Raw genomic sequence first — 72,089 nt, forward strand, 5'->3', positions numbered from 1 at the left:
GATGCTTTGAATATGGGCAAAAATGCTCTTAATGACAGAGAATGACCCATGAAATGATTTATTAATCATGTGGATTGTCAAAGTTGATCACACTCAACCATGAACTATTAAGCAAGTCTGAATCTTTGAATGCCTCATGGTAAAATCTCTAAAATACTAAGAGTTATGTAAAAAAAAGTGAGAGTCTAGACATATCTCCTCTAAGATATTTAGATCACTCACATTATAAAAATCATACTATTAATGGTTTAAAATAGAGATTAAATTCTTCAAAATGTATACAAGGCTGAGAGGCAGATAAATATTTCAGCTCACCACATGAAACAAAATAGTTTCATCTCTCAATATGAAGAAACGCATTTCAAAATTTCTAAAAATAGTAGCATGGGACTTTCTCCTTTTTTTATATTGTTGTCTTGTCCGTCCTCACAAGGTCTAACCATAAATTATTTTTCCATAAAGAAAGTATACAGAAATTCCTGCATACATATACATTTGACTTTTATAGGCACATTATTAAATAAGGGTGTTTGTGAAATCATGTATCACCAGGGAATGATGAGATATGGATCCAAGCTGGTATGTTTGTGGATTTTAATTCAGCACAGATTTTTCAAAATTAAGAGACCCAACTTACTTTCATAGATAATAAACATTATGTTATCAGAAGCAAGAATACATTTTCAAATAGAATGCAAAAATCTCATTAAATTTAAAAATAAACCAAGTACTCAAGAAAATTGATCCTGGAAATGATGCTTGGAGTGATATATTCAGGTGCAGAGGCATGCATATTGTCTCTTCTGATGCTAAAATTCCTAGGAAAGCTACAGAAAGACATCTGGGTGTCAAGTTGTCTTACAGACTCTAGTCTAGTAGTTTTTTCTTAAAGTTGAGGTATGGTTGACAAATGTACAAGGTGATGATTTGATATACATATGTATAGTGAAATAATTACTGTAATCAAGCTAATCCATCAACTCATATGGATTAGCATATAGTTATATTAACATAGCATATAGTTATCCTGTGTGTGTGTGTATGTGTTTGTGTGTGTGTGTGCATATGTGTGTGGTGATATCACTTAATAGGTACTCTCTTAACAAATGTCAAGCATACTATACAGTATGATTATAGTCCCCACACTGTACACTAGACTATAGAATTATTCATCCTATATAACTGAAAGTTTATATCCATTGATGTACACTTCCACATTTCCTTCTTCTTTTCTGTTTCTATGAATTTGATTGCTTTAGATTCCACATATAAATGAGATCATGCAGTGTTTGTCTTTCTGTACCTGACTTGTGTCACTTAGTATAATGTCCTCATGTTTTAACAGCAGTTTTTCTTTATTAAGACTGAATAATAAATTGACATTCCATTGTGCACATATAAGGGATATAATGGAATACAATATTCACATGTTTTGACAAATTCATCTACTGGTGGTTACATTTCTTGGCTATTGTAAATACTGTTGTAAAGAACATGGGAGTGCAGACATCTCCTCAACATGTTTCTTTAATTTCCCTTGGATATATATCCAGAGATTGAATTGCTAAATCATACAATAGTTCTATTTTTAAAATTTTTAGTAACCTCCATATTTCTTTTTTCTATTTATATACCCCTCAACAATGTGTAAGAGTTCCTTTTCCTCCACATCACAGCTAATACTTATTATCTCTTTTCTTTAAGATAATAGCCATCCTACAAGTGTGAGGTGATCTTTCATCATGGTTTTGATTCAGATTTTCCTAAGGAATAGTAGGAGGTTCTATTAGCTTATTAATTGAAGAATCAAGTGTGATATTTCTGCTATGGGACGTTAATTTAAACAGAGATTGGCATATCATGTAGATAAGATGATTATATGGACAAAACAAATTTTCAGTTGAATTCAATGAAATTCAAGTTTCTTTCCAACCACTAGATTTAATAAAATCAGGTGGTCTTTTGTTATTTCTTTAAAGAAATGAGATTTTATATGTATTTTCAGAACTTTGATTCTATTCTTAATTTACTCCTTAGATGACACCTAAAGTTTTTAAATCTTTAGTTCATTTTTCTGTATTGTTCTCTTAAAATGTAGCATGAAAATTGTTAGTCAGCATTCCATTGCTGTAACTAAGTACTTGAGAAAAACAACTTTAAGAAGCGAGATTTATTTTGACTCATACTTTCTAAGGTTGTAGCCCAGGGTCACTTGGTTCTGTAGTTTTGGGGCCTGTGGTAAGGCAGAAATATCATGGTTGAATGGTTGAGAAGAAGAAGAAGAAGAAGAAGAAGAAGAAGAAGAAGAAGAAGAAGAAGAAGAAGAAGAGGAAGAGGAAGAGGAAGAGGAAGAGGAAGAGGAAGAGGAAGAAGAAGAAGAAGAAGGAGGGGAGGGGGAGGGGGAGGGGGAGAGGGAGAAGAAGAAGAAAAGGTGGGGGTCCTGGACAAGGTATGTACTTCAAGAAAACACGCCCAATGCCCTCCTTCCTCCTAGTTGACTTTGCCTCCTGAAGTTTCTACCAGCTTACAAGACTTCAACACATTAGCCTTTGGGGGACATTCCATATCCAAACTATACCAGAAAAGTAAGCTTTTTTCTTTTGTTTACTAAATTACACCAATATTTACATTTATTGTTTTTCACCATGTAACTTGAAAGACAAATACTCATAGTCTCTATAAAAGCACTGTATACATTTTATAATTTCTGCTGTTACATGCTATTTTGTTGTGTGTAACATGAAATCCAAAAAGTAATTTTTTTTGAATTTATTTAACAGATATAGAAAAATTAGCATTTTTCTTGTCTCTCTGCATAGATATTTTTCATGTCTATGAAGAATAATGTAATAAAAGAGTTGTATACATAGGTATGGCATGAATTGCTGAATTATTAATGGTATGTGAGTGCCCATATGTATTCCCAATAATACACAGAAGATGTTACTAATAAGGGTTTTGGAGCTGAAGTCTCCTTTAAACTGTTTCCTACTTTCTGATGGACTGGAAATTAGTTATTTATAGCTCACTTTTCTTCTAAGAAATGTTTTTAAAAGCTGAGACAAAACAGAAACTCCAGTGGAAACAATGATTATTGCCAAGGTTTGGGAACATAGCATTTTTGAATGCTGGGCCATCCTGACTGTTCAATCTGCCAGTCTAGCTCTCCTGCTGTGCACTATGCCCACTGTGAAAAGCAGGAGCTAGTGCAGCACAGAGAGAAGCAAGAATACCAGGATTCCAGAGTCCAAAATATTATAAAATATCTTACAATTGCCCTGCATGCATGCTAATTCAAGGAAATTAATGCTTCATCTTGTATCCTTGTACTTGTTGTGTGTATGTGTGTGAGTCTGATAAAGAATACTACTTGAAATGTTTTTGGTAAACATGATTCGTAATAATATGTTGCTGCTGCTGATGCCTGGTAATGATGAAAATTGTGTTCTATGGAACTTAAAGTATAGGACTGAGTCTGAAATGTAATGATAAATCTATTCCTTTATTAGAGTAGAGGCATGTTAACTACTTCTTGGCACATATACCTGGAAATGCTAAAACATGCTAATTAAATGATGAGCCCTTTGAACCTGAGTCTAAAGTTTTGAAGAAAAAAGATTAAAAAATGAGCACAATCATAGACTTCTGACCATTAAAACATTATTGATAAATAATAAAATATTCAAGATCTCTCAACAAGTTCATATAACATATCAGTAGTTATATATTCTTTAGAATAAACTTTGTGTTAGGCAACCGATTTTATTTATTTATTTATTTATTTATTTATTTTTTATTTTTATTTTTTTTAGGCAACCGATTTTAAACTCTTTTAGTAATTTGATTCCCATAAATCACAGTGAAATAGATAACATTTTTATTTCCATTATTTAGATAAAGAATCAAACACAGAGATAAAGTCATATTGTTTCCAATTTGGAATATGACAAGCCTGTGTGAATGGAAAACATTTATAAGGAAAGAAGAAATTTTCTTTGGGAAGCCTTTTTAGTTGCTGAAGCTGTTACTCCACTAAATTTAGAAGTCAGTTTTTGGCTTCTTTCTAAACATTCAATAGGATGTAAACCATTTTTTGTTTTTGATGACAACTGAGAAAAAACAAGATTTATTTTTGGCAAGGTACAATTACTTTTGTTTTAAATTAGATTTTTCAGCCTCCATGTGAGGTCAAGGGAAATGCAAACATCTGAATCTGAATTATGATTAAGACCATAATGCATTAGCTTTTAGGGAAATATAACAAGTTTACTAAGTGAGTTTATTTTGAATAATTTTATTACTATGATTATGAGGTTTCATTATTATCCCTTTTCCTATTTTTTTCTCTCTTTCACCACAGACACAATCATACATGCACGCTGAACTCAGGTTGAGCTGAGGTTGTTTTTATGCTGTATTATTTCCTCAATGATATGCTATTTTAAGCCCTATCACTTGATATGCACGAACTCCAATGTATATCAGACTTTTCAAAAACAGATTGTGCATTATTATTTTAACCTATGTGAATCTCTAGTTCGACTCATCATGCCCTGTAAACTCTGTTTTTCTCCTGCATCATGTAATTTATTTCACTAATTTTGGTATTGAAGATTGAACCCAGGGGTGCTTTACCACTGAGCTACATCACCAGCTCTTTTAATTAATTAATTAAAATTATTTTGAGACAGGGTCTCACTAAGTTGCTTAGGGAATCACTGAGTTACTGAGGCTGGCATCAAACTTGCAAATCTCCTGCCTCAGTCTCCCAAGTCACTGGTATTATGGGTGTGCACCAACCACCACACCTGACTTCCTACATTGTATGTATGAAACTCTAGGATTATATACACTAGTAACTGTCATGTTTCCCTGCTTCCTACCCTTGACATGTATATCCCATTTTGAAAAAATACAGAATGAAACGAAAATAAAGAAAGTTGTTTCTAAGTATTTGATAAGTCTTCATACTAAACATAAAAATTCCATTGTGGATTGATTGTATGTCCTCCTCTGAGAAGTGTCTGTTCAGGTCCTTGGCCCATTTGTTGATTGGGTTGTTTGTTCTCTTATTGTCTAATTTTTTGAGTTCTTTGTATACTCTGGACATTAGGGCTCTATCTGAAGTGTGAGGAGTAAAGATTTGTTCCCAGGATGTAGGCTCTCTATTTACCTCTCTTATTGTTTCTTTTGCTGAGAAAAAACTTTTTAGTTTGAGTAAGTCCCATTTGTTGATTCTAGTTATTAACTTTTGTGCTATGGGTGTCCTATTGAGGAATTTGGAGCCCGACCCCACCGTATGTAGATCGTAGCCAACTTTTTCTTCTATCAGACGGCGCGTCTCTGATTTGATATCAAGCTCCTTGATCCATTTTGAATTCACTTTTGTGCATGGCGAGAGAAAGGGATTCAGTTTCATTTTGTTGCATATGGATTTCCAGTTTTCCCAGCACCATTTGTTGAAGATGCTATCCTTCCTCCATTGCATGCTTTTAGCCCCTTTATCAAATATAAGATAGTTGTAGTTTTGTGGATTGGTTTCTGTGTCCTCTATTCTGTACCATTGGTCCACCCGCCTGTTTTGGTACCAGTACCATGCTGTTTTTGTTACTATTGCTCTGTAGTATAGTTTGAAGTCTGGTATCGCTATACCGCCTGATTCACACTTCCTGCTTAGCATTGTTTTTGCTATTCTGGGTCTTTTATTTTTCCATATGAATTTCATGAAAAAATGCTCACCATCTCTAGCAGTCAGAGAAATGCAAATCAAAACCACCCTAAGATACCATCTCACTCCAATAAGATTGCCAGCCATTATGAAGTCAAACAACAAGTGCTGGCGAGGATGTGGGGAAAAGGGTACACTTGTACATTGCTGGTGGGACTGCAAATTGGTGCAGCCAATTTGGAAAGCAGTATGGAGATTTCTTGGAAAGCTGGGAATGGAGCCACCATTTGACCCAGCTATTCCCCTTCTTGGTCTATTCCCTAAAGACCTAAAAAGATCATGCTACAGGGACACCGCTACATCGATGTTCATAGCAGCACAATTCACAACAGCAAGACTGTGGAACCAACCTAGATGCCCTTCAATAGACGAATGGATTAAAAAAATGTGGCATTTATACACAATGGAGTATTACTCTGCATTAAAAAATGACAAAATCATAGAATTTGCAGGGAAATGGATGGCATTAGAGCAGATTATGCTAAGTGAAGCTAGCCAATCCCTAAAAAACAAATGCCAAATGTCTTCTTTGATATAAGGAGAGTAACTAAGAACAGAGTAGGATCCAAGAGCATGAGAAGAAGATTAACATTAAACAGGGATGAGAGGTGGGAGGGAAAGGGAGAGAGAAGGGAAATTGCATGGAAATGGAAAGAGACCCTCAGAGTTATACAAAAGTACATACAAGAGGAAGTGAGGGGAAAGGGAAAAATAATACAAGGGGGACAAATGAATGTCAGTAGAGGGGGCAGAGAGAAGAGGGGAGGGGAGGGGAGGGGAGGGGGGATAGTAGAGGATAGGAAAGGCAGCAGAACACAACAGACACTAGTATGGCAATATGTAAATCAATGGATGTGTAACTGATGTGATTCTGCAATCTGTATATGGGGTAAAAATGGGAGCTCATAACCCACTTGAATCAAAGTGTGAAATATGATATATCAAGAACTATGTAATGTTTTGAACAGCCAACAATAAAAAATTAAAAAAAAAATTCCATTATGGTTAAGAGTCTGTACATAGGTGAATGTCACTATATCTAAAATAGAAACAAATTAAAATTTTATATTTTCTGAGTTTATTTTCTTTCTTCAATTGGACCAACTCACCTGATTCTTGATAGAATCTGGATTCCTGTCACATGCCAGATGATCAAATGTCTTAAAGAAACTCAGGTGTCAATGGCCATATCTGTCCAAATTGTTCAATGAAAACACTGGTGGATATGAATTAAAGTTTGATGCAGAACTCAAGTGTGACAATTGTGCCTTCCAAGACCTGATAACATCCCAGAGTTGTGATAACTCTGTCCTTACATAATTCATTATGATACCTTCTATCCTACTTAGGTCAGCATAATTGCTAATTCATCCATTAGCATCCATTTATCCATTACTATTTGTTTGTTATTTTTTAAATTTATTTTTTGCTAATAATACTCAGCAGAAGAGATATTATGTGACTCTTGAGGCTAGGTCATAAAATTTAATGCTGTTTCTGCCTTGTGCTTTAGAATGCACTCACTCTTGAAGCCTTCAACCATTGTGTAAGAGATGATGTTATTTTAAACATGCTATAAAAAACAAACTTTGGATTGTGTAGAGGGGAGGGGAGGAGTAAGGGAATGGGAAGGATGGTGGAATGAGATGGACAATATTACCCTATATACATGTACAACTATACCACTGGTGTGTCTCTGCACCATGTATAGCCAGAGAAGTGAGAAGTTGTGCTCCATTTGTGTAGAATGTGTCATAATGCATTCTACTGTCCTGCATAATTAATTAGAACAAATTAAAAAATAAATTAAAAAAACACACCCTTAAAATTATCCAATGCAGAAAATGTACAGGAAAAGCTTGAACAAGGAGTTAAAGTAGTTAGTCTGTGATCATTTACCTTCTGATTAAGGGGTAAACAGAGCTACTTTCAGGAAAAGAGTTATCCCAGTATATATAATAATCAACAGTGAAGAGAAAGCCTGGAATGGGATAATATGTTTGTAAACTACACATTAGATAAGAGGTTAATATCTGAAATATATAAGCAACTCAATTCAATATTAAGAAAATAACTTGTTTTAAAATGGGTAAAATACCTGAATAGAAATATTTAGAAAAAGAAGACATACAAATGGCCAACAGGTACATTAAAAAAAAATTCTTAACATCATCAACAATTAGGGAAATGTAAAAAAAAAAACCCCACAATATCATATTATCTACCCTATCAAAAATGCCTATTATTTAAAAATACTAAAGAAACAAGTGCTGTCAAGTGTTGCGGGATAGGTCACTCAGAAAACACACCAAGTCCCAGTTTTGTCCAAATTGAAGAGTCTTTATTTAGCTGGCCTGCTGGTGACTACTCCCCACAGGACCCATAACTGTCTCTGCAAGGAACAGCCCAGAGCTTGAGCCTTTTAGGATATTTAAAGTAAAAAAAACAAACAAACAAACAAAAAAACTGCAAAACCACATCTGGGTTAACATAGCTGCAAGTAAGAATGTACAGAAGCTAAACTGGGCAGTTAGCGAGACAATAAATTGGGTATATTGGTATTTCCATAAGGACTTTCCAGGTTGGCATAGCAGCAAGCTAGCAGAAGAGAAGTGGGTCAAAATGACCCTAGTTCGGTACAAGTTAGAGAATGGCTGCTAATGTGTAGACAATCAATCTCTGACAAGGTACATAGCCCAAGAAAAATGGAAACCAACGAGATCAATTTTACATTATATAAGAATTGTTATTTTGTGTTGCCAAGTATGCTGTGCTAGGTAACTATTAATGGGTAAAGAGGTGGGGCTTTCCCATTGGAGAAGCATTTCTTACATAATATGGAGTCTCAGGGTAAAATGGTGTCTCTTTGGTTAATGCCTATATAGCCTGTCCCATAACATCAAGAACTGGGAGCATAGGAGCCCTTATACACTATTCTTGGGAATGTAAATTAGTACAATCATTATGGAAACAGTATAGTTTTCCCAAAATATTGAAAAGAACTACCAGACAATCTAGCAATCTCAGTTCTGGGTGTAGAGCCAAAGGAGATGAAATGAGTATGTTGAAGAAACATCTGAACTCCCATCTTTTTTTCATTTAAAAAAAATTTGTTCTAATTAGTTGTACACAACAGCAGAATGCATTTCGACTCATTGTACACAAATGGAGAACAACTTTTTATTTCTCTGGTAGTACATGATGCAGAGTCACACCATTCGTGCAATCATACAGTTACATAGGATAACAATGTCAGTTTCATTCCACCATATTTTTCACCCCCATACCCGCTCCCCTCCCCTCACTCACCTCTGCCCAATCCAAAGCTGAACTCCATCTTTATTACACCACTGTTCACAAGAGCTAAGAAATGTACACAACCCAAGTTTCCATGAATCAGTGAACGAATGAGGAAAATGTAGAACATATACTCAATAGAATGCCATTTAGTCATAAACAGTGAATTTCTTTTTGGGGTAGGAGGTATTGAGGATTGAACTCAGGAGTACTCAATCACTGAACCACATCCTCAGTCTTATTTTGTATTTTATTTAGATACAGGGACTCACTGAGTTGCTTAGCACCTCACTTTTTCTGAGGCTGGCTTTGGATTTGTGATCCTCCTGCCTGAGCATCCTGAGCCACTGGGATTACAGGCCTGGCCCCTGGGCCTGCATAAAGAATGAATTTCTGTAATTTGCTGCAGCATGGATGAACTGGAGATTATTAAGTGAAACACGCATGAACTGAAAGATAAGTGCCACTTGATCTTGCTGATACATGAAATACAAACATGTTAACTTCATAGACTTTGAGAGTAAATGATGGTTTCCAGTGTCTAGGGAGAATAGGAGGGAGAGGAAAGAAAGGTTGATCAATAGGTAGTAAGTTACTGTTAGATGAAAATAAGAAGTTCTGGTGATAAAAACAAGAAGTCTGGGTGAGTATTGATAACAATAGTGTATTCTACATTTCAAAAAGTTAGAAGAGTGTATTGAGAATTTTCACCATATGGAAATGAAATGTTTGATTAGAAGATATACTTAACTTGATTTAAACATTATACAATGTACACATATATTTAAACATTATGTTGTTACCGCTGTTGACCGGTGACGAGTTCTTGCTTCCCCAATGTTGAAGAATAACACCAAAGAAGCACGCCGAGGCAAGGTCAGAGTAGAAATTAGAAGTTTATTAAAGGACAGCAGAAAAGACTTCTCCCGGAGGAAGAAGGGGACCCAAGAGGTGGAATCCGTGGAAGGGATGTTGTCTCCCCTTTTTATAGTTCTTTCAGTGATGGAATGTAGGTGGGAAGGCCCGAGGGGTGGGACACAGGTGGGCCAAAGAAGTAATCTGGTCAGGAAGGACTTCTGAGTCAGCACCTTTTTGCTGGGGGCTGTTCATTAACATTTCTTTGAGGTGGACTTTGGCCTAGGGCCTTTTGGGGACTTCATTAACATTCCATGAGTTGTCCTGTGTTTTCCCTGAGTCATTCTCCGCATGGTCTCCATTTTAGATTTCACTCGATATTAGACCCGATTTATCTAACTACACTGACTACCTAACTTTAAATCTGGCTTCAATGTTACCTCATTACTATGTATAATTTTTATGCTTTTATACCAGTTAATATAAATTTAATTAAAATTTTAAAAATAGGATTCAGTCTAATACCATCACAAATAACTGACTTCCTGGTAAATGGACAGATAATCTTTTTTAAATTTATATATGATATTGGAATGCATTTACAATTCTTATTCCACATATAGAGCACAATTTTTTCATATCTCTGTTTGTATACAATGTATATTCACACCAATTCATATCAGATAATAATTTTTAAGGGAGAAGTCCTGATGTATGGGATGCACCTATACAGGTGTTCCAGGTACAAGGATTTCTTGTGGTAAATAAACTTATAATCAATAAATTTATGAGGTATGGCTTCTTAGAATATATCACATAAACTACATAGCTCTCTGATGTGTAAAATCGAGGTGTCTTATGTCACCAATATACCTTACTATGTGATAACCAGCATATCACTGAAAGACAGCACTATTTCCTGATTTCTCGTATTCTTGAAATTATTAGTGAAACTTTGTGCTGGTTAGTTGTCTACTTGTTCAAGTCTCATTTAACAATTCAATGCTCTATGTTTGCTCAGTTTGAAATGTTATATTGTCATATTGAGTTAAAAAGAGTTGCTTTGTTTCATTTTAAATTGAGCATTAAGAAAATGCATTATTTTAGTTATAACTCTGCCAATGTGTATATCTAGAGGCCTATTGCCATTTCTATCTTCAGTGAAATTTTTGTCTCTAAGAAAGGATAACAGATTGAATTGGTGTGGTGTATTCTTGGGTATCAAAAATTCCTGTGTAGCTTTGGGATTTTGAATTGGTGAATATTCATGATTTGTAGAAAAGCATGATACATACTACAATCTCAATATCACAAAATTAGATATTGTGTATGTATACGCATGACCTAGAGGGACATTTCAAACTAAGCTGCTTGTGCCTAAGTGACTTTGTTCTTTGATTTTGTCTTGTTTTTCCTGTCATGCACATATTAACTTTTAAAAAATAAAAGCTATTTTTAAAAAAGTGACATAATATATACTTTTAATTTATATACCTTAAAACTTTATTCATAACTTTGGATCAGTAAAACACTTTAACCAAAAGAAATTTAAGAATGCTCCTTTTAATATTTTATATAGTATCATCTCTCTTTTCTTTCTCCAAAGAATTCTTGGTACCCTTTTGTTTCTAATTTCAATGCATACTTAATATAATTTTTGTTATATTCTAAGAGGAAATATTTTTATAAGTTGAATGTATTTATAATACTGAGATTTTCTATCCTGAAATATATTTTGTCTTCATTTCTCCTGTTCCCCTGTTGATTTTTACAGACGCCTATGTATTTTTATCTATTGTTTCCAAGTTATTTATTTTATTTAAAAGTGTGCATTCTGCTTTAGTTCTTTTAGCTGATTTAATTTATCATTTTCTCTTTAAATGTTTTATATTTTTCAAGAATTAAAATCAGTGAAGTCATTAAAGTGTTTCATTGTAAGAAAGATGTAAAGAACAAGAGTTGGCAACTTTCCCTCTTCCATTGTCCCATTATTGTTAAGCATGCCAGTGTGTGTCCTCTCCAGATACTTTTCTTTGTGCTGATATAAACATACACACACACACACACACAAATACACATACTTATTGTTAATAGTACTGTTCAATTTATATGCTTCTTGTTCTGTTCTCTAGTTACTAATTGTTGTAACATGGAAAATGTTGATCTTTTATGAAATGCAGTTTTATTTCATTTTCATGCAAACTATAGTATGTAAATAATATTAATAAAATATCTGTGTTCTTACTTCTTTTAAGTATTTTTATATTTCTTTTTATCATATTACATAAACCCTAAAAGACCAAACATGAACCAAAATGTTATTAGGAATATTTAAAAAAAAATTTGTATATCCTCATTTTGTTTGTAATGTCAATTTTTTAATGATTATTATCAAACAAAACATGTATCTTTTCCAAAATTATTAAGTTTTGTGGTTTTATTGGTTAAGAGATAACATATCAGTAGCATGCCAATAAATTGCCCATATTGCAATCAATTAAAGGTAATAATTGACTAATAATAGCAAGATAAATTAAATTTTGCTTTTAAATTTGCTAATATTTGGCAATATATAAGGTATATAATCTTTGTACAATATGTGGGTATTCATATACAGACTATGTAGTTATATATAGTCATTAATTTCTAAAAAGTCTTTAATCATAATTTAAATGATATTTGCTCATTTAATTTTTTTTTTGTACTGAGGATTAAATTCAGTGGGTGCTTACCATGGAGCTACACCCCCAGTTTTTTTTTTTTTTAAAGAGAGAATTTATTAATATTTATTTTTTAGTTCTTGGAGGACACAACATCTTTGTACATGGTGCTGAGGATCGAACCTGGGCCTCACGCATGCCAGGCAAGCGCGCTACCGCTTGAGCCACATCCCCAGCCCAAACCCCCAGTCCTTTTTATTTTTTCATTTTGAGACTGGGTCTCACTAAGTTGTGTGGGGCCTCACCAAGTTGGTGAGACTGGCTTGAACTGCCTATCTCCTGCCTAAATCTCCTGAGTCCCTGGGATTGTAGGTTGGGGCCAAATCTCCTGGCTCATGCATATGTTATTTAGAACTTTTAAAAACTCTTTAAATGGTTGAATGATTTGGGGTTTCCTTTTGTTTGTTTGGAAAAAAAAGTCTTGTTAAGTACAGTCAAGGTGCTCTTGCATTATTTCTGCTTTTAGCTGTTCAAGATTATCTTTATAGATAAATCTAGGATCGATTTTAGAATATTCTTTTTGTACTTTAGGAAAAATATATATCTTTTTATTTTTTGTGGTTCTCACAATTAAACACAAATCTATATATCTGTACACACAAATATATAGACACACACACAAAAAAAATAAATGCAGTCTTAGTAATGCCACTAGTCCTCAATATATAGTCCATAAATTTCTGGGGGCTTTAAGACTCTTTCAAGATATTATCAAGCTCAAAAGAGTTTTCACAGTAACACTATCATATAATTTCTTTTGGTATGGTGATGGTTACATCTACATTGTGAAAACATTGATAGTTATAATGTCTGGCTCTTTTACATGAATGACAATATTGGCACTAAGTTATGTGACTATTACGAATGTAATTTCCATCACACACTCATGGTTAAAAAAATATTAGTTTTACTCCAAATTGTCTATTGAAGCAGTAAAAATTGTTAATATTATTAGATCTTTACCTTTGGTTATATTTTAGTAAGTATTAAATATATATATATTTCAATAAGTATTTAATAAATATACACATTTTTATTAAGTAGTTCCATTGCAAACCAAAGTATGATAATTGTGTCTAGGAAAATAAATATTTGTGGATTGAAATATAATTGAACTTGCTACTTTTTTCATAGGATACTATGCTCATTTGAAAATATGACTGACAAGTAAACCATAGTCATTCAGATTTGATTTTATTGCAAACAAATAAAGTGTGTCTGCAACTGGAAAGGGGGAATACCTGACAGTACTATAGCCAAATGTGTCTTTCTTTTTTTTTTTTATTGCTCTTTTTTTTTTAACTTTTTATTGTTGGTTGTTCAAAACATTACATAGTTCTTGATATATCATATTTCACACTTTGATTCAAGTGGGTTATGAACTCCCATTTTTACCCCGTATACAAATTGCAGAATCACATCAGTTACACATCCATTGATTTACATATTGCCATACTAGTGTCTGTTGTATTCTGCTGCCTTTCCTATCCTCTACTATCCCCCCTCCCCTCCCCTCCCCTCTTCTCTCTCTACAAATGTGTCTTTCAATGGAAAATTTAAAAAATTAAAAACTTGCATGTTTGAGCTTAAAAGATTCCCAAAATAAAAATTCTCTTCTGAAATGGTAAATTAATAAATGTGATTTTTAAAATCTTACCATGATTTTTCATAATTCATTATCACAACAATATTAATTATGAGATACTTTACATGAATTATTAGAAGAATGTAGCATACTCTTTGATTTACAAAAAAATAAAAGGCAAAAAGAACATTTGTATTTGGTTTAAAATATTATAAAAACTATTACCGAATATAAAATTATCATTGTCATAACTTATTCTCTAAATAACATATTTGCATGTAAGAAATAAATTTCCAAGTCAATGCATGATCAGAACAACTAATGATCCAAAATAAAATGCACAATTCAGTTAGTTTTCTCATCTATGGGGAAAGCACTAGATAGGTTATAGATGGGAAATGAGAGGGTCAATCTATCAAGGGTGACATTATAATTATAGCAAATATCTTAGAAGGAAAAATCAATCGATTCTTACTTTGAGAATCTATTTTTTCTTTAGTCTCATTCATCTGCTTGGCAACTGTGAACAATCTTCATGGTTTTCTAATCTTGTTACCACTTTAAAAAAGAAGAAACTTGTATTTTGCTTTTTTTTTTTCAGATAAGAAACATAGCAGGTCTATTCCAAGCAGACAAGAAGGAAGGCAGCAAATACATGGGAAATAGGATGCACTTAGCTGTCTTTCCACGAGGTGTCAAGCTTTTTTAGCTAAATTTCCCAAGCAACAGGATGATTGCGAAAACCTGTTCATGCTCATACTTTGCTCATCATAATTTCAGGTAAAAAATAAAATGAGCAATACCAACATTTTACTTGAATTTCACACCTACCTTCTGCTAGATGCATAAGTATTTTTCAAAATAGGAGCTTCAAACATGGTAATCATGTTCTCTAGACATGTAAAACATGTATTTGAGTCTTGTGTTGTCAGTTTTCAAACTCAGATAATAGTTTGGTTGATATATTCATATCAAGAATATGTTGCTTCATTTCCTATGGGGGAAATTTATAAATAACTTTAAAAAAATAAATTTCTTCAGGATGCCTAATAGGCAGAGGAGTATATAAAAGCAATTGAATGGATGCATGCATAGCTGTACTGAAGAAAGCAAAATCAATCTGCCATAGTATGCAGTAATCATTGTAGAAGGCTATGAGTAGGAAACTATGAAAAAGGATACAAATTACATGAACCTGACATGGTTCATGACCTCTAACTTTGCTGCCTAGATAATGAAAGAAGATGAAAGTCCTTGAAACTGATGTATAATAATCATTATGTGCTAATTCCTGGGTTATAAGTAAAGAATCCAATGAACATTTGCTTTCAGAAGATTTTATTAAGGCTACATTTTGCAATTTTACCTCCTCAGAAATTTCAAAAAAGCACTTCAGTAGTAATACATTTAACTTTTGGCCTATAATTAGAACCAGAAGGTAGTATTATATATGCTAAATTTATGGACATTTTGTAGGATAATAAAATTTAATCTCATAAGTAAACACATTATAATTGCCTACATTGTGAAAATGATTGTGCTGTTCATTTTGTACTACTTTGCATAAATTATGAGATGTCCGTTGCTGTTTATTTACATGACGATTGTGATAGGCAGGAAACTTCCCCTGTATACCCCCCACATAAGGTCCAGGCCCTACTCCCCAAAACTTGTATGTTACCTATATGGTGAAAGGGACTTTGCAGATATGACTTTGCAGACAGTGAGATGGGAAAGAGTATCCTGAATTATCCAGGTGGGCTCAGTGTATTCACTTGAGTCTTTACAGCATAGGATCTTTCCTAACTGGGTCACAAAGATGATGGAAAATAAGTGTGGGCAGCATCTAGAAGCTAGGAAATGACAGCTGACAGCTAGCAGGGAAAATGGGATCTCAGCCTTGTAACTACCAGGGACTGAATTGTGCCAACGACTTATAGGAAAGGGAACTAGAAATTCCCTAGAAACCTCAGAAAACAATCTGATCCTTCCAATAGCCTTTATTTCAGTTCTATGAGCCCCTTGTCAGATTTCCAAGCTACAGAAGTGTAAACTAATAAATTTACATTGGTTAAGACTGTTTGTTGTAATTTGTTATGACAGTAATAGAAAATTGATCTCTTTTCCAGCTTGAACCCCATAAGGAATATAAGATTCTTGCATCCGTCATTTTTTGCTATAAAAATTCTTCATTCAGTTGTGTGCATTTAGGAATTCTATTTTCAATTGAGCAGATTTACACATGTATTTTTACTGTGCAAGATAAACCACTTTAATTAATCATAATATTTGATGTGACTTTTCATTGAACAGATTTGTTATTTTCTAATAATTGTGCCTAATGGTTTAATGACAAGCAGATTGCTACCCTGCTTGCGTTCACATTAGCCAGGAATTCAGTGCAACCCATATTTACACTGTGGCCACTGCCTTTGATACCTCTGCTAATACCAGAAAAAATGTGTTCTGAAGATTTGGTATTTAGGTTTTCTCTCATAGGATTTCATATAAATGTACTGAACTTTACCTTAAAATGTTGGTTTGTCTTTTCAAAAAGGAATGTCATTAATGGATTAGGTACAATGAAGCATTGAACTGTACTTTTCACTTTTATAGAAAAACTCAATTCACATTTCAGACATATCAAAATTCCAAATGTAACACTTCACATGAACATGTTGCACTAATAAATGTTCTTTGAAGATAATTTTTGAACAGTATAATAATCAGAACTATTGCGAAATACAATTCATTGTTATTATAATAATCAAAAGATGTCAAGAATAGATGTTTTTAAAATTCATCTAATATTCTAGTGATATATTTTATTGTAATCTGTAGAAATAAAAATATGAAATGATGAACTCCCTTGAAAAAGTATAAAATAGTGTATTTTAGGTTAAAGACCTGATTTTACAAACCAGAGTTCTTTTCCTAATGGGAAGTTGCTAAAAAGTTTATCTTTATGTAACATCTAAAAAATACCATTACAGATAATACATTAAGCTCACTTTTTACTATAAGAAGGATTCATATGTAGGGATGTGTTTCATGGCTCAATATTAATTCTAAATCTTAACTATTTTTTTTAAGTGGGGTACAAGGGATTGAACCCAAGGGTGCTTAACCACTGAGCAACATCCCTAGCGCTTTTTGTTTTAATTTTTTTTTTTTTTAATTTTAAGAAAGGATCTCACTAAGTTGCTTAGGGCCTTGCTGAGTTGCTGAAGCTGGCTTTGAACTTATGATCCTCCTGCCTCAGTATCCTGAGCCACTGGGATTACAGACATGCACCACTGCACTGGGGCTAAATCTTGACTTTTTTGATCACACCATGAATATACAGACCACCAGGGGATTATAATGTCCTTTCCTTTTCTTTTTATTTTTTTGGTAAAAAATTATAACAAATACTTATGATAGCATAATTTTTTTTTCCATTCTGTAGTTTATTGTTCTTAGGATCTTAGTGTAACATCTGTGATCTATGGTTTGGTTTATTTGTCATCAGGATTGTGTTTCCTTCTTTGTTCATTGCAAAAATATTACCAGCTATACTTTGGTCAGAGTTTTGTATAATTTAACTTAATAAGGTAGTTTTTTTTTTTACTGTCATTAGGCAATGCAAAACATACTGGAGAGTACCTGTTTTGAAGATGAACAAGGCTTTAACTTGTCTGATAGTCGCAGCATTCAGACAGTTGAAGTGATAGTGGTAAACATTTTGTGTAAGTAATTGTTTTTCCTGAGTAAGAGTTATTGTGAAAATTATGTTATATTCAATATGTTAGCTACTCATATTTTTGTTTTGACAAATTTGTGGTACTGAGGATTGAATTCAGGGCCTTCTATATGCAAGGCAAATGATCTACCACTAAACTGCATCCCCAGCCCAGCTGTATTCTTGGTAATTTTTTTGGTACTAACAAAGTTACAATGTTAATAATATGTAACATGAGATATATGGTTTAAATTTTTGCTACATGTTGTTTACTCTAACAATAGAAGAGATCTTCTTTTTCATTAGTATTCAAAATACATTATAAAGTACAACCTTCACAAAAACAAAAAACGTACTACCCAAATGCCTTCAGTCCCTTACCAAATCTTGACTATGGCACATTTCTTGTTACTCACCATGATGGTTAGTGATATTTTCTTGAGGTATTTTTACAACTTTCTTAGAAGAAATACCAAACTTTCAAACGTCAATTTACATGTACATAGAGATCTCATTTCTGCTATAGCAAAAGACATTTTTGAATGTGGAGTCTATATTTTGTGTACTCTTTAATATATTTTAATATCCTACTATAATGCAGCAAAGTCAACTTCTTCCTGATTTTCACTTTAATTTAGGGTTGTTAAATACAGGATACTCAGTCAAATTTGAATTTCAGTCAAACAACTAATGATTTTAGTAACTACCATACACTATTTGGGGCTTGCTAATATTAAAAATTATTCAATGACTAGCTGAAACTCAAGCTTCACTAGACTAAGTTCTACCATAATTTCTATATATTATTTCTAAGTGAATGATAGAATACTATTTCTCTTGTTTCTATTAGTATAAGATGCTTACTTTTGTTACAAAATTTGATTATTATTTTTTTCTATTAGGTTATTAGGAGATAATGTGAGATGATTTTAAACTTGACTAGATTCAGAAACCATATGATAAATTTACTGGGCTCAGAAATAAGGTTCTAAAATGCACTAACACTGAGTAACTTATATAAGATGATAAATGAAAGTGTTGAATAGAAATGAATATAAAGGTGTGCAATAGTTGTATTAGTCCCTCTGTCCTTTCATCCATTCCCAGTACATATTCAGGCACAATCACCAATTCCATTGATTTTTTTTTTGGCCTCACCTATTTATTTATTTCCTTTTTAACTTCCAGGTGTACCATATTTAGGATATTGTGTGTGTATATATGCCTCTGTGTATGTGTTTGTGTGTGTGTGTGTGTGTGTAAGAGGATATGTATTCAGTTTAACTCGGGAAGAAACTGAAGAAAGACTTGGAATGTGTAGAAGAACATGCCTTAAAGGGACCTATACCAGGAAAGGTGCTGGAACCTGAGAAATTTGAAATATTTGGACAACATGTTAGGAATGGTTGCCAGCTCTCGTGGGTAACCATACAGTTCTAAGGCTTTCGAAAAATGGCCTCTAATTTTGTTCTCTGATTTTTCCAGATTATGCTTGGGCCATAGAAATCCACTGCAAGGATGACCAGAGGTCTTTCAGTAAAGCTGGAAAGGGTACTGCAGTCCTTGCTGCTCTTGAAAGCACTCTGAACTCTCCTTAAGCCATTCATCTTTACTTCCCTCATTGTTGTTTTATCTTTATTGTAGAACTGGATATTACAACACACCAAAAGCAAAACTTATCCAGAAATAAGCTCTCATTTTTCAAAAGATAAGCCTCTTGGAGTGTGTGGAAAAGATGATGTCTTTATTTTTTTATTTTGAAATATTTTGAGTGCTCATATCCTTTCACAAATTATTAAAGATAATAGAATTATGTATATGGAAACTGACCAAAGTAGGTAAGTAATATTATCTTGCACAAAATCAATTAGGTTCTTACTGTAAGCTGATTGCTAAAGTTAGGAAAGTTACATAGTTCTATAAAATGAGACTAATTTTATTTATTTATTTATTATTTATTTATTTTTTAAAGAGAGAGAGAGAGAGAAGAGAGAGAATTTTTTAATATTTATTTTTCAGTTTTCAGTGGATACAACATCTTTATTTTATTTTATGTGGTGCTGAGGATAGAACTGAGCACCCCGTGTATGCCAGGCAAGCACGTTACCACTTGAGCCACATCCCCAGCCTAAATAATTATATTTATTTTAAGATAAGCAGTACTGTAGTAGGGACAAACGAATAAGGCACTGAAGATAGCAGGAAACAGTTTTATTTGGCTGCAGCCAGGTTCAGAGCACAGCTTTTGCTGTAATCAATTAATCACCTGAACTCTGAATTCAAGGAGTTTCAAGAGTTTTATACCCAGCATGTAAGGGGAGGGGCTCAGAAGTTCACAGTCTGCAGAAGTTCACATAAAAGCAGCTTTTTCTTTCACTGTTCTGGGCAAGTTAACTCTTCAAGGACAACACCTGAGAAGGAGAGAGCATCTTCTCCCCTTTCTTTCCCCCCTCCCCCGAAAGCTGTTATCATGGAGCCCATTTGTAAGTTATCTTAAAAAATGTAGACAACTTTGTGAAACCCCAGCTTAAGGCCAGAGGCCTTGTTTGCACATTTCTACAAAGTACTATACTGGATATGTTTCTGAAAAATTAGTAAGAAGGTGTTTAGCACCTGGAGTGCTGGTATCTTCCCAGCCAGTGGCCAAGTAAAACAGGGCAACACAAAAATAGGAAGTTTGTCTATATTGGACTCTTTCACAGAGACTCTTTTGCTGACAGTCCCGAAATAAGCGATGGTGAAGAGAGCTTTTTTGTGGAGAAAGGGGGTGCCACTTCAGTACAGTAACCATAACAAAATAAGATCCAATACTAAATAAAAGCATTATTCCAACCACCCTATTTATTTTCTACTCCCAATAGATACCCCTCAATAGATGAATGGATAAAGAAATTGTCGTATATATACACAATGGAATATCACTTAGCATTAAAAGAGAATAAAATCATTGCATTTGCAGGTAAATGGATGGAGTTGGAGAATATCATGCTTAGTGAAGTAAGCCAATACCCAAAACCCCAAAACTGAATGTTTTCTCTGATAAGTGGATGCTGATCCACGATGGGGGTGGAGAGGGAGCATGGGAGAGGGAGGGATTAGGGAGGAATGGAGGAACTTTGGATAGGGCAAAGGAGAGGAAGAGGAAGGGAGGGGCATGAGTGTAGGAAAGACGGTGGGATGAGATGGACATCATTACCCAAGTACATATATGAAGACACAAGTTGTATGACTCTACTTTTCAGATGTTTTCACACACAGCCCAGAAAAATTATTAAATTGCCTTAAACTGCCTATTTTAAATGGTGATAAAAGTGATAAAAGGAGTTGTTTTGTCTGTTTTTTTTTTTTTTTTCGCATTTGGACATACAGATTTAATGTAATTCCAATCAAAATTAAAATGACATTCCTCATTGAAATAGAAAAAAAGAAGATGAAATTTATTTGGAAAAAATAAGAGACCCAGAATAGCCAAAGTCATCCTTAGCAAAAAGAGGGAAGCAGGTAGCATCACAATTCCAGACCTTAAACCATACTATGGAGCGATAGTAACAAAAATGGAATGGTATTGGCACCAAAATAGATGTGTAGACCAATGGTACAGAATAGAGGACATAGACAAAAACCTCATAAATACAGTTATCTCATACTAGACAAAGGTGACAAAAACATACATAGAAGAAAAGATAGTCTTTTCAATAAATGGTGCTAAGAAAACTGGAAAGCCATATGAAGCAAAATGAAATTAGGCCCCTATCTCTCACCATATAACAAAACTCAACTCAAAGTGGACCAAGAACCTAGGAATTAGACAAAGAACTCTGCAACTAATTGAAGAAAAAGTAGACCTAAATCTTCATCATGTTGGATTAGGCCCTGACTTCCCTAAAAGACTCCTATAGTATAAGAAATAAAATCAAGAAGTAAATGAATGGAGTTGCAGAATATTATGCTAAGTGAAGTAAGCAAATCCCATGAAACCAAAAGCCAAATGTTTTCTCTGATATGAGGATGCTGATTCATATTGGGAATGGGGTGTGGCAGAGCATGGGAGGAAACTTTAGATAGGGCAAAGGGGAAGGGGGGAAGGGAGGGGGCAGGATGGTACGAAAGATGGTGGAATTAGATGGACATCATTACCCTAAGTATATGTATGAAGATACGAATGATGTGATTCTACTTTGTGTACAACCAGAGTTATGAAAAATTTTGCTTTATATGTGTACTATGAATTGAAATGTATTCTGCTGTCCTATATAACAAACAGATAAATTAATTAATTTTAAAAACTTGCAAACTACAAAAAAAATGAATCAATAAATGGGATGGATTCAAACTGAAAAATCTTCTCAGCAAAAGAAACAATCAGTGATGTAAATAGGAAGCCTATAGAATGGGAGTAAATTTTTACCATGCACATCAGATAGAGCACTAATCTCCAGTATTCATAAAGAACTCAAAAACTTAACACCGAAAAACAACAACAACAATATAAACCAATAACTGAACTAGTAAGTGGGTTAAAGAACTGAACAGATGATTCTCAGAAGATGATATACAATGGGTCAATGTATATATGAAAAAATGTTCAATATATCTAGCAATTAGAGAAATACAAATCAAAACTACTCTAAGATTTCATTTCATCCCAGTCAGAATGGCAGTTATTAAGAATACAAGCAACAATATGTGCTGGAGAGGATGTGGGGGAAAAGGTACACTCTTACATTGCTGATGGAATTGCAAATTGGTGCAGCCAATCTGGAAAGCAATGGGGAGATTCCTCAGAAAACTTGGAATGAAACCACTATTTGACCCAGCTATCCCATTCCTTGGTTTATGTGGAAAGTGCTTAAAAACAACATACTACATTGATGCAGCCACATCAATGTTTACAGCAGCACAATTCAAAATAGCTCAATTGTGGAACGAACCTAGATATCCTTTAATAGACGAATGGATAAAGAAACTGTGGTATATATACACAATGGAATGTCACTCAGCATTAAAAGAGAATAAAATTATTGCATTTGCAGGTAAATAGATTGAGTTAGAGAATATCATGCTTAGTGAAGTAAGCCAATCCCAAAAAAACAAAAGCTAAATGTTTTCTCTGATAAGTAGATGCTGATCCATGATGGTGTTGGGGAAAGAGCATGGGAGGGAGGGAGCATGGGAGAAATGGAGATACTTTGGATAGGGCAAAGGGGAGGAAGGGGAAGAGAGGGGGCATGAATGTAGGAAAGATGGTGGAATGAGATGGACATCGTTGCCCTAAGTACATGTATGAAGACACAAATTTTGACTCTACTTTGTGTACAACCAGAGAAATGAAAAATTGTGCTCCATTTGTGTACTATGAATTGAAATGCATTCTACTGTCATGTACAACAAATTAGAACAAATACAGAAATAAATTTTTAAAAGTCATTCTTGAGCTGGGGTTGTAGCTCAGTGGTAGAGCGCTTGCCTAGCATTTGCGAGGCCCTGGGTTCGATCCTCAGCACTGCATAAAAATGAATAAATAAAACAAAGGTTTTGTGTTCAACTACACCTAAAAAATAAATATTAAAAAAGTCATTATCTTTGATGCTTTCTATAATTTGTAGAATAAAAATACATTACCTCTTTTATATAATTTATAGAATAAAAATACATTACTTCTTTTAAGATGGTCACAATGGACATTTTTCCCTGATTGTAATAGAAATAATAATTTAATACTGATAAGTGAAGCAACAGATTTTCAAGGAATTAATTTTTATTTTTACATCTTGTGAAAATTATCACCTGGAAAATATGTTTATATGTCTTGGTATGACATAATTCAGTAAAGGAAAATAAAATAAATTAGTTTAATTATATATTTTTTTCCAAATTAATGCATCTTAAAGGTTAGTAAGATTTTGTTTCATGATGAAAACATATGTAAAGTTTCTGAAAAATAAAATAAATCACCTTATATTTCTTTTTGGTTGACAATATTTGAATGAGATACAGGTTTTGGAAACAGTATTCTCTTACTATAAAATCAATATAAAATTTTATTTAAATTACTAGACATCTTGACACCCAGAGACTAGGTGTTTCTGAGAGGCTGAGCACATCTAACAGGAGGCAGCCCATCTGGTCAGACAAATAAAGCCAAGGACTAGTATGGAAGCCCTAAGTGAGCTTCCAGGATTCTTTCTGAAGTTATTGTGGTATAAGTTTTTTTTTTTTTTTTTTTTTTTTTTTTTAAATTTTAAATCTCAATACTTCTTAATGGTTTATTAAGTTGAAAGACAGTTAAAAAAATCTAAGGTAGGTCTCCTCCACTTTTCTGCCTATTGGGTTGTTTTCATTTTTTTCTTTTTGGTAGCATTATACAATATTTGTACTAGAATACTTTCTAAACCAATACTGCACACAATTAATTAGATTTGATATATTTATTATAGGACCCTCAAAATTGTACTAACTATAAACTTAATTGATTCATTATTTGTATACATAAAATAACTCAGCTCTAGTTTTTACATATTTCCTCTCTTTGGTATTTTAAGAAAAAAATCAATAGGTGATGGATGATTTTTAGTTTATTTAGTAAGTTTTTGTGCAAGACTTACTAGGTAACATGATTTACTTCACAATTTCAATTTTATTACCTGGAAAAATATAAACCAAAGGCATAGTATTTAAATAGAGGCCAATGATCATTTGACTAATTATTTTTCTGTCACTAAACTACTTATACATTACTATATCTCACTGCTGCAGTCCGGCTGCAGCAAAAGAAGCGGGGGGTGACGAACAACTGTGTACGTTGATACAGCAGGAGAGGGAGCCATTTATTGTAGGACTGGAGTGGTATATATACATTCCATACAGCTTATCTAATTAACATAAACTCGATACAGCAGTCAACCAATAAGGAATCTCCACACTTAATGGCTCGATGGCGTTACTTCACAAACCACTCCCTCTGGCATTTTGTCAGGCACCATCCATACTTGTTTACAGACTCTAACATCTCACTTTTATGCAAATATAATTTATAGAACCATTGGGACATTTGCAGAGGTTAAGGAATTTATATAATCAACTATTTACATAACCAATCATCTATAAGGTAAGCCATTTATTTTATTTTATCAGTGCTTGAATTTTATGATAGTTCTTTAAAATTCTTTTCTTTGTATGTAACAGTTGTCTACAAGTTTTTCCTTACCTAGTAAATTATTCTATGCATTCTAGTATTTTTATTTATTTTTTAAAAGCGATATACATATTATATTAAAAGCACACTTTAATATTGCTGTATAACACTAACACAGTCACCTTTGGTGATTAAATCTGTTGGAACTTTGCATGAGTACTGACAGCAGAAAGAGTGATGCCAAGAGTTTCTAGGTTTCTTTAGAGAAAATTAATTCTTAAAAAGTTTCAAGTCTATGTTGCTGCCTGTTATTTTTGCCCATATTACTCTATTCTCATCCTTCCTTCTTGCCGCCTTTCTTCAATCTCTTTCCCCCTTTTTTAGATTATATTTTTTTTTTCTCTTGGTTGTTTACAACTTTAAAGAGCAATATATCATAACAACCTTTGTTTATCAGGCAGTAATTTTTCAGTAGTAGTCCATTTTCTCATGTTTATACCACTAAGACCTTGATAACTAACACATGACAAAAAATTGGGTATCAAATATTGAGTTTCTGATAGGCCTTTTGAAGTATAAAAAATATCTCAAAACACCTGCTTATGTCCTGGAATTGATGTGAATATAAAGAAGACTTTTACACTTTTAAAACAGGTGTTATATTAATCAACAGTGGCAGTCACGTCTGCAAACTTAATGCCATTTTTAGATAGATGTGAAAATATAGTTTGAAAGTAATCCATTGATTTACTGTTTAGGCTTCACTCTACTGTTGATAAAAGTCTGAAATGTAATGTTTGGATCCTAACCTCCTGGGCTTCCTGAAACTATGCAGGGTACAGAGTTGGACGACTGTAAGGATGCAGAACCAAAGTTGAGTTGCACTAACCGGAAGTGGATAGTAGGATAGTTCTACTTCAAGCTGTGGTGAAGAGTTAAAGAAAGAGATTTAAGACATATATCACTTGTGTGTAGATAGCTTTTCAGGCATTTAGGAAGCACTACAAAGTGCAATAACAAGCTAGATATTGGAGAACCAGAGAATAACATATATGGAATGATTAAGAAACTCTTCTATCAACATGGACCTACAATAAAAGAGAAAGCATGAGAGAAAATAAGGAAGGAAAACAGGAAGAAGGACGAAAGAAAGAGAAAATATGGAAAATAAGGGAGTTATTAATGAATCACTGAAATTACTTTAACTGACTTGATGTCATTAAAAATTTTTAAATTTAAATTTAAAATTTTAAGTGGTGGAAATTATGATAGACATTATTAGAATTGTTACATTATTTTGGGCCAAGGACAGAACTGATGGCAGGTGGAACAATGAAAATGCACATCATATAAGTTTCATGAAAGTATTCCCATACAAAAAAAGTTTATGGCTAGTTTAAAACAATATTTTATGTGCTAAGTAGCAATAAACATAAAGGACTCTATCTACAAGCTAATACACTGAGACAAAATTTGCATAATATAGAATAATTAATCTATAATATTTTCCACAAAAGTTTTATTTTAGTAAATACATTTACAGTATTTATTTAATACTAAAAAGAATGGCAAGATAGTGTGTTAGGTGGTAGAAAATGATCGATATTATTCCTATCAGTTTAGAATTTACATTCTAATGTTGCTTATATATACGTATATACGTATGTCAACATAAAATAAATCAAATAATTTCTAATGACGGATATTAAACAGGAAAAACAAATGTCACATTAAAAACATTATGTGCATTTTGTGTATGTTTATGTGTCTGTGTGTTTTAGTGAATCAGAGAGATCTATGGCAAAGCAAATTTTAAACAGAAATATTTTCTCTCTAATGTACAGATATCTGGTGAAAATAAACTCAGGAATGATATCCTAAAGTAAATTTGCTGAGGATATTATAATTTTCTAGTTAAATATCAAATGATTATGGCATATGTGGATATTTTATATTGTTGCTTATAATCTGACCAAACTGAGAAGCAATGACAACTAACAGAAACCATAAAGTAATAATTATAATAACAGTAAGTTATCTTATGTTCAATTTATTTAATGGTCTGAAGTTACATATATTTCAAGTAGAACATTGTCACATTTTTTAGTGCATGATTAGAATATTAGGGAAAATATGTAATTTCTTACATGAACACAGATCTTCACTTTTAAATGACCTGACAATTTATTTTTTGGCCAATTGCTTTTCATGGTGACATCTTCATTTTAAAATGCAACGTGTTACTTTTTTAGTTGAATTTAAACTTTTCCTCAGTAAGTAGTTTGAAATAGTTCCATAAATTTCAAACTTTTCATTTGCTTCATCAACTTTCAACTCCATGTCAATAATAAGTTTTTCTCCATGTTATATGAAAGAACAAAGAGCTTATGTCCCAGAATTGCTATGAATATGAAAAAAATTTGTCCTGATTTATAATAGGTTTTGTATCAAAGACAGGGGCTATCATTTACAAATTTAATGCCATTATTGATAACGATATGTATTTAGAGTTAAGTGAAAACATCAGAAGTGATTCTTGGTTACATAAAATATATATGTAGGTTTTTCATCAAAGGAAAACACTATCTTTCAAAACCTCGGCAAAAATGAAATTGACACATTACTAAAAAGTAGAAAGGTTGTCATCAAAAGTGTGTGCTAAAATATTATTTCTCTTGTGCTGTGTTGATGAGTTGCATATATTCCTTGAGGAAAATGTCAACTTCAAGCTGTCATAAAATCATGGTTGAGAATAAAATACAAAAAGTATTTAAAAACAAACACATATTTTTAGTGTTAAAAATCTGATCTTTCTATTAGAGAAGAAATGAAATATCTTGTATGAATTATGTCAAAATTCAGATATAACTAAACTTTTTATTTTGAGGACTCACACTTGAATTAAATATAATTGAATCAGAGCCTGAAGGTGATTCAAGTAAGGTCCTCTTTATTGTGTGGCTTCACCAGTTCTATAATGTGCTAAATCTTGGCAGTCAAGATTATTTTGTCCTTACCAAAGTCAACATCTGAAAGAATTAGTTGAATGGAATTTTACTCTAAGATTTTCTTTATTTTTTCCACAACTCTCTTTTGAACTGATCCTTGAAAATTCAGTTTGGGTGAGTATTTTAGAGGTAGATAGCCTCCTCTTGCAGGGCAGAATCTTTTTGAAGCTATTATAATAGTTTTACTTAAATAATTTAAACACTTTATTTTCAGCATCAACCATACTAAAAGCAATTACACTGGAGAAAACTAGAGGAATTAATTCTTGGGAAAGGGGATGCTACTTCACAAAATTTATTTTGCTTTATAATATATGTTAAATACTTATGTCTAATAGCTTACATTCTATCATAAATAGAATAACTAACAAAAAATACAAAAATCAATTTTAGATATATATATATATTATATATAATGAATTAGCTACCGTTTTCTCTAGCGATGATTATTATATATTATATGTACATGTGTGCTATCAGTTATCTGTTTGTAAAGTTGGAAATAAAATAATAAGACCTGTGATCTGGCCTATAGTTTTCAGAAGATAAAAGTTGAAGATGAACAACATAAATATAGCTACTAGCTACTGCATAAATCTATCTAGAGACATTTGTTTTGAATTATGGATGTTTGTGTCAGTCAGCTTATATTAGTTCTATTGAGGTAAAGTCTTGTCTCCTGTGTAATATCATTGATGACAGGCTACTCTTTAGAACAGAAAATAATTGAATTTTACACTGTACTTCAGGTTTTTCTTTTCTTCCTTTGGACATTTATAGGTGTGTTATTTACAGCATAATTTCATCTATTCATTATTTATGTGACTCTTCAAATTTCCATCAGACAAATAATACCATGAGAGTACCTAGATTATATCATGCTACATGTTATCTGATATATTAGAGTGTTCAATTTTTTTGCCAAGGCACAGATATTTTATCCTGAATTCCTTTTAATAGTGAAAAACCTTATGAATTATAATATTCATAATATGCTTTCATACTATTAAATTTCACCTCACCTATTTACTATGTACAGTTTAATTAAATTAATGTGTGCATGATTCTAGTTCAGAAAATATAAATTGATATGCTACTTAATAAAAACTAATTTTAAAACATGACATGTCTTTATCACAGTTTCTGTGGGATGTGTATCTGGAGAAAAACCAAAGTTATTAAGGTACGCTTTTAATAATATTTACTTGATTAAAGAAAAAAAAAGGACTATCAAATGTCAACAATAACTGAGGCATAATAAATATAAATTAATGATAGAAGATGGTAAAGTGAAATAAAACAAACTAAAAAAAAAATCAACCATATGTATATTCAATGAAGAGTTAGGCACAGGGTGTAAATGAGTTACCAGTCTGATCCTCCACTGCCAGGGTTCTATTAACATTTTACCCATTGTCTGGAGAAGACAGTCCTGACCAGGTTTCATACTTCCTTATGCACTTTTTGGTATGAAATATGAGGAATGTACGCAATCATGTCCTCAGAGATAATTTTCTGATGGCTATGACAACTCACAAATGAGCTCTTCATTGATGATTCTAGACTCCTCCTGTTTTTGTTAACATTAGCAGTTTTCAAATTCCTGTCTTACAGTGCATGATTCCTCCTCCTCATTGTGTTGTCATTTACAAATATTCAGCATTTCTTTCAAATCACAGTAAATATGGCTACTATATCATTATTGTTATAAACAAATGTACTTGTATCTTATTTCTTGATGCTTTGGATGAAAACAAAGATGATCCTTCCAACCTTTTGACCTCTTGATTCATTTAATTCTCCCTGGCAAGGGGCTCAAAAACCACTTACGTGGTTTTAGAGCTACTCACCTCTATGATCATAGCCAAGACAGTGACAATTCCAGTGTCTGTAACCTTTCCAAAATCTCAGTTTCAAACATAGCATCCTTTCATTACCTACCCATCCCTTGCTTTTTTCTAGCTTACTGTAGAATTCCAGATCCAAAAATCTATAGATCTTACTATGACCTCCCATTTATTGAACTCAGTAGTCTCTTTGCTTGTCTTTTGACTTCTCTACCTTATCCTTTGAAAGTATTCCTTTCTCTTTCTACACTGACTTCCTTAGTGACATAGTTTCATCTTTGGTATTTACAAATCAGTATGTGTATGTCATAAAATTCATATGTGCATCTTACATTTCTCTCTTTCTCTCTCTCTCTCTCTCTCTCTCTCTCTCTCTCTCTCTCTCTCTCTCTTTTCTTTTAAACTGGTACTGGGAATTGAACCCCCAGGGGTACTTTACCACTGAACCACATCCTTGGCCCATTTTAATTTTCATTTTGAAAAAGGGTCTTGCAAAGTTTCAGAGTTGCCTTTGTGCTTCTGATCCTCCTCTTTGGCCTCCCCAGTATCTATGGCCTGTGCCACTATGCCTAGCCTATACTTTTCTCTGTTACCCCAGATTAAGCCTAAAACACTTCACATAGACAGTTATTTTTGCTTTTTGTTCATTTGTATCTCACAAATGCTTGCTTAATCAGTATCTGTAACGTGATTGTCTTCACGAAATGAATGAACATTTCCTTTGCCTACCAAAGCAAATAAATAAGATGCATGTGGTTATTGAATTAATTTTTTTTTAAAGAGAGAGAGAGAGAGAGAGAGAGAGAGAGAAGAGAAGAGAAGAGAAGAGAAGAGAAGAGAAGAGAGAGAATTAAAAAAAAAATATTTATTTTTCAGTTTTCGGAGGACACATCTTTAATTTATTTTTATGTGATGCTGAGGATCTAACCCAGCGCTCCGTGCATGCCAGGCGAGCGCATTACTGCTTGAGCAACACCCCCAGACCCCTGAATTAACTTTGAGTAGTTTTATGCAATCAAAATGAAAACATCAGGTACATGTTTAAGGATAGTAGTATTGGTTGGAGCTGTTTTTAAGATGTTTTTACTTTATTTTTCAGGCATAAAGGACTCTTATGTGATTTTAAACATATCTGTTTTCTACTTTCAGATCCAGGTAAAGATGTGGAAGGTGGACGGGAAACAGAGAATATGAATATTCTTTCAATTTCATTCCTATGAGATTACCAAAATATCTTTAAATGATAACAACAACATTAAGCTCAAGACAGGGGACAGTGTTGGCTATAAATTAAAAATGGAATAGAAACACAGTATTCCTTAGACTTAAGTTTGGTGAATAATATTAAATAGAGAATTGGTTTCTTCCAATAACTTACATTTTTATTTCACTATAGTCAATGATTCATCAAATCACTATTCTTTGGAAATTATATAAAAGTAAAGATTTTTGAGGGGAAATATAATAAAATTCTAAATTACTAAAGAATAATTTATTTAATTTAATATAGTTAATTTACTTCTTGGAAATGGATTTAAAAATAATATCCTGTGTAGTTTGAATTCATTAAACAACATATATTATATTTCATTATATTTAATGTATTTACAAATGTTTCATACACACAAACACACATATATATTCATGTACATATATTCATGTATTTAATATATATATATATATATATATATATATATATGTACCTATTTTATATGCATATATATGTGTGTATTCTGACCTTATTTATATCTTTTACCTTTGTAAGTGTTCAATAAAACATAGGTCTAAATCTTTAATAAGATATACTTTGTTACCATAGTATCTTAGTATTTTAGAATAGAATCATAAAAATCACAATTCATTCTCAGAAGAGAATGCATAAATTGAATTTACAGTGTATGATCTTTGTTAGCTGGTATGTCATGTTTATTTCTATGAATTTAGAAAGCACATGATCATGTAAGCTATAACTGTAAAAATTATAGTATCATAACATATAAAAACATGTGAAAAAATATGTTGATGGAGAGGTATATGCATAATAAATATTAATTATTGATTATCATGAAATTAAAACTATTGAGATGTCAGAAGTTGCTTTTGTGTGTGCTTTAAGTGTAGAACTTCATAAAACATTTAGAAAATACCTGATATTTTGAATTATGCGATTTTATTCCTATGTAAAATTGTTCCTGTTACTGTAATGAATGTTATAAAAGAAAGAACGTGAGAAAATGAGTCTGACTTTACTGTCCTGTTTTCTCTTGCTGGTTATTATCTCTTTATGCCTTATATCAATCTGGACAGACTGTCATTCTACCTTTCTAACAGTGTATACAGATGGATAATGATTCCTAATAAATAGGAGATTCATTAATAAAGGTTTCTTGAATGTGGGCTATAGGTAGAGAGTTCTGCTTCATTGAAGCAGTCATAATTGCCCATGCATGTCCTCAGCACTCAGCATGAAGTCTCTGTACAGGAGAATTACACTAATCAAATCACAGTTTTTATCTTGTTCTTCTCTAGGAATGTGTTCAGATATTATTAACTCCATAGTATCCCTATAAGTAGTTTATGATTGCCTCTGTTCATAAGGGGTATGTTCAGACATGAGCTTATTGGTGCAGAATTTTCTATTAGATAGCTACTTTAAAACTGCTCCAGTATTTTTTGTAAGAAGTCCAAAATGTTATTTCAGTAAATAAACTAAATGCCACTAATTAATTTCTTTCTTTCCAAAAATTAAAATAATACCAATCTTCAAAAATAGAATTGATCATCAGAATAATTATAAAATTAATATTATAAAAGAATATTATGAGCATTATGCAGAAATTTAACTACTTAGATGAACTAGACAAATTCTGAGACAGACATAAACTGCAAAAACTATCTTGATACTCCTTCAGGATGTAAATCTTACTTCATCAGCTTTTGAAACTGTGTTGACTACGTGATTTACTAGACCAATAAAATTTTCCTAAATGTAGCAAGGGCAGATATTTAAAAAATGTTGACACACAGAGAGTATTTTTTTGTTGTTGTTGAATGTGGAAACCTTAGACCACCAGGTAGGACCCTGGGGCCTGCTGAAGGATGAGAAAACATGGAGCAAACATAACACACCCTGGAGAACAGTTTGCCAACTGCCATGCCTGTGGGAGTGGAAATATAAATCATCCCACAGGTGAGAGGGCTCCATAGAACCCACCTGAGATGACCCAGATTTTAAAACCACTCAATAAAATCCAGAGTTATAATATAATTTAAATCCTTGTTGTTTTAAGACAGTTTTAGAGTGATTTGTAATAAAGAAATAATGAATACCTCAATATTTTAAAGTTCCATTTATTATGAAAAGAAAGATACAAAATACATATGACATATGTTTATAAATTATGACTTGTCACATCCTGATTAAATCAATAAACTAGATAACCTTCTTTCCCTGTTTCTAGCTGGAAGCTGAAAGAGCTGAAATAGAGGCAGAGGGAGAATACAAGATTAAAGATGTAAGAATCAGAAGATGAAAAATGCCAACAACTCTGTGACTCAGTTACAAAAAAAAGAAAAGAAAGAAAAAGAAAACCCAAAAAGACATCAAATATTTTTATTTGGAAAATGACCTTGTGGAGTTATGATTTCAAAAGTTATTTCAGATTATTGAGATTGACAGGGAAAATAGGTAGAGACATCAGTTGGAAGACCTTGCAATAATGTAAACAAGAGATAAGAGTCTGAGTTATGGTATGACAATAAAGATCAGAAATTCAAGAATGGTTCAAAAAGATTGCTCATCTTTTGGGTATATCAAAAAATTTGCTGCAAAAATCTGGTGTTACAAGGGCTAAGATAAATGAGATAAAATTTTCCTGAAAAAATAATATCAAAGTTTAAATAAATTAAATCTTCCAAAAATGTATTATGCACTAAATAACTTAAATTTTCATTTCTTTTCAATGTTAAATTCCACTAAAATTATGCAATGTCATATTTTTAATATTATTTTTATATGTCTTATATCTTCTTGAATTGATTTTCCCCCTCTTCTTTATCCTATACCTCCTACCACCTCCCCCCACCTCCCTATTTTTAGACACTTTTTGGCTTTTGTATGAACTTCCTTTTACCATCTTGTTTTCAGCAAGCTATGAGGAATATTATATCATGACGATGAAGAGCTAAAGAGAGCTTCATTATGAAAAGATGCCATTGTGACCACTGGAAAAATTTCATTTTCATGGGTTCAGTGCTTTTGCCCCAGTTCCACCTCTTACTAACTTGGGAACCTTGGGTTATTACTCACACTCTCCACAGATCAGTTTGATCTCCATGGCTCATCCTCTACACAATGGACGAGCCATGGAACTAATGTTTCCATGTCAGATTAACCATTAATAATATAATACAATCAATTAGGGGCCTCCTTTAATATGCTCAAGCAGCAATCAGTCAATAAGTGTCACCAATTAACTGTATTGTACTTTATTATTGTACTTCATAGAAAAGACTGGTAGCAGTGAGAGTTTTTTTGTGTCTAGCAAAAAGAGTAAAACACATCCAGAATCTTCAAAACACTATTAAATACTTTAGCACTTTATTTTACAAGTATCACAGAAGAAAACACTTTGGAAAACTAAAAGTCACTTGTAATTCTTATCATTCTAACTTATCCAATACTTTATTTTTTTCTGAATACATTTAAAAAAATCTTTTCCACCTCCATTCCATCGCATGTTTAGCTGAGTATCAACTTTACATTTTGTCTAAACATATTTTTACTTCCATTAAATTTTCATTCTTATAAATTAGAGAGTCAAAGAAAAATTTTCCATTAGAATCCTAATTCTTAATTTTCATTATTTTAAATATATAAATAAATATACCTATGTTTGCGCTTCTCTAACTAGCCATTTATTTTGTAAATGGCTTTTGACCAATATTAGGAAACTCTGCTTTATTCAAAAATGTAATACTAATTTATAAGACTACCCCAATTTTAAGGAGAAGATTCTGAGAACAGACTACTACCTCTAGGTACTTTCTTGTCTCTTTCTGAATAACATATCAACAGAGTATTTGTGACAAACCTGGGTTTGGATCTCTCTGTCTACTAAAAATTGACAACACATAAACAGCAGATTCCTGGCAAATCCAGACATGGGTGCCATCAAATGCAGAAATAGTAGAAGTGATTACATGGTCAAAGAAGCAACCTCCTTAGAATTTCAGGAAAGACAGGAACATACAAACCCAGATTAGGAAGACCAGAACATACACCTGACCCTTCAATATTCAGATGACTTTGTGTGCTGACAAGCATCAAGAATTTTCAGGAAACTATTACCTCACTAAGCATCCAAAATAAGGCTCCAGAAACTGACCAGGAAGTATTTGGTAAGGAAGAAATGTCAGACAGAGAATTTAAAAAAGGATGTGTTTGGGAAATTCAAAGAACTTGAATAAAATGCAGATAAATGTTTTAATGTAAAAATATTTGATATAAATTACATAACAATTTAATAGTTCTTTACTAATTATGGAATCCTAAATAAAGTGAGCCCATTTAAACATTTGGTTGTGGTTCAATACACTGAAGCACCCTAAAAAATACATAATATAATATTATAAATGTCCGAAGAAGAAAATCTCAGTAAGACTTTGAAGTTGTATTCATTGGTCACATTTATTATTATTTTTTTAGAATAAGAATGGTCACTTCCAAAATAATTATAAAACAAGAAACACAATTTTAGACAACAATAATATTTTATTTAGTTGACTGTAATGGAAATAAAACATTATTTTATTGTAACATTTCATAAAAGAAGAAATACTACTTAGAAGTCTGAATAAATGGATTTGTCATTAAATGAAACAATTTAATTAAAATTTGAGCACTAGAACCTGATTAAATATAATCTTAACACCACTGTCAATTTCTGTCAATGATGGGCAGCATACATGATGGTCCCCGAAAATGGTACTGAGTAGTGATGTCACAGCAGTTCTTGTTTGTGTTAAGTCCTCTCTTTAATGTTCACACAATAATGGCATTGCCTAATGTATTTCTCAGAACATATGTTTATATTAAGCAATACATGACCATATTCTTGAGGCAGTGATAATTGATCATATTAAAATATAATAAAAATATCTATTTTTGTGTGATGGATAACTCTAGTGCTCACTCATATCTAAATTTCCTGTCCTTCTGGATTTATATAGAAGAATATATTTTTCAGCTTCTTGGTGCAAACTAGTGATAGATCATTGATTCTGCACTATGGGTTGTGGGGAATGATGTGCCTTGCTTTGGGGATAAAGCTTTTAATAATGGGGATATCTCTTCTCTTTCCCTGCTTCGATGAGCAAGGTGCCCTGATGTTCCAGATCAAAAGCATAAGGCTTTTGCTTATGTCACTATGACTGCATGGGCAGAACTACCCTGCTCATACACTGGATGGCTGGGTAATGCAGGATAAGTATTTGTTCAAGTATCCCTTTGTGATAGAGGTTTTATTTGTAACCCTCAATAGTTGATATTTTACAGATTTTACTCCCTTATTAGTTGAACAATATGGTACTTAGTAGCACCTTAATTACTTGTCATTTAAACTAAATCTTTCTTCCTCTCTCAAATTTTGTCCTATTTTCCTTTACATATGATTATTTAACTTGATCCTCTCATGAATTCATAATGTGTAATAATATTTTACTGTCTCTTTTAGAATTCTTTTAAATAAATTTTCTTCTCTCAGGTTTTTGGTTTCCTTATATTTTTAGGTTTGAAAATGTCAAATTAAATACAAAATTGCATACAGAGCTATGTAAAAATTCATTCAACTATTTTAATAATAGAATATCTTTGCTGTGCTTTCAAGTAGGTGGAATTCAGAACTTCCCCTTTCTAATTCAGACATTCTGTAATATTTATATTTATTTTATAGTAGAAAAGATAGTGTTGCCATCTATAATAAAATGTAATGAAATATTTTATTAGTTTATCCATAAAGCAACTCTCTTTTAAAAAGATAAAATTTCCTTACAGCAACCTAATGGGTTAAACTCTAACACATTCTGCAATGTTTGCAATGAAGTTGTAGGAATGTGCATTATGAAAAAAATTTTAAACAGGAGTATATTTCAATAATATATAAAAGATGCAAGTCAATTACCTGCAAAACTACAAACAATTATGTTTGATAATTTAGGAATATAAATTCCAGGAAAAATGCGATTGTTTTCAATTTCATCTCATAACCATATAGACTCAATTATACTGTTTCCCATTATGGAAGCCTAATTAGCTTCAGAAAACTGGCATGCTTGCAGTGCAAGGTGTCATAATTAGGATTTTGATTTTTCATCTCTAAGTATCTCTCCTTGATTGAGTGCTTTATTCTGAATTATTCTATATACACCTCTTGAAAAAAATCTTTCTTAAATCATTATTTCAAACTTTCCTTTGAACTTGTTTCAGTGAGAGAAAAAAATGAAGACAACATTTCATAAAGCATTAAACACTCAAAAAAAAAAAAAAGAAAAAGAAATAAGAGAAGACAATCTGTCCTTCATGATTTAGAACTTTAAAAATCCTTCACATTCTGCATTTTTTCACTTTTATCTGGTGTGGGTTTTTGTCCCAGAAAACTTCCTACTAAATTTAATTTCATCTCAATCTTGAACAAATGTACTCAAATAAAAAATATATAAAGGGGCTGGGATTGTGGCTCAGCGGTAAAGCGCTCGCCTAGCACAGGCGGGACCCGGGTTCGATCCTCAGCACCACATAAAAAAAAAGGCATTGTGTTGTGTCCATCTACACCTAAAAATAAGTATAATTTTTTTTTTAAAAAGATATAAAGCAAAATAAATAAAATGTGTGGCAGAGAACAAAGATGAACAAATATCATATTCATAAAATGTGACAAATAAATGAAATACAGGAGCAGAACACAAGAGCAGAAATTAGTGAGGGGGAAGATAATAGGTTAATAATGTGTCATCAGCCATTAATCTAACTTCTAAAATTACTGCATTGCTAATTAGATACTATTACTGTAAACAAAGCATGTTTAATGACATACAGATATAAACAGGTGTGTTCTTGAATTCATGTAGGTTTAAATGTACTTAGGTAGTGGACCAGTAGATAAGAAAGCAGTTGATAAAGATAAGCACTGACTGCTAAGGAAGGACACATTAAAGTTAAAAAAAAAAGAAGTTATGTATAGAAGGAGAAATAGTTATAAAATGAATTAGATTAGTTCATTTATACCTTTTTTGTATAGTTGATGATACAGTCAACTCTTTCATAAATGATTTCAATCATGGATTTAGAAATCAGGTGTAATTTTATAAGCCAAAATATTTGAAGTTCATATATGCACAGGTTCTTCTATGTAAGTCATAGTAATAGATGACTTACACATGGTAAATGGATTATATTTGAATTAAAATACATTCACTTTTTCTGACAGTATAAATCTGAAAATACTCATTTTATTCTATAATTAAGTCTCTGGGACTATTATTTTCTGAATAAATAATAAATTCAACAAATTAGAGAACTTATTAGATGTAAGATTTGTTTCAATAAGTTTCATTTGAGTTTCTTAATTGTTTTCTAATTAAACTTAACTTAGTGTTATATTTTTCATATAACTTGAACCCAACCCATTTAGAAATGCAAGTTCAGTTCACATGCAAAAATCAAAATATCAAAGAATGAAACCTAAACATTAAAAATTGTAACTATAAATTGTACAAAAAACACTACTTGATTTAAAAAGAATAGTGAATACTTTATAATACACTAAAAAATGTATCTTGGATTTAAAGGAGTAATTTGCCAAGTCAACATTAGCAGTGATTATTTTATATTACTTTTTTTTTTAATTTAAAGCTATTAGTGACAAGATAGATAAACTGGTGAAATCTTTCAATGCATGGTCTTGAGGAAATTAATAAGATTAACATAGATTAAAAAGGTTTATAGAATATTCTGATTTTGAGAATATAGATTGATCCTGAGAGTGATTTCATGGATAAGATATCAAAACCACAAATAAATAAATAAAACAAATGATGGAACTATACCACACTATGAAGCTTCTACAGAGCAGAGGAAAAAGTAGAGTAAAAAGTGTCATATGGTATGGAGAAAATATTTGCAAATCATTCATCTGAAATAAATTAATATCCAAAATATATAAGGGATTCACAATTCAATAGCAAAAACCCTAACAACCCAACATAAAAACAGTTTAAGGATTTGAATAGACATTTCTCCAAAGATGTACAAATGGCCAACAGGTATATGAATAATGCTGTGTCACCAATCATCAGGAAAATTAAAGTCAAAACCACAAGTGAGAAATTATCTCATACATATACAAATGACTTTTATAAAATAGTGCAAGAAAATGAAGACAAGTGTTGACAATAAGGTGGACAAATTGGAACCCTTTGCACTTTTGGTGATAAGCAAAATGATGCAAACTTTATGGAAAGCAGTATAGACATGCCACAAAAAATTAAAGCTATAGTACATCATCTAGCATAGTCATAAGTATTTATCCAAAAGAATTGAAATGGAGATGTCAGGAGATACTAGAATTTATTTATTTATTTTTTAACAGCACTAGTCATGATAGCTAACCTGAAATATACCTGAATGTCCTTTAGCAGATGAATACATTTTTTAATGGGGGCATATTCCTATAAGAAAATACTGTTCAGTCTTTAAAATATGGAAACGTAGCACAGTGGCACAAACTTATGATCTCTTCAACTTGGAAGGCTGAGGCAGGAAGATGTCAAGTTTGAGGCCAGCCTGGACAACTTAGTGGAACCCTGTCTCAAAAACAAAAACAAAAAGGAGATGTAGCTCAGTAGTAGAGCATCCCTGGGTTCAATTCTAAGTATGGAGAAGAAGAAGGAGGAGAAGGAGAAGAAGAGCAAAAGGAGGAGGAGGAAGAGGAAAAGGAAGAGAGAAATTCTGTAGTATGCAACAACATGGATGAATCCTGAGGACAGTGTGCTAAGTGAAATAAGCCAGTTGTGGAAAGATTCCACTTATGTGAGATATTTAAAATTAGAATTCATATAATCAGAGATTGGAATGCTGTTTCCCAGCAGATGAGGGAGGGAGAAATGGGGAATTAAATGAACTTTCAGGTAAGCAAGATGTATAGGCTTTAGAAATTTGCTGTACAACTTTGAACCTATAGTTAGTGGTATATTGTACACTTAAAAATTTAAGTTGATAGACCACATGTTAAGTGTTATTACCACAAACAACAAATTATTGTTTTAAAAAGAGAGATACCTGAATGTTTTTAAAATATCAACATATATTTAATAGTTTTTTTCCTGAATTAACCAAATATTTGTTAAATTTGAACAATCATTTTCACAGAGCTATCTGTGTAACAGAGTGTTCACCTTCTAAGTACAAAATTTATATTTTCTTCATAATTTGAAAGAAAGTAAAAATTTAACCTTTTCTTTGCTTCTACCATTTTTCATAATTGAAAAAAGTAAATAGAACTCTACTAGGAAGAGGGAAACTGAGGAGCAAAATATTGCCTATATTTTGATCTGATGAAGATCAATTTACTCAAATCACTAGCCAGATATGCAAGGAACTTAAACCAGATATATTATTTGATTAATTTAACTACTTGATTCTAAAATGCTTATACTAGAATCATCACAATAAAAAAGTAAGGAGAAAGAAACTCAGTATGCTTCTATAAAAAATGTCCTAAATGTATTTGGGTCAATTTACTATTTTTAGAAATTAGAAAGAATCTTTCACTTTCTAATACTTAAAGTTTTCTTCCATTGTTAGCCCTCACTAGACTGTGTCCATGTTTTTGCTGCCCTTCAATAGACAAAAAATTAATGTTTTTAAAGATAAATAAAAAGTCTATTTCTATCATGACATTTAGAAATGTAATTCCTCGGTATATGTTTTTTGATTTGATCTGGAAATCCTTTTTCTTTTCTTTTCTTTCTCTTTGGGTGTATGTGTTTGTGTGTGTGTAGTATTGGGGATTGAATTCAGGAGTGTTTTAACCACTGAACAACTGCCTTTGTAGTCCTTTTTCAGTTTTTATTTTGGGACAGAGTCTGGCAAAGTTGCCCAAGCTGGCTTCAGGCTTGTAGTCTTTTTGCCTCAGCTTCCAGAGTTGTTGCAATTACAGATGTGTGCCACCATTGCCCAATTAGTATAGATGATTTCAATTGAATGCTAGACCGCAAATTAAGTATTTTGGTCAGTTTTTTCACAGCTGTTGTGATAAAAAAAAATCTAACAAGAACAATTAAAGGAAGAAAAGTTTCTTTGGGGGCTCGTGGTTTCAGAGGGCTCAGTTCATAGATAGCCTGTTATATCTGTTACATTCCATGGGGCTTGAGTTGAGGCAGAACATCATGGCAGAATGGTGGAAGAAATAAGCTCAAGAAATCACATCAAGAAGGGGGGGGGGAGAGAGAGAGAGAGAGAGAGAGAGAGGTATCTGCTCAACAAGCACAATATATAATCCACAAAGGCATACCCCTAGGGACTTACCTCCTCTATCCATACCCAACTTGCCTGTATTAACTACTCAGTGAATCTTTACCAGGGGATTAGCATACGGATTGGGTTAAGGATCTCATAACCTAATCACTTCACCTCTAAATTTTTTCTGCATTTTCTCACATATGAGCTTTTGGGCAACAAGTAATATCTACACCATAACATTAAATAGAAATTGTATCTTTTATTTATTTATTTATTTTAGAAAACTGCTAAATTCTGCTACTTTATTTTTTCCACATTTTAAAATTGAGGCTTTATAGTTGTGCATAATGATGAGATTTGTTGTTACATATATACATGTACACAATGTAACAATTTAATTTGGCCATTACCACCCCCAAGAGTGGTAGAATTATAGTGATTTAGGTGCATATTTATCCTTTATGTAAAATGACCTTGGAAAATCCATCTTTCTTTGTCCTTCTCAGGTTTGCCTCCCAAAGAACTTTGAAAACAATTGGAAATGGATTTTCTTGCTAGAATTCGATCTGCTTAGAACAAATGGCTTAAAAGTGAAATTTCTAGTATGCAGCCGTTCTGTAATGCTTATGGTATTTGTATACATAGAGTTGACATTTACTACTTTTTAAATATGTAAAATAAAGTGATTTTGAACAACAACTAATTTTGACATTTAATTTTAGCACAACATATTTTTGTGAAACACAATCTGTCTCTCTTTGGTTTCCTTGATCTAGAGTCATTCTACCAACTCCAAGGATGTAAGTCACACGACTATGCATTCATGCAATTAGTTAACTCCAAAGTACTTCTCAGCTATAAAAGTCTGTGATAATTCTAACTGAGTATAATACAAGTGTTCCTAACTTTTTCAGTATACTGCCTTGTTTCAAAATTTTCCTGAAATGTCTTCTTTTGCATCAACACATTTGGGACATTTCTACATAACCTGTCTTTTAAGTCATAATTAAATTCAGTGACCAAAATAAAATATGTCCAATTTAGAATTCTTTCATAAGCCAGTTTATTGAATAAAATTAATAATGGTGTGTGGGGGGCGGGGGTGGAAGGGAAATGGGCAGAGTTGCAAGGGAAGGAACACAAAATAGAATGAAGAGATTAACAGAACAGATTAATTTACCTTTCCAAGTGCACAAAGGTAGCCTTTGACAGATAGGCTAATTATGACATAGAATAACACACACATCTAGGATTTCCAAGTGTCATTAAGATGAAGGGTGACAGAGATTCTCTGTCATTATACTCTTCTGACTGTGTCCTGTCTGCAAGTTAGATGGCCAAAAAGGACCATGACTTTGGTGAAACTTAATCAGGCCCCTCTGAGCTCTCTCCTCAACTAGACCTCTGCTTGGCCTTCTATGTCCATCACTGGGAGAACAGTTTTAGCAAGTATCCTACTTGGTCAGCTTAAGGAGAATCCCCCTTTCTTGATATATAATCAAATTCCTCATCCCACAGCTTGGTATCTAGTTCCTTGGACTCCTGCCTTTAGCAAGAATCCTGTCAGGTCAGTTTATCAAGAACCTTAACCACCGCTCCCCCTTGATGTTTCCTTTTAGTGATTTCCATTCTCTGATGCTCTCAGTCTACGTGCCAGCAATAAGTACCCACTCATTCTGAACTCAGAGTTGAGCTCAGTCTTATTCTCCTACTGCACTCAGATAAAGATTGTCTTTCTTACTGCTTTTGACAAGCTCAGAATATTTTTTTGATGGGAGTTATCTTCTTTCTTCTTTCTTGTATTTCAATGACTAGATTTTTGTTCTGCACCTCCACCCCAGTAATTAATGCCTCGGCCATTCCACTCCACTTCTCTAACTCCTCCCTTCTAAAAAATTAAAGAAAAATAAATATATTGGAAAATTTTTTGAAGAACAAAAATTGTTATGTCAGTATGACTGCATTTCTGCTGGTACAATGTGTTTACAGACTTTGTCCAGTATGTTTCTGTCTCCTACCCCTCCTCCCTTTCTCCTGTCTCTCCCCTTTGCTCCCACTTACTGTCTGCCATAGTTCTGCCATCTTCCTGTAATGACCCTCCCCCTTCAATGGACACCCTGAGGCAAGGCTTCTTTTATACTTGGTGATACTCTGGTCTCTATTCCTTTCAGCTGTTCTGTTCCCTGCAGAGTGGCTCCATCAATTGAATTTAGAGAAAAAGAAAGAAAAAGAAATATTTCAGGTTCAGCAGTAAATCTCAGCCTCCAACCCACTGTTGTTTCTGTAATGAAAATAGTCACTACCATCACCACTCTGTAAACCATTAGGGTTTATAGGAAAGCTGGAAAACAGATAATGGAGGTATAAAATAACTTGATTAGTGGAGACAGAATACTATCCAATAAACTCCAAGAGAAGTGAGATAGAGGATGTGGCTTTGATTAGAAAGATTTCTTTCCCTAAATCAAAACTTCAGCTCCTATCATGATTACTTCCAATCTTTTCTCAATTAATAGGACTCAGTCAAATTCCTCTCAAACCTTACACAATGATTGCCTGGGGTAGTCCTTTGTCATTCTACTGAAAAATTTAATTTGATATCCTCCTCAACCTCAAGTAGACATTCTAACAATAGGGCATTTTAAATTTTTTCTTTAAAGTGTCATGGCTTGATGTGATATTCTTTATCTCCAGGAAAAGAATATAAAGTCAGCTCTCCATAAGTGTATGTTCCCCATCTGTGGATTCAAATAACTGTACATTGAAAATATTCAGGAAAAATGCATTGGTAATGAAGATATACAGATTTTCATAGTTATTAGTATGTCCAAAACAACACAATATAAAGACTACTACATACCATTTACATTGTATTAATCCAGACACAATTAAACTATATAAGGTGATGTGCAGAAGTTATATGCAAATGCCATGTTGTTTTATAAGACATTTGAGCATCCAAAGATTTCGTTGTCTGCACCGGATCCTCGAACCAATCCCCTACAGATACTGAGGGGTTGACTGCAGGTTTAAGTATTTAACCAGTGTACAGATGCTACATACACTGACAATATATTCTTGGCTTGCCAAGACATATTTTCAGATAATAATATAAAATACCTTAATTATGCTCGGAAAGGCAGAAGGCCTTTTACAATGTTACCTGGAGAAGATATGACTGCTGCCTTCCTAACAAGGCAAAATTTCCAGAAGGTGCTACAGACATGTCTGACCAAGATCTGCACTAAATACAGAAAAGTAGCGTTTAAGGAGCACATATGGCAATAAAATATAATTAATATCACAATGACTTTTTGAAAGCACAAATAGTTTTTCAATGTCATAAAGGTAACAACTTAATAATAAATCATTTAAAAATAAGTATCAGAGGGTGTGAATTTTGGTGGTGGCTAAGTGATTTAGGATTAGTAAGTAGTCACTGCAAAGTAAATATAAAGTCATACTAAATGGACAGAAGTGAACATTCCAGCACACTAGAATTTAACCAGTGTTTATCTTAAAAATACATTGAGTACCAGACAGAGTCTAATAGGGAACCAGACAACAAAGTAGAACTATGGGTTATGGAGTGAAATATAAAAGGGTACAATTGTGGCTTACGAACAACATCTGAAAAATCATATATATCCAACTAACATAAAAGGGATGAAAAAACACAGTCTGCTTATAAAATATTAATGGCATTCCTTAAAATTATGAAGAAACCAATTTTTTATATGCTTACGTGCTATGGGTTCTAGTTTAGAGATGCCATAATATCATAAAATGGGAAGAAACATAAACATAAAAAAAAGGCTTAAGAGAAAGAAGGATCAGTTTTTGGTTATTTTGGTTTTTGGTTTTTTTTTTTTTTTCTTTTAGAAAGATCTGTTTTGTCTGTGGCCAGGAAGAATAGCAAGGAAGGCTTCCTAGAGATGACCATTGAAAAATTCCTGAAGTGGAAAAGAAGAAAGCCTGTGATATGATATGTGTGTGGGTCCCATGTGGGAGGTGGAAGGAGGGTGGGAGAGGAAAGGGCATTTCAAATGAATAGACACCTGGACAAGATAAAGATATATAATTTATTTGTGGATTAAGCTTGATATAGCTTAAAACTGCTCACAGTGAATATTATAGGTAGTCAGGCACCAGATCTAAATAGCTTTTTTTGTTAAATGGATGAAGAGAATGTAGTAAAGGTTTGTAGTAGATTAGAAACGCAGTGTGTTCAGAGCATGATTAGACAAGAGACAGAACAGTTAAGGAGCGTGCTATAATCATGCAATTTGTATTTTTATGAATGTATTGATTTAGAGTTGCTGTTCTCAAACTGGCTCCTTTGAAACTTACTGAGAGCACAAAGAACTTGTGTTTTCTTTCTGTTTGCTATGTTACAAATTAAAGCATATTGCTAACAACTGCTAATTTTAATTAATTTAATACCTCAAGAATAAAACTATTAGAGAAATGTCTTACATTTCTAGAACCATAAGAATAATTTCCAAACTTAAAAAATCAGTTTAAAGAGGGGCATTGTTTTACAGTTTTGTAAATCTTTTCAGTGCCTTGCTTAATAATAAACAGATGGATCCTCAAATCTGCTTCTGTATTCAAAACAACCAATCTTGTTTTGCTGATGTATATAAATAAAATTTGACCTCACCTTGAGATGATTTTAAAAGGAAGAAGTACTTAATAAACTTTTAAGATAACATTGGGTATTATTCTTTAATAATACACCAAAACTTAACAAGTGGTAGTTCATAAAGTTTAGTTCCTACGTGGAATGGGAAACTACATCAATAAATTTTTAATGCTAATATATTAAAATCTGTTGGTCTTCTTACATTTTAAATGGATATTTTCCAAATGAATGATTTTTAAATTAACTGTTTGAAAATTATCAATTCACTGCATTTTCCACATCTTCCAAATACTGACACATTACATTAGGCAATATTTTGAAAAAAATGTATTTCTTATCATCACTAATCTCTTCAGAATAGTCTAAGAATTTGGAAGGAATATGAACATTAGTTTTGTAGAATTATGATTTTAAACTGAAAGCTCAAAATGTTATCATGGGAGACAAATATTTTCAGTTTTACTTTATAGGTTCCACATCATTAAATTTTTGAGAAAAAAGTATCAGACATATATTTGAGTCTGAATAACTATAGTTTGTCCATCAGTCATTCTATCAAGCAAACATGTTGCTCTACAAAAAAAGCAACTCAAATTCAATCACATAATGGCTTTCATCCTAGATTACCATAATAATTGAATGTAGAACAAAAATGTTTTGTATGTGCTTTCCATTTTCTCAATAGAACATTGAGAAGAGGTATGCTCATTGTTAAGGTTCAATTAAATTAGTTTTAATTGTTTCATCAAAACATTCTTAAGTGAAACTTGCTGTTGTTATTGCTAGTTTTTCTGGGACTGTATGACATTGAAGAGTGAAATAATCACATGTGTGTGTTGATGCAATTGATTTAATAGGTTCTACGAAGACAGCAATTTTACCACTGATTTTGCAACATTAGTGCAAATCTGAACATAGCAAAAGAAGCAAATATCATAAGTAAATGAATAAAAAAGTTTTTTTGACCTTCAAACTCCTTGGAAGGGTGTCAGAAATTACCAAGAGTTCAGAGACTAAACTTTGAGAAGCACTGACTTAGAGAAGAACTGAAGGAAAACAAGAGAGAAAGTAAGGTTAAAAGATTGGCATAAATAAACAAGGATTGTCATGCCTTGTATCCCTTTCAAAATGCCTATATTTATGTGTTTGAAAAACAGTGTGGACCTTTATTGTGTGCTACTTTGTATTCTTTTCAAATGATCTCTCCATATAATTTGTCTAACTGACCTTCTTGTTAAAGTTTTATGAAAGTGTCTGTGTTTTCCCATAACCACTTTGAATCTTTGTAAATGTTGGCCATGGAATAATTAAAAACACCCTTAACAACTCTTGATTTTTTTGTGGCTCTTGGAATAGACTAAAAGATTTGGATTGGAGGTTATAATCTTTTGTAATCTAATATCATCATATTAAGAATAATTTATATTATTTTAAATTTGAAATTGAGGAGAACTTTCAGCTTAAAATATTAAAATTATGGCTATTGGCATATTAATTACTTTTAAATTAAATTTAATTGCAATTAAAAAGCACAGAATAAATAGCAGGGCTTATCCAGTAAACAAAAATCTCAATGGATAATATCTTTCTCACCTTTTTTATTTTATTTATTTATTCATTCTAATCAGTTATACATGAAAGGGTTTTCTTTTTCTATTTTTTTTTTTTGTGTGTGTGTGAGGTTCTTTCTTTCTTTCCTTTTTTTTTTTTTTTTTGTCTTTTTTGGAACTGGGGGTTGAGCCCAGGGCTTTGCAAATGAAAGACAGATTTTTTTTGCCACTGAGCTGCATCCCATCCCCTCTTCTTTTTAACATATCATTTTAAATACATATCTCTATGGCATATGTTTGTGTCTTAAAAGTTATAGTTTGCAAATCACTATTTTTTGAGTCAGGTATGAAGTAGTCAGAATAAAGCATAAGACATAATTATTGATGCATATTATTCTACCCCAATTTATTAAAAACGAAAAGGCCATGTATTTTTGTTCTAGGTATAGTTTTGTTATACTTCTCTTTAAGTAATAACTGCATGGCCTTGTACACATCTAGTAGTTGCTATGCTCTTCAAATGATCATCTATAAAGTAAGGGGTTAAATCACATAAGTTACCACATTCCTTCTTTCCTCTTAACAACCTATTGTCTATGACCATAGTGACCAAGCTCATTATTTTGTTATGTATTAAATAACATTCTAATCTATTAAAAGAAGAGAAATGAATCATTTTGGTTGTTATTGTTATAGTGTGATATTTTAGTCACCTTCCTGTCAGATTTTAATATGTGCAATTAAAATACCACATATAATTATTAGATGCTCGTTTTATCTTTTTAACAAATGCACATATTCATATTAAATTTCTTTTCTGATCCCTATGAGAAAATGATGACAATTTCTATGCTTGTCTTTTTCCATTATTGATTCAGCTGCCCTCTTTTTTTTGTTGACCTTCTAAAGTAGACATTGAGCTTACTGAATTAATATATGCTTTTTAGAAGCAAGGAATGTTCTCCAAATTTAATTGTTTGATTTCTAACCATCCAATGTTGATGAAAATTTAGAATTTAAAAGAAAAATAGGTATAGGGAATCATAAATGGCTAAGAACATATAAAATACAACAGTCTCTAGCTCTATAAAAACAATGTTTACCTTAATGGCTCCAGATGATGGTAAATGAATTAAACATAACTTTGTCAAGAGAAGAGAGAGTTTTAAGAAATCAAAATTTATGGAATAACTTAAAATAAAATGACAGACCTTCTATAGGTTACTTGATGATCTCACCCGGTCTTGTAAACCGAAATAAACATGAGATGCATGACCAAGAAAACCCAAGAGGAGCAGGAGGTAGTAGTATGCTTCTGTTTCTCTCATTCTCTCTCATTTTCTGTCTCTTCTTTCGCCTTTGCCTTGACAGTTGAACTCTATAACAGCCAGTTGCTGGTGTAGGCAAAGATGACGACCCTTTTTCTAAGCACAGAACAGAAGAATGCTAAAGGCAGTCACGATTGGGATTCTTAGCCCTGATCAAAATGGAAAAGTGTGAGCTAGTGTATTTTTCCTAATCCTAGACTAGCAATAAAACTTACGTGACACTCACTTATACAGTTAAACTAATATCACTTAAATTCTAACAATTTTATATGAATGGAGCTTATAGCAGTTTTTGGTGGCATGTACATCTGTCATTTTACTCCACTAGGTTAGTAGTTCCCCTTTGTCACACAAAGAAACCCTGATTTTTTTTTTTTTTTGATAGTGGGGAAGAGAACCATTCATCCTTTTTTGGGGTCCAGTGTTTCTGTTAGTGACTGACTACATATAGACTTAGTTCATCAGCCCATCCTATGGGCAGGGGATTGCTTCATGAAGGGCTCCTCACATATTCTGGGTTAGCTTTTCATAAACCCTGATTTTATCTGTAATTTTTGAGAAGATTGTTTTTTTTTTCCTATCATAGTTGCTGATAGAATAGGATACAAGCCTAGAGCTGTACATCAGACATGTTTTCCCATGAGGTGACTCAGTCTATAATAGAAATAATAAGAACCAAATCAAAAAGCACAGAGTAAGATAGTTCAGTCATAACTGAACTTCTCATTATGAAAACTAAAATTGCCTTTCTTTAAGCCATCTTATTATATAAGTAGGGCATCTTATTATTTTGCATATAAAAATTACAACTACAATATATGTAACACCATAAAACTCTCTGCTATCCTTACCTCCATGTTCTTACTTGTGCATCAACTTAACAGAGTGTTTTTACTTTTTTAAAAATTAAAACGTGTGCTGTGAAATGAGGAAACACACAAGTACACACACACATATATATGGTAACTAATTATTAATAATCACTGACAGTCTTAACTATTCATATGGATATAGGATATAACTAAAGTAGTCAGGCATGGTCGTACATGTTTATAACTCTTAGGAAGCTGAGGTAAGAGGATTGAAAGTTCAAGGCCAGCCTTAGCAACTTAACAAGGTCCTACACAATTTAGTGAGATGCTGTCGCATAATAAAAAAATAAATAAAAATACCTGGGGAATATGTCTCAGTGACAAAGCACCCTTGAACACAGTCCCCAGTACCCTTACCCCACACAAACCAGAATGTAACATAAAGAAATCTATCTAGTGATTTATTTTATTCCACGATAAAATCATGATTTATTATAGGATGCTGATTGCACGTTATGTAATTTGAAATTACATAGCATTCCGTTTCAAACAATATCATGTATTCAATTACTTTTCAACTTTGGTGTGTAGATCACACACTAAGTTAAATAATACTTAAGAAAATGATAGACACAAAATCAATGGGAAGGAATAAAGAGGCAGGCAAATGTTCCATGAAGAAAATTTGATTTGATCATTTTTCTTTACCTTGAAAAATAATTTTGATGATAATAATTATAGCTTATGTAGAGTTAGAGCTGATTATGCCAAAACTTATAACTATGCAGAACTTTTACTTTACATTGACCTTGAAATCATTCTTATTTGTGTCAGGAGAAGATTTATTGATACTTTAAATGCTGTAGCTTTCTCAGTCCCAGAGAAAATGCATCCTTTGAAACCTCAATTATGGTATTTTCTTTTGGATGCAACAATATTTTCTGACAGTAATTGAAGTAGTAGTTGTATGTTGACATCAGATAGCCTAGGGCTTAAACGACAGTGCTAGCCAAATTCTTATTATCTGCATTCTCAAAAAAAAAAACCAAAACAAAAACAAAAACAAAAAACGGGTATGATGGCAAAAAATTAACTGCGTCTTTTATTTTGGGAAGAGAAAAGAGGGAAAGATGAAGAAGTTCTCTTTGAATGCAGTTTATGTTTAATTATGATCTGAATCTTAGTTTCCCTATCATTTCTATGAGCTTGAAATACAATAAATTTAACAAAATAATATATGAAGAAAATGTATATACTCCTAAAACCAAAGACTGTCTAGTGATCACATTAAAGTGTGTGTCACCATGCTTACCTTCACTTAGACCAGCATTTCTCAACTTACACTCCTTAGACTAGTTATGCAAGAATGCCTAACATGCTAGTTAAAATAGCTACATGCATTTAAAATTTAAATTAGAATAGTGTCAGTAGTATAATAGATATGTGATAATAGTGGCTATGTGAACGAATTAATATCCAATATTAAACAAGGAGGCAACAATTTACTACACAGTTTATGTATACATACATTTATACATAATTAATGCATGAATATTCCTGGAAGATATGTAGAATTAGAAGCTCATATAGACTCCAAGATCTAGCTACAGTAGAAGCAAGAAAGAAGTCTAGAAGATTACAATGTTCAGCTAAGATTGAGTTATTGAGAGAGAATCATATCCAGTTTTTAATGAGATCATAGAAGACCTATTTTTCTTGCAAGTGAGGCCAAATCTTGTAGGATGATCAAGAGTGAGAGTTATCCTGGACATGGAAGGTGAAATGGACAATCAAGAATACAAAGTGTAGAAAATTGACAAAAGCCTATCTGCTTATTTGAAATACTGGTGTTTGTGTAAATGAGCATTGCAAATTTTTCCCTCCAGTTCTTATTAATATTATTCTAGCCTGGGGTTCCCAGAGACATGACATATGGCCCAAATATCTTGAAATACAAGAACTCAAAATAAAAAAATCTTCAGCTAATGGCTTAAAAGAATTGGAACTCTATTGGAATATACATGATTTAGATAAGCTTCAAGAACTGGAAGTTATTATTCTAGAATCTATAGTATAAAATAAATAATCTTGGCCCTGTTATTATACCTTATGAATGTATTTTTGGATTGGAACAATTTTTGCATTAACTGTAATTTTGTATTTATACATATGGTTGGGTAGCTGATACTGAAAACAGACTATTATTGTCATGAAGAAAAAGTATTTGTAGATTTGAATCTATATCTTCTTGCAAATACACCCATATTTCTAAAGAATAAAGAACCTGCCCACCAACCTTCCTTTCTTCTTTCTCTTAATATAAATTAATTATTGTAAATAAATCAAAATGGGGACTTTTCTTGAATGCAGCTTTGTGTGCCACTTATAATCTTACAATCAAAATTATTACTTTAGATATGATGCACATATTCTTTAAAAGTTTTAAACACATATTGTCTTTGTGACAAATGGTAGTGTTGTAAACCTTGACAAGCAATTATAATCAGAAAGCATAGGACTCTTCATTTTAGAATTCACTTAAAACAATTTCTGACTGTGTTACTCTCTACATATGCATTTTAGAAGTGAGTTTTGCATTCTTCTAAAGGAAAAAAAGAACTACAAAATTAAAAAATAATAAAAAATATACTCTCATTTTGTTGGGGCATTGAACCTGAAAGTGGGGATTATTTGAATTTTCAATGAATCCACTAGATGGTGCTCTGTCTCTTGAATTACAAAGAAAGGTCAACTTTCAAAAAATTGAAATCTTGAACCTAGTTACCAAGGCAACCTGATCAGCTTGGTTTTGTGGCTTTTCCATGTGCCCATTTCTCTTCGTCTCTCTTCCTTTTTTTTCTATCCCAATAATTGATGTTCTTTTTTCATGTGTCTGTTAGGGAGCAAAAAAGAGAAAAGGAGAAAAAGAAATGTGCTGTATATCATTTTGGAGTAAGCACAGTGCAGCAGTCAATTCTGAGAAGAATACAACGGAAGTTTGGAGCATGGTCTGATACAGCTTACACAATTCATATACAAGTAGTATAAGGGGAAAATAAGAAAAAAGCCATAAAATACATTGGTTAGTACCAAATGTGAGTTATGGCTAGTAAATATGGCTTGATCAACTGGGCACCATATCATAATTAAAAAAATAGATAACCTGCATAAATTTATTGAATCTCTTGGTATCAGTTTAAGAAAAGTGTTTGGATTAAATCAACAATTTTTAAATTTCCATCCAATTCTAATATGTGATTTTTCTGACCTAGAATTATAGGAATTGCACGAAAGTGTATTTTAGGCCACAATAGTGAAAAAAAGTCTCATGAATGAATAGGAAATTATGACATATTTGAAAATCCAAACTCTAAAGACAGAAATAAGTGAGGAATTTGATGCTGATGCTCAGACATGCCCAAACCTGAAGTGTGTGTGTTCTGTTAACAGGGTTTCTGGTGCCACCTTAGGAAACACACTCTCAACAGTTGGAGGTCATCTTCCCTACAAATATGAGATGAGGAATATCTGTAAGAGTTACAGTAATACAATCTTAAATGTTTATAGTGATTTTTCTATAGAACCCCTTCAATTGTTGTTGTCTACTACCCAAGACAATGATTATGACATATATTCATGTGAAGAGTGGTGTAACTCAATTTTATCAATGTAATTCCTGAGGACATCCTATATCAGAATCACCTTTGGTAGTTACAGAAACTGTGTCTTTTTGGTCTGCATTCAAAACCTACTCAATTAGAATCTCTATTGGATAGCTTCTGAAATGTGCTTCTAACAACACTCTTCAAAAATTCTGATGTATGTCATAAATTGGGAACATCTGTTATTGCATACAAAAAGGCATTGGGGAATAGAAGAAATAATGTATTAATGGACTGAAGAAAAGTAGGAAAACAGAATATCAATGGACAGGAAATTGGCAGTGTGTTTTGCTCAGGGAACAGGGCATCCTGTTTGTTATCTGTAAAATGAGACAGCCTCAAAAAGACCAGCTATATTGAGAGAATGAAACAAAGAACTCTTGGGTAATATGTTTCTCAAGTCAATAAGTTAAAAAAAAAAAAAGCAGCGCTTGGCTAAGTTTCAATCTCCCATTGTGGTGCAAAAGCTAATATTGACCCTGTTCAGAGTAGTATTAACAGATATTTAAAAAGATGAATGGGGAGGAAAGATTTATTGGGTACAATTTACAACTAGTCAAAAGGAGGGAACCTAAAGAAAGCTGTTGGAGAAAATAACTTCTTGTTTCTGCTTAGTATTGTGTTCTCAGATATTAACTTCCTTAAATTACTCCAGCTTTCTAATTCTCTATAGTTTTGTTTATTTAATTATAGAACTTACTATGTATAAATACATTGCATTTTTTGTGTTAACTTATTTATCATCTATCTCTAGCCATTAGTTTAGACAGAAAAACATTTTCATTTTTTTTTATTGTTTATCATGTCACCAGAGCCTACATAGTAAGCATTTAATTGTTTGATAGGGGAGACAGTTGTGAATTGTGGGAAAATGAGGTTAAGGGAATAATTCTATAAAATGAACCCACTGTGCTGATCTCCACATGTTTTCTTTTCCAAGAAGAAATTTACCTGCAGCCCTGCCTGGCTTAAGTGGACAGAAACAATTTACCTGCAGCCCTGCCTGGCTTCAGTGGACAGGATACGTCACATTCCACAGTAAACTACCTGTTACCTGCAAGAGAAATGCTTGCAGAAATAATGCTGATAGGAAGAACACAAGCTATGCTGAGGGGGAGACTTTTGTGACCCTTTTTACAGAATACATCTTGGAACTCAGAGAGATAAGGATAATTCCTCCTGACTATGAAATCTGTAAGGACAGGTTCTAATTAGAACAAGTCAGCATAGGTCAAAGTGACTTAGAGTTATCATGGCAGTGGGGACTTGAAAGTGTGATGTTATTATGTTATCTGTCAAAGTCAAGAGGTGGAACTGGGTGGGACTCTCTGGAAACTTAAAAACTGGAGTGCAAGAGAGATGTGTTGTCCCTCTCTTCTGTGAAAGAACCTGTTCTCTCCCTTAAGAGTGTCTCTTTTCCTTTTCCTATTTCTTCAATAAACTCATGTCTTTTGCTCTGAGAGATATGTATGAAATCTTTCTGCCTTGAATGCAAGAATCAGGAGTTAAAGTGTGTGTGTGGGGGGGGGGTGTTTCTTCCTGCTGCCTCAGTTTCCCAGAAGGCCTTATCCCTGTAATACCTGAATAACAGAATAAAATAAACAAGTGAAATAATTAATTTATAAATAAAGTATACAATTTCATTAAGATAAGAACATGCAAAACTTCCCTTGCCCATCTATCCACTCCTAGAATTTCATTACATGGTTTTGGATAAATAAATAATATCTGTCAGAAACTTTTAAAAACAATGTGAATTTTGAGTTCATTTTTAAAAACAGTTATTTAGAGGAGAGACTATTTGCATATAGAGGAGAAAAAGAGAATTATAAAGCACAGACTACTCTGAGGGAAGACTAATAAAAATAGGGAGCATATCCATGGACCCAGGGACAGAAGAGAGGGCAAGGGCACAGAGAGAGAGATGCTGTGTCTTTGATCCTATAAGCATACCCCTCAAATGAGGGTTTAGCAGTTGTTTCCAGCAGGACACCCATCTCTGTCCTAACAAATACATATTTGGCAAAAATGTCTTAAAGGCATTTTAGAGATTACCATATGGAGAAGTTTTCTCCCTCTTACTAGAAGTTCAATAAGTGGAATAGAAAATTTACAGAAAACAAATTAATTGAATTTATAGTTTTTCTGTTCTTAACTCTGGTTTTATTTTTCTGGTCATACTCAAAATGGGGTATTGTACTGCAAATATCACTACAAATATATAGTGGAGAACATGTTGGGAGAAAATACTATTGTTAATAGTTAAATGTTAGAGGTACATAGTTGAACACTATTTCTTAGGAGAAGTACAATTTTAACCTTATTAAAGATAACTGAAAATGTTTTTCTTCTTGAGTAGATATATTTATGATTGTATGTTTCTTGAATCCTAATGGAATTTGTGACTTTAAACCTTCTTAGATACATCCCAAATCATTCACTGAGCCTAGCATTACCTTGATATCAAACCCTGACAAAGAGCTCAAATGAAAATAGATGCAAATGTTATAATAAAAATTTACTAAATCAAATCCAACAAAATATAAAAGCAATAATATATGATGGTCAATGAGATTTGTTTTAGGTAAAAAAGTTTAGCTTTACACTTGAAAAATCAATGTAAATATTATGTTAACTAACAAAAAGTCATGTATAAACTCAGTAGAAATTGAAAAAAGTATTTAACAAAATTCAACCTTCATTTTTCCATTTTTTGAGGGAGTGGGGTATTGAACCCCACTGAGCTATATCCCCAGCCCTTTATACTTTTTATTTTCCAACAGGGTCTGGTTAAGTTGCCCAGGCTACCTCAAACTTGTGATCTTTCTGCCTCAGTCTCCTGAGTAGTTGGGATTAGAGGCATGTGCCAACACACCTGGTACAACACTCTTGGTAAAAAAAAAAAAAAAAAAAAAAAATCACCAGAAAACTAGGAATGTGAAGAGTTTCACTTGGGCTGATGTTGTAGTTCAGTAATAGAGTGCTTGCCTAGCATGTGTGAGACACTGGGTTTGATCCTCAGCACCACATAAGAATAAACAAATAAAATAAAGTTAAACAAACAAATGAACAACAACAACAACAACAACACCTTCAATCATGTTGATTAATAGCATCAACAAAAGTCCTTCAAATAGCATCTTACTTTTCGGTAATTTCTCATAAGATAAGAAACGAGAGAAGGATGCTGATCATACCATTTTTTAATTGTTTCTTTTTAGATAACAGAACCCAATTTGATATAATTATACAAGCATGGAATATACCTTATATTGGTTAGAGTACCATTCTTATGGATGTACCTGGGGGAGGGATTCACTATGTTGTTTTCATATATGTACATGGAAAAACTATGTCAGATTCATTCCACTGTTTTTCCTTTGCTTATCCCCTGCCCTTCCCTCCATTCCCTATTGTCTAATCTATCGCACTTGTATTCTCCCCACCCCCTTATTATGTGTTAGCTTTCACCTATCAGGGAAAACATTCACCTCTTGGTTTTTTGTGACTGGCTTATTTTATTTAGCATGCTAGTCTCTAGATCCATCCATTTGCTGACAAATGTCATAAAGTCATTCTTAATGGCTAAGTAAAACTCCATTGTGTATAGATACCACATTTTCTTTAGCCTTTCATCTGTTGAAGGGCACCTATGTTGGTTCCATAGCTTAACTGTTGTGAACTGAGCTGCTATAAACATTGATATGGCTGCACCACTGTAGTATGATGATTTTAACTCCTTTATACCACTTATTTTTAAATATAATTTTATTTGCAGTTGGAAACAATACCTTTGTTTTATTTATTTATTTTTATGTAGTGCTGAAGATTGAACCCAGTGCCTCAAACATGCTAGGCGAGCACTCTACCACTGAACTTCAATCCCAGCCCTATACCACTTATTTTTCACACTATACTGAAGGTTTTCACCAGCATCATAAAGTAAGAAATAAATAAAATCTTGTAAATCAGAAAGAATGAGACAAATTATCTTTTAAAATTTCATTTATATACATTAGAAAATTTATTATTACACACATAAAGATTGATTAAATATAACATATTTAGTGACTTTTCTACATTAAGATTTATAAGTGCAATTCATGCTTGTTTTATTTACTTGTTTACCTTTACATACTTTGTGCTTAAAAGTTACTTGCACAATATAGATTCTGGAAAAATTGATGAAGAGAGAAATTCTGATTCCAGCTCCAACAGCAATGAAGTTGGAGGCATTACTGTCATTCTTACCACCCACCCACCCACCGCCCCCCCCACACACACAAAGATAGAATTTAAAAATCAGTGACTTTGGGGACCCATCAGAAAGCTGTCACAGATCAAACTGCCACCAAAATCCAGAGAGACATGCATATCTGGAAGATGCACATCCAATGAAGATCTGCTGAGGACAAGCCAAAAAAGGCACAATCTTGTGGGGATATTTAAATGACCATTTTTGACAAGATATCAGAAGCTCAAAGAGGAGTTTCCCAAGGTTGAGAATGTCTAGGGACTGTGTTCTGATGTGGAAGTGTTACTGTGCTCACTCTTGGGCTTTTCTTGTAGGAACACAGCAAATTTTCTCATTAAGGATTCAAGAAATATCTTCCCTTTGGTTCAAAGAGGGGAAGGAAAAAACACTGTTTCTGTTGTGAAACACAGGTAGAGACTTGCCCATAGCAAAAGGATTTAACCAGGTCACAATTATGAACACTTATCCTAGCTAGGAGCAAGATTCTTTTCTATTCCAACCCTCTCCAACCTTCCTACTGCACTCAAAAAGAAAAAGAAAAAAGATATAGAAAAACAACTGTCAGAAAATGGCTTCAAAGAAAAATATTTTGAACAATGCAGGAGAAAACACTGGAGGTGTAATACAAACTGGGAGAGTTGCAGCCTCAAGATATATCCAGTGAGTGTTGAAGCTGATGCTGGATGGTCATTAAGTTCTATAAGCACTGGGAAATTACAGAGGACAGGGAAAATAAATGGCCATTAATAATTTAGCAGTTTTTTGTATATGTACTCTGTGAGATTGAATGTAATATCTTTGTTTTTGTTATGTAAGCTGCATGGTGCAGTATTAATGTATCTTTCCTGAGAGTCTAAACTCTCTTGAAATAACTCTGGGAATTCTAGTGTTGTGTCTTTCTCAATTGATTGTCTCTTTAATCACACCAGGGCAACTAATCAATTAATTTTATTTCTTTTGGTTCAATATCTAAAATTATAATGGTTAGGTTGCATAGGGCTCAAGGTGAGGCAAGACATCATGGCAGAAGGTGTGGTGGGGGAATCAAGTCACATAATGATCAGAAAGGAGAGAGAGAGAGAGAGAGAGAGAGAGAGAGAGAGAGAGAGAGAGAGAGAGAGAGAGAGAGAGAGAGAGAGAGAAACAGACACACACTGCACTATCCAGATACAAAATATATATTCCATAGCCATGTCCCAATGAACCACTTCCTCCAGCCACACCCTACCTGCTTCAAATTACCATTTAGTTAATCTCATCAGGGATTAATTAGCTGATTAGGTTAAAGCTATAACCCAATTATTTGCTTTTCCAAACCTCGCATTGCCTCATGTATAAGCTTTTGGGGGACACCACATCTAAGTTATAACAGGGGATATGTGCTAGATCTGACATGCTATACCTCGGATCAACAAAAGAGAGGGAAGAATTTTTTCAGGGAAAGTATCTATCTATATGGAGGTTGGAATAAGATTTTTTTAAGTGCTAGCAAATTTTTATGTTTATTTTTATTGGTACATTATAATTGCATAAAAATGAGATTTATTATGCCATATTGTACATGCACCTAACATGATTTTATCACTCTCATAATCTTTGATGCATTAGTCTAAAACATTGAAGAGCCTGAATGAACAGTCCATGTCATTAAGCAGAGATTTGTTTTAAAATTTTATTATGGGCTGAGAATTTACCTCAATGGTCAAAAACATGTCTAGGAAGCCTAAGGTCCAGGTTTGATTCTTAGCAACACACACACACACACACACACACACACACCTTTGCTTCTTTTGCTGAAAACCACTTAGAGGAGATGTGTGGGCATGTGAAGAGTCATGAATCATCTTTGACAGGTCGCCCATCAGTCCAATGAAAACATTACTGAAAACTGCAAGGTTGCACTTTTTAACTTGGAGTAGTTTATATATTCAAGTAAAACATAAAAATTTGATGAACAAAATTTTATAATTCAAGAAGCACAGTATCTTTGTCTCATTTCTTAATAATATCAAATCACTCTAAAGATATCTTTGGTCATTTTTTAAAAAGGGAATATCAAAACAAGTGGTTGACTGTAACAATCTGTATCAGTGCAGAGTTAGAAAGGATATCAGGTTTTACAACTTCTTATATGTGTTAGCTAATTATTGCTAAATGATGTGTAAGTGTATACTATATCTCTTAAGAGAGAGATTAACAGAAGTGATGTGTTGTTTTAGTAGATTACATGAAGTAAGAAAACTTGAATTTTTTATTTCAAGTACAACACACATTCATAAGCCATAGGTATATGGGGACACAGTATACACTAATCAGATGTTGCAAATACATCTACAGAAATACAATTTAGGTTAAAGGAAAAGAAAATAAATATACAGTTAAGACTTTCAAATTGGTTCATTTTCAGTTTTTGATACTGAGGCTATGAGTAGAGAATAAATAGAAAACCAACCTCGGTGAGGAAAGAGATCAACTTGCCAATAGAAAAATATGCTCTCAGAAGAGAGAAGATAAAAACTCCAGCTTTCTCATGGATGACAAGAAGTTAAATCTCCTCTGTGTTGTTTGGATGTTGATAACCAGGCAGAAAAAAGCCAATGTAACACCTTTTCTTAGTGTGTCTCATACAGCCAAGCATGAATAAACAGAACAGTGAGCTGGCACCAGAGCTATGACACTTGGAACTTGTTTCTTTTATTAGACTTCTTTAATTCTGAGTTGTCGGATCAGTAAAACTTGGTGCAAAGTCAAAAATGATCATACAGGAATCAGGACAGAGAGTGGGATTCTTAGCAATAGTTCACATAGAGGAAATGTGAAGCAAATTATTCTAAAGGCCTCATAGTCATTATCAGAATTGACATTGGACATTAAATCACACTTTTCAGTTTTATCCCTTGGTCCTCTGCAAAATCAAGCAGGGAGCTTGAATTTAACATGATTAAATTGTATGTAAATTAATATAATTGTTATAATATTTTGCAGATATGCAAATGAGGTAGCTCTCTTTATATTGCCATTTAATTTTTAGATATATGAAGTAATAAAAGCTATAAACAGAATTCATAATGAGGGCTATGTATGTAGTAAAGTGACATGCACATTTTATCTATCTGTGGAATAATAATAAAAATGCTTATCCTTTACCATGTCCCTGGGGAGTCAGGCAGGGGAACTTAAGTGAACAGTAGATACCTGATAGCCTATATGAGTGTCTACTGTGAACAATGGCTTAAGGAATGTTTAGGAAAAAAAAAGACTAAAAGAATTTTTTTTCTTTCATCAGTAATGGCATATACAAATTATATAGTAGATAACACAAAACAATGAATAATCACAATTTACTAGATACTTTGATCCAGGGAAACAGCACACAATCAGTATATGTTTATTGTAGTATAGACCCATAATAGGAAGTTACTATTGTGGATGCAAATATATGCAGTGAAACATTTATCTACTGGCAAAATACGCACTCTGAGTAAGCCTCTGGCTAGTTTTTAAAGGGTAATCAAGCATCATATTTTAGGATTGTCTATTAGTGTCTATTATACCAAATAAAGCCGTTGTTTCTGCTCTAATCATTGCCATAGAGGCTCAGTGCTTTGGGGCACTGATGGAGATGTGAAAATGACACTTTAGAAATATCAATCTGACATGTGTTAATTTATTCCATTTAAAATTTTATGTGCATAATAATAAACTTATATATTTTTAGTTGAAAATATGTGTATATATATGCATATACACTTTATTCAATACATACAAATTATTAATGTGGTATTTTAAGGTAAGATTAACATTTACAAGAAAAACCAACCAAGGAAAGCGACCAAGGAGAATATTAAAACAAGAAAATAAAACCCTTTGATTTAGTGGTAGGCAAATTGTATTTTTTATTTAAGTTTACTTTATTTTTAACTGATGCATAAAAATGTAAAATTATATAAATTAATGGGGTGACATGATATTTTGGTACATGTATACACTGCACATATTTAAATCAGGTTAAATATATCTAACTCTAAATATTTATCATTTCTGTTTGGTGAAAATTTTCAATGTGCTTTGTTCTTTTTGAAATATACTGTTCATTATTTATAGTCATTATTTATAGTCACCTTATTGTGCAATAGCACCATAGACCTCTTGTCCTATCTAACTGTAGCTTAGTACCTACTGATCAACTTTTTTCTACACTGCTCCCCCTCCCCCGTCTGCCTTCTACTTTCCATCTAGCTAACCCAATGGCAAGAAGGCAGAGTAATTACACAATCTTACTAATGATGTTAGTTTGAAGAAACTAGGTAATATAACATTGGATTTGAAGAAATTAACATGGCTGCATTGACAAGAGTATTCCAAAGGTCAGAATAGGACAGACAACTAGAAAATTGTCATTGTTTTATAATTATGATATAAAAATGAGATATTAGACAAAAATGGAGATCCTTGATTTTTTTGTTGTTGCGTGTTTTTTGTTATGCTCTTATTGCTGCTCCACATGCCTCCAGTGTTAGACCTGCCTCCTTCTTTTCTTTCCACATGCACTGAGTGGAATGGCTACTGCTGATCTGTAGTATTCTTCCCCAAATAAAAGAAAACCTTTTTTCATAAGATGAACATGGACAATCATTCCATTTAGGGTACTGGGTATCTTAGGAATGCTGATGCTGATGTTAATAAGATAGATGTGTTCAAATAAAACTAAATGTTGGGAATTATTTTCTAATCTCACTTGCTAATTGCTATACTTCCTGATTGTAGATAGCTTAGGATTTTTAAGCAAGAATTGTAATTTCCCCATTAAAGAATAGTTTTAGAAATTAATAATTTACATTGTTAATGTTAATCTTCTTAGAAGCCCAAAGAGAATGCACTGGTAACATAGTTAAGTTTGGAAAAAGTCTACCATTCTTTACAAATGAAACAAAACATATACAACATGCTATTTGTAAAACTTTATCTTTTTTTTTATTGGTTGTTCAAAACATTACAAAGCTCTTGACATATCATCTTTCATACATTTGATTCAAGTGGGTTATGAACTCCCATTTTTACCCCAAATACAGATTGCAGAATAACATCGGTTACACATCCACGTTTTTACATAATGCCATATTAGTGACTGTTGTATTCTGCTACCTTTCCTATCCCCTACTATCCCCCCTCCCCTCCCCTCCCATCTTCTCTCTCTACCCCATCTGCTGTAATTCAATTCTCTCCCTTGTTTTTTTTTCCCCTTTCCCCTCACAACCTCTTATATGTAATTTTGTGTAACAATGAGGGTCTCCTTCCATTTCCATGCAATTTCCCTTCTCTCTCCCTTTCCCTCCCACCACTGGTCTCTGTTTAATGTTAATCTTTTCCTCATGCTCTTCCTCCCAAATACTATGATTTAGGTTATGTATTGATTATAATTACACTGTGTAAAGTTGAAAGTGGAAATCGATATGTGATTTTTAAACATTTTTTTAGAAACCTTTGAGAATTACTTCTGTAATTACTTATATATGTCTTATAAAATAGGCAGATTTTTCACTTCTTGGAACAAAAATTAGCCTATATTTGGAGATGGTGTATAGAAAAGTGTGATCCTTTCTATAAAAGTGTAACTAGAAAGAGAAGTGTAACTAGAAAGAACAATGCGTGATCACTATTTTCCTTTGGAACAGGAAGAGCCCATATGTCCAACTTTCTAAGTCACTGACTCTCTTGAATACTGTTTTGGTAAGACATATTGGTGTTTGCAACATTTTCTAAGAGATAAGTATCTGAATTGTTCATTATCACCAACTAGCCAGGCTGGCAACCTATGCTGGGTTCACAAAATCTGACTACATCAATAACTGAGAAAATGGCGAAGAAAGCACACAAGCACACAGAAATACCTTCTCAAAATCCAGGATGGCTTTTGATCTTAGGGTCCATTGGAAAGAGAGAGCTTGCACCTGGATTCTTTATTTTTATGGGGGGGGCACACAACAATGGGAGGTTCCATAGAATGTTCTTTCCAAATAAGGCAAGGTGTCAGTTTTCAGAGTGTTTAGCCTAGCTTCCTGATGTCTTGTGGTCAGTAGATTAATTGATATCTTGGCAAGGCACATCATGTTAGGTGCTGTGTGGGAACACAGGCAGAGGAAAGTGCATACGTGTCTTGCTTGCATGGTTCAAAGAGCACACAACACCAGGCCGGTCCTCCCATATGCTCAGATGTGCATAGCTCACACACACAACCCATGGATGGTACGCCAGTTCATCCTATTGGTGTGCTATGTGGTTACTGAGTCAGATGCTGAGACCTCTGTAGTCCTTAATCCTGTCACCTTGACTGGGGCATTTAGTGGTGGTTGGGGGTAGGTACCAGGGATTGAACTCAGAGGCACTGGGTCACTGAGCCATGTCTTCAGCCCTATTTTGTGTTTTATTTAGAGACAGGGTCTCACTGAGTTCCTTAGTGCCTTGTTTTTTCTGAGGCTGGCTTCAAATTCAGAATCTTCTTGCTTCAGCCTGCAGAGCTGCTGGGATTATAGGTGTGTGCTACTGTGCTCTGCAAATGGGGGCATTTTTAATGGATTTCCCTGCTTGTGGACTGGGCCCATTTACCTTGCCATCACTATGAAAACTGGCCATTGAGAAACTGATTGTTTGCTAAGGTTTTTTTATTATGCATCCTATATGAACTTGTCATGTTAACCAAGGGTCTTGGGTGATAATTTCTATCTCATATGCTCTTCTCTTATGATTGTGGATATCTAGACAGTTTCTCTCTTTTAACATCCAGGTGAAACATTAACCCTCCCAGAAAGCCTCCTGCAATTCTCAGTTATAAGTAATGGATCACTCATTTTAATACCCAATGGAATCTCTTTGCTTATCTAATGGCTCTTTAAAAACCTTCTATCATTTTTAGTGCTAGAGCAGTGCTTCTGAAAGGAATGAGGCATAAATGATTGTCAGAAGTTATTTTAAATACATATTCCCAGTTCTGTCTCCAGAGGTTATGTCAGGATCTGGGATGGGCTCAGAGGAGACCCTGTATACTTTGAAAAAAATTCCTCATGATTTGCACTGTCTCTTTTCTGCAAATTTCCATTTACATTTCCCCATATTTAGCACACATTTTTGTTACTGGTATCCTCTTGTGATTTACTATGTTATTCCCGTAGTTAATGATACATTTTACTTAGGATATCATTAATAAATAAGTGTTAAATTATTGGATAAATGGCAATTGAAGAAAAAATAAAAAATGAATGGCTTGAGTTGAAGTCATAAGTCATGCATCTGAATATTTTGAGTTTTCTAAACTTGATTTTTGGATTCACTGTTTATTACCACTGCTTTAGACAGCATTTAACATTGATATTATCACCAGTGGCAGTGGCAGGCAAAAGCTGTGTTTCCTGTCCTTTCTTTGGTTCAAGTAGCAGTGTAAATCCTCCATCTCTTGGATTTGTTTTCTGTTTATGGGATGATGCTCACTTGAAACAAAATGTTTTAAACAACTTCTTGGAATTTCCATGATGATGTTAATAAAAACTTTAGGGTGTTGTAGAGAGTAGCTATTCTATAAAAGAAAGGAAAGAAATTCCTGTAGCCCAGGTTCACCATACCAGAAAAAATAGGTAGCTTGAAGGATGTTGAAGGATGTCTCAGTGTCTGAAAACATTGAAATTTCCAAGATTTCCTATAAAGTCAGTGTGATAAATCAATATCTTAGGCCTAAGACAAACCACAGGTATTACTTCAGTCACATTCCTAATTGTTTTAGTACAGATTTGATTCATAACTTCTAACACTCTGTACAAAAGGAGTTTTATTTATGTTCAGCTATATTACAAATGCACTATTGGCCTAGAGCTGTTGATAAGTTGGGAAGTGTATGTATTTTCAAACACCTCCATATATATCAAGTGTTCCAAAATAAACTGTTATAAATCTTTTTTTAAACACTCATTAGTATCTTTTATTTTTTTTTAAATGAGTTGTAATTGAAATGCTTTTATCTGCAATATTCCTTCTTTTCATGAACATCAATACTCAGTATTTTAGAGATCATGGAACATACAAATGTTTTTTCTTTTAAAAGGTTGTGCTAAAATCCATTTTGATCAATGAGTTGTTTTACATTTACCAATAAAATTTGTAAAAAATCTATAGGTTTTATTCATAGCAGACAAAACAGCAATCTTTGCCACATTTATGTGGTTAGAATAATAACACGAGAGAAATATGAACACAAGAGTATGTTCTCAGAGTCTTTAGTTCCCCTTTATTCTTTGTGTTTAAAACCAGATTTTAGAATCTGTTTACTGAACTTAATGGCAATTTTGTTTGAGTTTTTCTATATCTAGTTCATAAGCTATAGTGTTAAACCTATCAATTTGTATGACAATTTTATGATGCAGAAATTATCTTTTATTGCTTTCCAAATAAGTGAATAACCAAGAGGCTATCATCATTTGTTTAAAATTTCTTCATCTACTTGTAATGTTTATTTTCTTTTTTCCTCATTTAAAATTAATATTTAAAAAGTGAAAAATTATTGAATTTATACTTATACTCACTTTTATCTTTGATCTCATGTCAATCAATAATATAACACATTATAGACAGGAAACAGCCAATGCCTTTAATGAACCTAAACATAATGTATGTATTAAAGTGACAAAAAAAATGCTTAATTAGAAATGTAATTCATTTAAGAACATTTGTAGTTCTATTTCATCTTGCTTGGACTGATACTTCGTTTCTCTATATAATTGTTAAGTGTCTAAAATATAGCTTTAAGTGCATAAAGGATCAATTAAAACAAAGTAGAACAACTGACTTTATCACTAGAATCTAAATTGAAGGAAACAGGAAGTACTCTAGATTTTAAAAATAAAAATGGAATTTATGTAAGTAGAATTAATGTCTTACAAAAGGATTGATGGGGTCGATTTTATGGAAAGCCCCCATACCACAAGGAAAGTGCTTTTTGGTTTTGTTTTTGTTTTTCAAGTTAAATATACATTTTTTTCAATTGACATGTAATAATTATAAATATTTACTGGGTACAATGTGACATTTCTATAAATGTATACAATATGTAATTATCAAATCAGAATAATGATATATCTGTCACCCCAAACATCTATCATTTCTTTATGGTGGGAACATGCAAAATCATTTCTACTGGATATTTTAATTGTTGTCATGGTTGACATGATAGTTACCCTTCTCTGCGATAGAGCATTAAAAATTATTCCTCTCCAATTTCACCAAAAAACTGTTAGGATTTATGAACAAATTCAGTAATTTTCAGGATTAAAGAAAAACCTACAGAAACAGACCTACCAGGTCATCCAACAAACTCACTGTTGGATATGTATCTAAAGAAAATAAAATGAGTATGTTGAAGAGATATCTGCAGTTCCATGTTTACTGTAGCACTATTCACACTAGTCAAGAATACGAACAACTGAGTGTCTGTCAACTACTGAATGAATAAAAAAATATACTTTGAATACTACTCAGCTATCAAAAAAGTACCATTTGTGAAAACATGAATGTAACTGAAGGTCAATATGTTCAGTGGAATGAGACAATCACAGAAAAACAAGTACCACATGATCTCACTCATGTTTAGAATATAGAACAGTTGATCTTTCAGAAGTTGGTAATAAAATAGTGTTTGTCAGGGCCTAAAGAAGGTAAAATAGAAGAAGGGATGAGGAAATATTGATCAATGAATACTAAGTTATGGTAAGATAGGTGAAATTAGCTTTCTGGTGTTCTAATGCAAAGCAGCCATACAAAAGGATTTTGAATATTTCTCCACAAAGAAATGATAAATATATGAGGAAATAAATATGTTGATCCTAATTTTAACATTTTGCAACTTGTATATGTACTGAAACATCACATACTACACCATAAATATGTATAATTTTATGTTAACTAAAAATGAATAGCATTACATCAATCACAAATTAGTTGAAAAAGAAATCAAAAAAGCAGCTTCATCACAATAGCTACAAAATGTGTAGAAATTAATTTAAGCAAGAAAGTTAAGGAACTCTACAATGAAACCTATAAAATATTGATGAGAGAAATTGATGAAGACACACAAAAAATGGAAAAAAATTCCCCAATTCATAGATTAAAAGAACTAATATTGCTAAAATGTCTATACTTCCCAAAGCAATATACAGATCAATTGAAATCAGTCCCTATAAAGATATCAATGTTTTTCTTCACAGACATAGGAAAAAAAAACCCTAAAACTTATTTGGCACCAAAAGAAAAATACAAATAAACAGCCACAACAACAACAACAACAAAACAACAACAAAAACCACACACAAACCAACAACAAGAACAAAAACCAAACAAAATAGACAATGCATTTCTGAGCAAAAGATTAAAGCCAGAGGCATTTGGATACCTGATATCAAGACATGGCTAACCATAAACAAGAGAGCAGGTTATTGACATCAAAGAGGCATATAGTCCAATGGACCAGAATAAAGAACTCAGAAATAAATCCTCATATTCACAGACAACGGATTTTTGACAAAGTCACCAGCACATATATATATTATAGTTAGACAATCTCTTCAATAAATGGTGCTGAGAACACATGATATCCAGAAGAATGAAGGTGAAATGCTGCCATTGCTAATGTGGAGAAGCAGAAGTTGACATGAAAATTGTTAGATCCAAAGACACACTTTTTAAAATTTCAGTCTAGGATTGAATATTGTACTCCTTTTCCTACCTGCTCCACTGCATATGCCTCTTGAAATCCATACTACCAACAAATGGACACCTGTGTGCCATTGCAAACAGCCGTTGCCTCCTAAGGTTGTCTGTTAGCCACAATAACCAAGGAAGAGAAAGATGGCCCTGCTTTATTTCTGCCTTTCAACTCCCATGTAAATAACTCTGATTTCTGGTACTTAATTCTATTCTAGAAGCATAGCTGCAAGAGAATGTGATTAGTCTCACATATTCTTCAGTAAAGAAAGGCACACTAAAGGAAATTGAAAGAGATGTTGGATGCCCTACCACATCCCTAACATTCATGTTTTCCTCTATACCAATGTTATGTTATGAACCCAAAGAAATTAGTTGAAAAAGAAATAACACAGTAATCAGATCAAAATATTATTATTCTGCAATCTGAGTTCCTTGGGAGTAGTGATTTCATATAAATCTTTATGGAGCCTGTTCACATCCTTGATGGGTCTTAGGGCAAATATAATTCAAAATAAAAGGCTTAATTCTCTCCTGTTGAAAATAAGGCAACAGACTCCCTGCTTTTGCTTTCTTAGAGTACTTTTTATGAGAATGTGTGAATGCAAGTTTTTTTTTTCCCTCTGAATATATGTAAATCTTTTTAAAAACTAAGTAAACCTCTTGTCAGTTTGATTGCCCAGTAATGGCTTTCTCAAGGACCCAGGGACATTCTCTATGGACTCATCCAAGAAAGATAATACCCCTATCTCCAAGTTTCTGTGGTGAGATGGGAGCCTAATTTGGTGGGGTGGGGGCTGGAAAGGTGGGGGGTTAGTTCTTGCTCTGAATTGCAACTATTTCCTGTTTGCTAAAAGGTGAGTTGTTTATTTTTTCTTTATATAAAGCTATTTAGCTAATATGAAGGACAAAAAATTTACCAGGTAAACTTAGGAAAAATTCTGTGTGATAAATGATGTGGTCAAGTTTTCTTACTTGAGCACTAATAATTGTTTATTTTTAACTTATGTATGTAATGGATGTCCCCTACTTCCTTGCTGCAAAACCTTTCCTGGACTGCACCACAGTTGATGCTTGCATTCACTCCCATGAAGGCCAGAATAAGCAAAACCAAACTTAGCACAGTGTTGTATGATTAAACCACATCTCTGTGTCTTTACTAAATAATAATAATAATAATAATAATAATAATAATAATAATATAGTAGGTTTATTGGAATTGTATCTACTCAGGTAAATAAAATAAAAGAATGAAGATGAGGGTTCTTCTTGTTCTTAATTTCTTAATGGCTTGCCTATGATAAGCATCACATCACATTTTTTCAATAATATGTTTCTTCTTCATTTGCTTTCATGGATAGATTTTCTGAGTTGATATAATATTGTGTGATTAATTATATTTTCTAAAAGCACATAGAAGAAACTCACTATATATAAAATATTATTTGCATAGGCACATATTTCCTTCTTGCAAATTCTTATAGAGTGCAGAAATCTCTCTTGTGTTTCATTGCTTGATGTACTTTTAGCTAAACATAAATGGTACATATTGTAAAAATTATATTTTCATTTATATGGAAAGTATACAAAATATTTAAGTTCTGAGAAATAACTAAAAAAAATCTGACTATTACAGGAAGTCATTTTATCATCCTTGTCAAACCCATTAGTCAAGCCAGGTACAGTTTTATTCTGCTAAAATAGACAAAATATAAATTTCAACATAAACAGATTTTTATTATTTTGCCTTTATTATAACTGATATTTAAAGAATTTTCAATCTCATCTTTTATCCTTGAAATAAATTATTCTGTAAACACTATTATTAGCAATGAACTTCTTCCTCTAAAATGCTTGATAAAAGAACATTGTACTTAGGACTTTTACTAACCCATTAAAAATACGAGAAACAGAATAAATACTTAAAATAAGTATATTTTTGCCTCAAAAACTAAAATGTATTTCATAATAGTAAGCAATGTTTTTTCTATTCAATATATTTTCTATGTCATTACATGTCTTCATTTTAGTGATTTTATTTTACTTTACCAACTTTCTATTTTTAATAATTTGATTTTCAAGATTTTATTTTACTGTAAGTAAATATTAAAGCCTATAGCCCTTTGCTAATGTATTTGCAAAATGTTTTGATATATTTTTTTATTTCTTTATTTTATTCTCACATTTCGACTCTCATTGTATTAGAAATCGTTTGCTTCATCAGTGTTTACTTAAATAGTATTCATCAAGCACAAGTCAACTTCATTTTATTCAAATCATTCTATTTTATTTTACTCTTACCTTACTGATATATTGCTAGCTTGATGGTTTCTCATTTTGCAATTTCACACCACACTCCCTCACCCTAGGTATTAAAGTTAAGTTGCTTAAAACTGAATCCCCATCTGGATAACAATTTAATGTTCATTTTAGGACATTTATATTCATTCCACTGCATGAAATCATTTGACTTCCAATATTTACCTATGATTGTTCTCAATACTCATCACAATTTATCATATTTTTGACTCCATAGGTTAGCCTTTAAAATTTTATGCTTTGCTGAAAATGCTCTAAAATCGAAGGCTAATTATGTCCTCATATTTGTACTGCTGACTCTGTCTACTATCTTTAAAACTGTCAGATTTACAAGGAATTCTCTTTGCCTTTGTATTTCCATGTGTGACTATATTCAATAATCTTTTTTCTTATATAGGACTTTGGAAAAATTATTTGTAATAGACATTTATAGAATTCTGTTTTAGATTTCTTTAGAAGTTTTATGAATACATTTGTCACACTATAATGGTTTCAGATTTTCCCTTTTCCAGTGTGATAATTTTGATTTTGATCAAGCTAGCAATATGAAAAATAAAAAAAAAAACTAAGAAATTTAGGTAAAAGGTATAGTCCATTTAGCAGAGATAACTGTTAGAATTCTGGGGTGGCGGGGAGAAACTTGTCTAAACAAGTTAGCTTTTAGGGTACCAAGAGAGCTAAGAAAGTCTAAGCTCTGTCCTGCCATGGGCTAGAGCTTATAGAACACACCAGCACCAGTCAGAATGGGACCATTCTAAGGATAATGCTTTAATGCTGCTGGTGGAAACATTTTCAGAGTAGTTTCTTTTTGATCCATGGGCAGCTTACTTATTTCTTTGTTAGTTCTATGCAGAGTTCAAGTCTTTTGAAAATTTATGACTAATGTTATTCCTGATCCCCTCCTACCTCTTGTTAGAGATGACAGTGATTCCTATCAGGTGGGAAAGTCAAACCCATTGTACCTTTCTTCAGAATGCTGAAATTCATCACTGCAACAACCACCTCAGCAGGCAGAGGGATGGGGTGGGAGCATTTCTCAAAGTAGAAACTGTAAGTCAGAGGAAGCCTATGTGGGATATGAAATAGAAATCTGCTTCAATGGGTCTTCTTGAGTACAGATGCTTTAGAGTATTTTTATTTCCAACCAGGAGTACTCCTTAATGGGAGAATATGAAATAACATCCCCTGGGGCTGAGAATGGCAAGTGGAAGGAAGGAATGAGACATCCAGGCTGGTTGCTTTAAACAGCCTGTGAGTCTTTGAGTCCAGGGCTTGACTACCTCAAAACCAACCATGACCGACTAGGGCCTTTTTACTTTTGAGGCAAGCTTGCCAGGGATGTTGCAGAGGACAGTATGAAA

The sequence above is a fragment of the Marmota monax genome, unplaced genomic scaffold, assembly GCF_021218885.2.
Source record: "Marmota monax isolate L192 unplaced genomic scaffold, Marmota_monax_Labrador192_F-V1.1 WCK01_AAM20220418_F8-fsc00006, whole genome shotgun sequence".
Lineage (NCBI taxonomy): Eukaryota > Metazoa > Chordata > Mammalia > Rodentia > Sciuridae > Marmota > Marmota monax.